General features: G+C 36.3%; 1 protein-coding gene and 1 non-coding gene across 2 annotated transcripts; one reads left to right on the forward strand and one right to left on the reverse strand.

The window, feature by feature from the left end:
• Window positions 1-23951: 23951 nt before the first annotated feature.
• On the reverse strand, window positions 23952-24058 carry LOC141723178 (small nucleolar RNA R71). The gene has a single exon (XR_012576166.1). It is a non-coding gene; the product is annotated as a small nucleolar RNA R71 (small nucleolar RNA).
• Window positions 24059-28397: 4339 nt separating this feature from the next.
• On the forward strand, window positions 28398-28865 carry LOC141718868 (uncharacterized). Its single transcript, XM_074521244.1, has one exon. The coding sequence runs from the start codon at window positions 28398-28400 to the stop codon at window positions 28863-28865; it is 468 nt and encodes a 155-aa protein (XP_074377345.1).
• Window positions 28866-72089: the final 43224 nt, after the last annotated feature.

Consider the following 72089-nt stretch of genomic DNA (forward strand, 5'->3'; position numbering starts at 1 on the left):
GCCGTCCGTGATAATGAACAGTTTATTGGGTACGGGGAAATGCACTTCGAGTTTATGAAATCATCGATCCGGTATGAAGATAACATTAATAAGAATTTCAACGCTGGTAACATTTCAAAGGAAGAATATGATTATGAATTAAAAGAAATATGTCGATATTACCACTTTATAGAGGACGAGCTTGAGATGAGGAAAAGGGAGGCCGAGGATGTAGTCGCAAGGTGTAGGAGTGAAAAGATACGTGAAGAGGAACAACAGTGGGATAAGAAATATGCTAAGTATATTGTCAAACTTGAGGATTTTTCTCAAGGCCACGATGATGTTGGTATGGCTACAAACATCTGTTATAGCACTCACGGCCCCGACCCGTGGCCACCGCGTCAAACTCGGTCGAGTAGGCACGCATCAACCCACAAAAATGGGGAAGGAGGTCATAAGCATATCTCCCCTCACATTCAAGGGGATGAGGAAGAAAATTATGAGAAAGCTAACGAGATTGAAGATCAAGAATTTGATCATTACGTTGTTAATCTTGCGGATGACTAAAGAATTTGAGAGTTCTTTCATTATCCCTTTTTCAGTTGCAATGTACTTCCTACTTTATCATTTTCATTATCCACTTTCCGTTACAACGTACTTTTAAATTCTTTATCCCTCATGACACCCTTTCTCGAGTTTCAAATTAAAAACTAAAATGTAACATATACAAATTTTTTGCCAATTACGCCCAAACATGCCCTCGCTTACAATTAAGCACTCGCCGCTCAATACACCATTTTCGAAGCTACAAAAGTGTTAGTGATATTAGTTTTTAATAAAAAAAACTCCAAATGTTTATTTATTATTTAATCATACAGACTCCAAATATTTTTACATACCTACAAAATGGACCTAAACAAATTTCTGGTTATTTAAATATGTCGTGCACAAATTTGCCCTCCCATGACAATTACGCACTCGCCGCTCAAGACACCATTTTCGAAGCTACAAAAGTGTTGGCCATATAAATTTTTAATTCAAAATTAAAATTTTCCCAAAATATAGGTTTAAATTACAACATAACAAAAAAATTTGGATCCCAAAAAAACTACGGTTATTTACATACGCACGTGCCAAAATATGCACTCACCTAAAAATTATACACTCACATTGCACGACACCCTTTTCGGAGTTAGAAAAATCTTATTTGTACGGTTTTTATTTAAATTAAAAAATACACACATAAATTAGGTTTACATTACAAGCCAACAAAAAAAATTACTAAAAACATTTTCCATTTTTTTAATATGGGAGTCCAAAAATAGCCCTTTATCTAATTTTATTTCGTTCAAAAACACACTAACACAACTTCATCACGGGAAAAAGAGAAAAAAAAATTAAAATGACCCCAGAACGCCACTTGTTCTGGGTGACAGTTGTAGAATCCCACAAGTACAGGCGTTCTGTATCATAAATGGAATTTTTTGAACAGATGTACCAAAAAAATGACTTCTCCATTCTAATATACCAAAAAAGGGACGGAGCCAAAAAGCCATCAAGTAGAATGATACTTTTTATGTTAAGAACTATTTTTATTGTTTACTAATTTTACACCCCCGTTCATTTCATTAAGGATGATTACAACAATAATATATTCATAGAATAATGATATAATATAATATTATATATGCGAGTCTTGCCCGGGCACTAATACTAGGCACTAATACTCATATTACAACTTATTTGATGCACATGTCTTTATTATTATTTTATTTATTTTTAAATTATTTATATTTTGAATGTAATTAATAAATTATTAAAGAAAAGTAGGCATTAAGTTTGGTTAACTATTTTGCGCATCACATTAAGAGTTGGACTTGACTAAAAATAATTGGAGCAAATGTGACGATATTAGAGTTTAACTTGGTAAATTAGTTTTGCTATCTTTCTGTAGGGGACGAGCAACTCAATTTCGATAATCGGAAGGGAAGTTTTTAATTTTAAAATTTTAAAAAATAAAATAAAAGTGTGATCCATCCAGTATGCAATTCCAATTCCACATCAACCAGTAACAACAATAACTTGAGAAGCAGTAGTAACTAGTAACTTCGTAATCCACGGACCCATGGTAAGCATAAAATTATATTTCTCTTTCAACTCCAAAGCCAAAAGTATGGTCATCTGAAGTTACTTCGAATTCAATTTTCCATCCAAAAGGGATACTTTTTTATTTATTTTTTCCTATTATTTTAATCTTGAAACTATTTTTTCTTTTTTTGACAGGATAAACTATTTATTTCAATTGCTATTATTTATTTAAAGTGACTGTCGTGACATCACCCTAGACTCACATAATACTTTTGAAAGAAGTTTTGTAAACCTAATATGTGGACAGTATACGAGACATTTGGCTAGAGAATCAAAAGTTAAACAAACATTTGACTTTGACATTTTTAAGTGGTATTGTAAAAGTTGACATCCGGAACATTCTCCAGTTTTGACCAGGCTTTTGGCTTCCCCACATCTGGACGGGCTTTCGAAGTTTTGACTTTGATATTTTTGGACATGATTACTTATTTTTGAGCAAAATATGAATAAATTTACTCTTAACACCATTTGGGCATAACCCGTTTTTAAAATTATACTATGGTTTTGATTATATGGTTAAGAGGAAGTTTACCAACACTCTGCTAATACACAAAATTGAAACCGCTTTAACTGTAATTTATAAAGTGAAAGAAAAAAAATCCAATAACTCATCCGTTCTAAGACCGTGATCAATACTTTTACACGAAAGAAACCCAAGGTCTTCAAGTTGTCGAAGCAAGCAAGAGAAGGTAACCACACACCTTTAAATCTATGATCACTCATGTTAGATATAATTAATGATATCGGGATAGAAACTATCAGGAGTTCTTATCAGGACTTAATATCACTATTTACTGAAGAGTGACGTCATCAGTACTTATATCGGTACTTGATGATCAGCAGTTGATGTCATCAGGATTTGTCACATCAGTAGATATTCGAGGAGGAAAAGAAAAATAGAAATTCAAGGCGGTGAAGGACTTTATCTTAGAAGCAATCATACATGGATATGTAATAGGTTTCCATATTATAATAGAATAGGATTCTTTATTGATTGTGTAACTGTGCTCTATATAAAGCACAAATTAGGTTTATGCTATAAGCGTTGCGTACATTGATATATCATTCGCATAACCTAGCAGCTCTGAAGGATAATTGTTCATCCTTTGAGAGAGTACTTTTGTAATCAGTTTTATCTGTTAATATAAAAACTGTTGATTCTGTTTGAGCTTTATCGAATTTTTTACATAAACTGTATTCACCCCCTCTACAGTTGATTACAGACCTAACAGTTGGTATCAGAGCTTGTCGTTGACATAAAAATAGTTTAAGATATGAAAATCAATCTTTAATGCAGAAAAAGAAACACCACAGAATCCACCACCACCACCCCCAACCACTTCACAGATTAGCAGTAATATGAGTATGTATGAAGCCATCAAGGTTCCAATCCTGAAGATACATGAATATCCTATCTGGAAAGTTAGGATGGCCATGTGCTTGGAAGCAACAGATCCTCAATACCTGAGCAGGATTTATGATGGTTCTCATACACCAGTGAAGGTAGTTGTTGTTGTAACATAAGAAGCTGAAAAGATGGTTGATAAAGACAAGAAGGACTATACTCCTGAAAATATTTCATATATTATGAAGGATGTAAAAGTCAGACATATCTTGCATAACAGTCTTGTTAGTGTTATGTCCAATAGGGTAATTGGATGTAAAATAGCCAAGGAAATTTGGGATGTTGTAGAAGTAAAGTGTCAAGGTAATTCTGCTATCAAGAAGAATAGGAGGACAATACTTACTCAAGAATATGAGCACTTTGACTTAAGAGATAATGAGTCCTTAATTGAGATCTATGACATATTTCAGAAGTTGTTGTATAACTTATCTCTTGTCGACAGGGAATATGATTTAGAGGACTCAAACTTGAAGTTTCTACTTGCACTCCCTAAAATGTGGGATTATAAGGTCACATCAATAAGGGATAATTTTGAACTTGATGAAACACCTCTAGATGAGATCTATGACATTTTGAAAACTCATGAACTAGAGATGGAGCAAAGAAGCAAGATAAAAGGATCCAAGTCTAGACCAGTTGCACTTAAAGTTAAAAAGAATCCAAAGGAGAAAGTTAGGAGAAAAGACTACTATAAAGGAAAAGCTATGATTGCAAAGTCAGATACTGAATCATCAAACTCTGATGATGACTCAAATACTGATAATGAATCAGATACTGATAGTGATCATGACAACAATGAAGACAGGGAACAAATGGCTGCCCTATTGGTTAAAAGCTTTAAGAAGATGGTCTACAAGAACTTCAAGAAATAGAAAAAGTTTTCCTGACAAGGTTCTAGTTCCTCAAACACTGATAAGAGAAATGACAGAAGAAATACAGAAAGGAAGGAATCAAAGTTTAAAAAATCTGATAAGTCAAAGGAAAGATGCTACAACAGTGATGGAAATGGACACTTTGAAGCTGACTGCAGAAAACCAAAAGCTGAGAAGAAACAAGCCTTGATCTCAAAGAAGAAAAACTGGGATGATTCATCAGATTCAGATGATGAGATCAATTATGCTCTCATGGAAAATGCTAATACTGAGGCTGACAATGTTGAATTAAAGGTACCTCAGATTATTCTCGCTTTTGATACTGATGATATTTATGAATTAAGATTGTTTCTTAAATCTCTGCATGTTAGTTATAGGGATCAAACCTTAGAAAATAATAGAATCAATAGTGAAAACTCTGAGTTAAAGAAAAGGAATGATCATCTAGAAATTGAGTTGCTTTCCATGCTAGAAATCCAAAAGGAAAGAGAAAATGTTGTTTATGTTAAAGAAATATTGTTAGAAAAGCATGATTATCTAGAAAAGGAGTTAGCTAAAGAAAGAGAGGTTATTAAGCTTTGGACTAACTAAGGAAAAATAACTCAGGAAATTTTAGAGAATGGCTGTTGGGGATCAGGATTAGGATATGCTAATAGATCTAATTCTGGTAAGAAGATTGGAAAAGAAACTGAGAAAACTAAACCAGTAAATACTGATAATAAGGTCAAACTGAACAAGGTTCAGTTGAAGCCCATTAAGTTTAATCCAAGTGCTGATGCTGTTAAGGTTCAACCTCATCACCTAGATTAAACTTAAATACTGATAAGAATGAACAAGTTCACACAAGATTAGTAAATATTGGTTTAGTGACTCAGAAACAGCTTAAGCAAAAGCTTAAGGATTTACACATGATAAACAAGGAGTAAAAGTCTGGAAAAAATAGGAATGACAAAGTAGGTGTTAATAAGAATGATAATTATGTAACTGCTCCCGATGCACCTAGAAAAACATGCTAAACTGTGGTAGTACTAGTCATCTTGCTAATTCTTGCAGGAAGAATAAAGAGATAAATAATGTTCCTCCCAAATCAGAGTTTAGGAATAGAACAGTTAGATATAAACCTCAAAGTCCTTGTTTTCATTGTGTTAGTGTGTGGCACTCTATATATACATGTGAAGAGTATCACAATTTATATTATGATTATTATGAACTGAAACCCTCTTTAAATAAAGAAAAATCTATTTCTGCATGTGTAAATACTGATAGTAAGAATATTAACATAAACTCTGATATGAAGTCTTCTGCTGCATATGATAACAAACTTAAAAATTCCAAAGGATCCAAGCAAGTTCGGGTCCTTAAAAACACTAACTGATTTTAAATACTGATTGCAGGGTAACCGGAGAAATTCTCTACTCTTGGACAGTCGATGCTCAGGACATATGACTGGTTATAAATCCATGTTATCAGAATTTGAGGAGAAAGCTGGCCCAAGTGTTTCTATAAAGATGGCAACTTAAAAAAAATCTAGGGATATGGCAAAATAAAATTTGGGAATGTCATCATTGAAAATATAGCTATGGTTGCAGGACTCAAGCATAATTTGATCAGTGTGAGTCAAATCTTTGACAGAGGTTATCATGTGAATTTTTATAAAGAACATTGTAAAATTGTCAGTAAGTCTGATGGCAAAATTGCAATGACTGGTGTAAGAAATGGTAGTTTATATGAAGCCAGGGTCTCCATAAATACTGATGAATCAGAAGTCTGTCTACTTAGTAGAGCATATGTGGAAGACAGCTGGAACTGGCATAAAAGACAATCTCACCTCAATTTCAACAATATCAATGAACTTATGAGGAAAGATCTTGTGAGAGGATTGCCCAATGCAGTGTTTACTCCTTATGGCTTATGTGACTCATGCTAGAAAGCCAAGCAAATGAAAACATCTTTCAAGAGTAAAACTGAATCCTCCATTCTTGAACCATATCATCTACTTTATATTGATCTCTTTGGTCCAGTCAATGTTATATCAATTGACAAGAAGAGGTATGCTCTTGTAATTGTTGATGAATATACAAGATATATATGGGTGTAATTTATGCATACCAAGGATGAATCTCCATCCATTCTTCTTGATCATGTGAGAGAGCTGTAAAAATGATCAACATACAAAGTGAAGATCATTAGAAGTGATAATGAAACTGAATTCAAGAACAGTTCTATGGTAGAGTTCTGCAAATTCAATGGGATAAAACAAGAATTTTCTACTTCTAGAACTCCACAATAAAATGGAGTTATTGAAAGAAAGAATAGAACTCTCATAGAAGCTGAAAGAACCATGCTAGAGGAAGTAAGATTGCCTACCTACTTCTGAGCTGAGGCTGTGCAAATTGCTTGCTTCACACAAAATGCAACCTTGATCAACAGGTATGAAAAAACACCATTTAAAATGGTGAAGGGAAAGAAGCCAAATTTGAAGTACTTTCACATTTTTAGTTGCAAGTGTTTTGTTCTCAAAACTCACCCAGAGCAGCTAACCAAATTTGATCTAAAAGCTGATGAAAGCATTTTTATTGGATATACATTGTCTACAAAGCCTTCAGAGTTTATAACCTGAGAACAAAGACAGTCATGGAATCTATATATATCTTTTGATGACAAGAAGATTATAGGTCTAGAAGATGTAGATGACCATGATAAGTTGAGATTTAAAAATGAAAGACCATATGCTGAACAGTTAAATCCTGATCCACTAACAGATCCTGATACATTAAATCCTGAAATCACTCCAAACTCTGATGATCCACATGATAGTGGAAATTCTTCAAATACTGAAGCATATGTTGAGGGGGAGCAACATGATTAAAATCCAGATTCTTCTACAAGTGATTCAACTCAGAGAAAATCAGTAAATAAGTCATCAGACTCTCATTCCTCAAATTTTGATGAGTCAAATACTAATAACAATGGGAATACTGATTCAGGGGGAGCCTCAGGACATGATAGTGGTATAAGTCAAAGAAATAACAGAGAGTTCATGGATTAAGGGGAGGTTCTTCTTCAAGGAGTCAACTTCCATATGCAAGAAAATGGTCTAAGTCACACACACCTAACTTAATCATTGGAAATCATGATAGTGGTGTAAGAACCAGGAAAGCCACTTAAAATGAATATCTCTACCAATCTTTTCTATCTCAAAGTGAACCCAATAAGGTGGAAGAAGCTCTTCAAGATGCTGACTGGATAATATCAATGCAAGAGGAGCTTAATGAACTTAAAAGGAACAAAGTCTGGACTCTTGTGTCAAGACCAAAGAATAGATCAGTTGTTCGTACAAAGTGGTTGTTCAAAAAAAAACCGATAGTAAAGGAATTATTACAAGAAATAAAGCAAAATTGGTTGCAAAGGACAATTCACAGCAAGAAGGCATTGATTATGATTAGAATTTTGCTCCAATTACAAGGCTTGAGGCAATCAGAATTTTTCTAGCCTATGTTGCTCACAAGAAGTTTAAAGTGTTCCAAATGGATGTAAAGAGTGCATTTCTAAATGAAGAACTCGAAGAGGAAGTTTATGTTGAACAGCCTCCAGGGTATTGATCCAAAATATCCAGATTATGTCTACTTACTGGATAAAGCACTCTATGGACTAAAACAAGCTCCAAGGGCCTGGTTTGAAACACTTGCTCTATTTCTGTTAGAAAGTGGTTTCACGAGAGGTACAATTGAAAAAACTCTCTTTTATAAATACCCTGGTAAGGACTTGTTATTATTACAGATATATGTTGATGATATCATTTTTGGATCTACTAATGATAAACTTTGTGAGAGGTTAGCAAAGCTAATGTAGTCTATATATCAAATGAGTATGCTGGGAGAATTGAGTTATTTTCCGGGGTTACAATTAAAACAGACTAATGAAGGGATCTTCATAAATCAATTCAAATACACCAGAAATTTGATCAAAAGATTTGGAATGTAAGACAGCTCAACTGCATCAACTCCCATGGCCACTGCAACCAAGTTAGATTTAAATAATGGTTCATCAGTAGATATAACTAACTAAAGAGGTATAATTGGCTCACTCCTTTTTTTGACTTCTAGTATACCTAATATCATGTATGATACCTTTCTCTGTGCAAGGCTCCAAGATGATCCAAGGGAACCTCATCTATTAGCTGTGAAAATAGTTTTAAAATATCTCAAGGCACCATGAATCTTGGATTATGGTATCCTAGAGATTCATATTTTAAGCTAATTGGATATTCAGATACTGATTTTGCAGGATGCAAAATAGACAGGAAAAGCACTTCTGGAAGCTCCCAATTTCTTGGTGGCAGATTGGTTTCTTGGTTTAGCAAGAAACAAAAGTCCATTTCCACATCAACTGTAGAAGCTGAATATATTGCTGCAGGAAGTTGTTATGCTCAGATTCTATGGATGAAGAATCCATTACTGGATTATGGATTAGACTATTCTGATATTCCTATATATTGTGATAATCAAAGTGTTATTGCAATGACAGGAAATCCAGTACAACATTCGATGACCAAACACATCAGCATTAGGTACCATTTCATAAGGGAACATGTAGAACAGGGTACAGTGGAATTGGTCTTTGTTCCAACAGATCAACAATTAGCATATATATTCACCAAGCCTCTATGTGAAGCTACTTTCACAAGTTGGTGAATGAATTGGGAATGATATCAGGACATTTCTCAAACTCTGATAATTAAGGAATAACTACTGATAATTAAAGTATGATATCTTATCAGTACTTGTTAGATACTGATTATTATGTTAAATTATGATGCCATGAAAGCATGCAATTAACTTCTATTAATCCCAGCCAATAGCTGCATGTTAAACTCTAATTATGTGTATAAGCTCTTGTTATTCCCTAACAATACAACAAGAATTACAAAAGGGGGGTTGAATATAATTCTGGCTACTTTTTCAAATTTAAAGAATGTTCTAAGTTGATAAATATAACAGTGTTTAATTAGAAATGGTGCGGAATAAAAGAGTGATATGAATCAAAACACTAAGTAATAAAAACACAAGCTTTTAAAACTTTCTGGTGGATTTGAAAGTATCCAACAAAGATATATATATATATATATATATATCAAATTGAGAACTCTGTGAAGCTTTGAATAGCTCACAGCTGCTTACAAGTTTGAACAACTAAACTACAGAGAAATGCTTATAAAATACAGCTTGATATGTTTCTCTGAAAAAAATAAGCTAGCTTAGTTAATTTTTTTACTTGCTACACTTGGTTTATATATCACCAAGTTTACATGACAATAATACAAGATAATAAAACAAAATATATCTACTCAACTCCATGCTGCTTCACTACTCTATTCCAGCATCTTTGAAAATCTTCACAATTGCATGAAAATGATAATGCTTCTTTGTTCTCGACTTGAATTACTTTGTTGACTTGAATGTTGAGCTGTTTCTCCCCCTCACTTGATGAACCTTTATCCCCCTTTTTGTTAGCATCAAGTTGTTGAGAAGAAGGGAGTTGTGCATCCACCAAATGTTGAAGCAGAGCAGTCTGAGTTTCCTGATTAGCAAGTATTTTGGCCATTGACTTCTCTACATCAGATAACCTGGAGTCCGTGGCCTCAACCTTTCTGTGTAAATTAACTTCTTTCCTCAAATTCTGAGCTATCTCAGTCATGTTGGTTCCAGGAAGTCTAGCATCCAACCTTACTATCAAATCCTATTTAACCTCAGAAACCTCTTGCTTTATTTCATCCACACTTTGACTGTGTTGGAGAGCTTGAATCTTGTGCAGCCGTAGAGCTTCAAGATGTGTTGTAAGTAACCTTTTTGTGCTGGCACTTGTGGATGTTTGAATGGCTGTTTGGGTGTCATGAATGAGCTTGAATAATATGGATTAGAGATATGAGTATGAACACTCTTTGGTTAGCATCCAGGAAGGAATATCTGCATCCCCCCCCCCCTATGCTCATGCTGTCTTCCTCATCATCCCCACCATCATCCCCAAAAGTGTCTTCAGCCAGTTCAAAATCACTAACAGTTGTAGATGGCATAGCAGTGATTGCATCTTTTGCCCTTTGTAGAGAAGCAGTTGTATGCACTAGGTTCAGCATCCTCTCAGCGTCCTCATTGCCCTGTCCAGCTAGAGATTGATAGGATGGAATAGGATGAGTAAATGTCTCAGCATCTAGGGAGATAGAATCTATAGCAACTTGATATTCTTGCTGAAATAGTCTCTTCCTTTCTGTATCACTAAAATTCATTGACTCACTAGCAATGGTGTCCACCCTTATCACTCATGTACCTGCATTTCTCTCATTATCTCTCTTTTCTTGCATCAAGGGCTCCCCTTGGCTTCCCACCCTCACACCCACACCTTCACCATCTAAGGTGGGACTCCCCTCACTCACATTTGCCAGACTTGAAGAAATGGTCTGCATTGGTTCACTTATTTCCTCTCCTTTTGCCTGGGAACAACCCAGCCTCTCACTCAATTTACTTCCTTCCCTCAGTCCTAAGAGTGATTGTACTACTACTAGGTCATCTACACTTGTAACAATTGTTGGGATTTGAAGTTGTGCAGAGAGTACCGACGGATGAGGAACATCCATCGGGATAGTAGTTTGGCTAGCCGACGGATGACTACTGTTAGACACATCCATCAGGATACAATCACTACTCGACGGATGAATAATATCCACCGGGATATAAGAAATGAATAAGTTTGGGGTGGTGACTATTGTAGACTCTGTGCATATTGATGAAATTTTAGGCACTGATGTCTCAATAGACTCAGAAAGAATTGGCAAGTGAGCCAACAAATCATCTAAAAGATGATTTCACTTGCTTGGATTTTTGGCTTCTCCAATAGAGTTAAAGATGGATAATTTGGAAGTGATGTATGAATCATGTCTACATCCAGTGAGTATGTGGGTGAATTTGGTGTTTCAGGTGCTTCAATTATCAACGATTTTGGCTGTGACTCCACATTTATTGGAGTCACATCATACTGACTTTGAGATGGTGCAGTGATTGAGTCTTTAACTCCAGTTTGCACTGTGTGTGTTCATTGTGCATCCCCAAGGGTTTTGGATCTTTTCTTTCTGGCATAAGTCTGTGGTGAACTTGTGTCCCTAACCCTCTTGGCCTGTGCTCCTGGTTGGGAGCTTGTTTTAATAGTAACATCTTTTGGGAGGATGAAACTAGAATTGAGCTAATTTTCTTGTTAACAACCACAGTTTGTTGGGAAACTGTGGTGTGGATAGGCTTGAGTACACTAATCTCACCAGCCTTAACCTTAGGGTTTCTTTGATTTTCACCATGTCCCTTACCTAACTCACTCTCTTTCACACTCCCCTCTTTTTGTTTGGTAGTTTGTGCAACTGGTTTCTTTTCAGAGAAACCAAAGGGGGTTTTCTTAGCTTTGGATTTTGATGTTATTGTTTTGGTAGCTTGGGTAGGCATATGTTGGGCCATTGACACAGATGCCATAGCTACACTTGAAGGCAAAGAAATTTATGAGGTTGGAAGAGTAGAGACAGTGGTGCTTACCTCACTTACCTGAGGGCCTTCCATGATTGGAAAATAAAAGAGGGGCACCTCTTTGTGCTGACTTGCTATGTTGAGATCTGCAATGATTCTCCTTTCTTGAACCCAACAATTAAGTTTGTTGGTTGGGTTCTCAATAGCAATATTCTCAATAAGATGGTTAACAAGCATCATAAAGAATCTAGCATAATAGATATTTTTACCTCTCTTATTAAGTTCCCCTAACTTATAACCTAACTCAAACATGATCATGTCACTGAAATTAAAGTACTTATCAGTAACTAGCATATAAAGCATGTTAAGCATGGAAATGTTAACAGAATCAAAATTGCTCACTTTACCAGAAAATACCTTAGTTACCACATCACACAAATAGCTCCATTCCTTTCTAAGTCCTAGCCTCCTAATCTCACTTAACTTAGAAGTAGAAAGTGCATAGCCTATAGAATTTAGCATGGTAACTAAATTAGCATCAATGTGTGGAACAGTAGTAGTGTTATCTGGAAGTTTAAAGCATGCTTTGATAATGTCACTATTAATGCAGAACTGCTTACCCTTAAGAGTGAAAGTTATGGTCTTGTCAATAGAATGATACATAGCTGTTGTCCATATCTCCTCTACAACCTCACAGTAGATTGTGGGTGATTCCAGCATAGCATAACTGAGTTTGCATTCCTTCACAAAATCCATCATTTTGTGAAAATCTCCAGATTGTGGAATCTCCTTGTTCATAAGAGCTACGGAGTTGTTCTTTTCATAGATGAACCCAGACCGAGACATGATTTTGACTACTAGTTCCATTGTTAAAGTATGGAAATTTAAAGAGAGAGTATTTGCTTTGGAGAAGAAAGCAGTTAGAGCAATTGATTTTTGAATGATAAAAGAATAGAATAAAAATGAATTCTGCTTTTATACTATCTCAGAAATAAACTGTCAAAAATAATAAAGTGAAATAAAGTAACCAATCAAAATAGCCCAAAATAGCCGTTTAAAAATAAATAAACTGTCAAAATTCTATCAATTATCCGTCGTGTTATACTTACAAACTGTAAGTATACCCGATGGATAATGTTCAGAGTTTTAACGGCTACGATTGAGACAATTCGACGAATGAGAATAGAACAATTATCCGTCGGGTTGTAAAATAATCTAGAAAAGTAATTGATTTTTATTAATAAATAATATTCCGACGGATGATCAAACTCGATGGATAATGAGCATCCTCCGGGATGTAAATTTTGACTTAGCCAAAATTTCATCCAAAACAGAAAAATCAATTAAGATTCTGGCTGCATTATAACTTGCAAAAATGTCTAAAATAATTCAAGAATAATTAAGCATACCTAACTCACTTACAACCTTGAAAAGGTGGATTCATCAAGTGGCTTGGTAAAGATATATGCAAGCTGTTTTTCACTTGGAACAAAATGAAGTTCCATAGTACCATTCATTGCATGTTCGCAAATGAAGTGGTACTTGATGTCCATGTGCTTTGTTCTTGAATGTTATACTGGATTTTCGGTGATGGCAATTGCACTTGTGTTATCATAGAAAATGGAAATTTTGTCCACTTGTAGACCATAGTCCAACAATTGGATTTTCATCCACAAAATCTGTGCACAACAACTACCAGCAACAATATATTCAGCTTCAGCTGTAGAAATAGAAACTGAATTTTGCTTTCTACTGAACCAGGACACAAGCTTGTTCCCTAAAAATTGACAGGTTCCTATTGTACTTTTTCTGTCTATTTTATAATCTGCATAATCTGCATCTGAATAACCAGTTAGATCAAAACCAGAATCTCTAGGGTACCAAATGCCAAGTTTTGGTGTTCCCTTGAGATATCTGAAAATTCTCTTTATAGCTACTAAGTGAGATTCTCTAGGATCAGCCTGAAATCTAGCACAAAGACAATTAGCAAACATTACATCTGACCTACTAGCTGTTAAGTACAGAAGTGATCCAACCATGCCCCTATAACTTGAAATATCCATAGACTTTTCAGTAGTGTTTAATTCAAGTTTAGTTGCTGTGGCCATGGGAGTTTTTGCAGATGTGCAATCCATTAGATAAAACTTCTTTAAAAGATCATAAATGTATTTAGTTTGACTAATGAATATTCCATCACTAACTTGCTTAACTTGTAAACCAATAAAGTAAGTTAGTTCTCCCATCATGCTCATTTCATACTTACAATTGCATCAATTTGGCAAACATTTTGCAAAGTTTTTCATCTGTAGAGCCAAATATAATATCATCTACATAAATTTGAACAAGTATACTAGAGCCATTAACATTTCTAAAGAATAAAGTTTTATCAACAGTACCTCTTGTGAAGTGATTTTCCAAAAGAAACTTTGATAAAGTGTCATACCAGGCTCTAGGTGCTTGCTTCAATCCATAAAGTGCTTTCAAAAGATAGTAAACATATTCTAGAAAATTTGGATCTTCAAAACCAGGAGGCTGACTAACATAGACTTCCTCTTCCAAAATCTCCATTAGGTTTGGGTACCAGCTTCCATACCTTGTTTCTTTCAAATTGGTTTAGCTCCTCCTGCATAGCTAAAATCCAATCAGGATCCAACAAAGCTTTTTCTACCTTCTTTAGTTCTTCCTTAGAAAGGAAGCTGCTATATAGACATTCTTCTTGAGTTGCTCTCCTTATTTGAACTCTAGAAGATGCATCACTAATGATGAGCTCAAAAGGGTGATCTTTAGTCCATTTTCTTTATAGAGGTAGATTAGCTCTAGATGAAGATGCCTTATTGTTGTCTTGATGTGTGACTGAGTTTTGATTATGAGAAACTCCCCCCGAGTTTGTGAATCTTTGATTTAAGAAAGGGGTACTTTCTGTAGGTGATCTATTCTGACTCTCAGCTTTTCTCATTGTTTCGATGGATGATGCACTTTGTATCTCGACGAATGAAGCTGATTGTCTCCTGACGGATAAGGCAGATTTTCTCCCGATGGATGAAGCATTTTGTAACTCGAAAGATGTTGAATTATTTGCTTCATTAGTTGTAGATTATTATGCATTATCCTTAGTCATTGTTTCTTGATCACTTTCATCATCACTATCATCACTAACCATCTCCACATTATCAAACTTGAGGCTTTCATGGAAATCTCCATCTTGCAGTCCTTCAATTTTTTTATCATCAAACACAACATTTATTGATTCCATAACAATGTTGGTTCTTAGATTGTAGACTCTATATGCTTTTCCCACAGCATATCCAACAAAAATTCCTTCATCTGCTTTAGCATCAAACTTTCCATATTGATCAGTTTGATTCCTTAAGTTATAACATTTGCAGCCAAAGACATGAAGAAAATTTAGAGTTGGCTTCCTATTCTTGAACAATTCGTAGGGTGTCATGCACTTTACTTGATTAAACAAAGAGATATTTTGAGTGTAGCAAGCAGTATTCACAACTTCAGCCCAAAAATATGCTGGTAACTTTGATTCTTCAAGCATTGTTCTTGCAGCTTTAATAAGAGATCTGTTCTTCCTTTCCACTACTCCATTTTGTTGTGGAGTTCTTGCTGTAGAAAATTCATGCATAATCCCATTCTCTTCAAAAAATGATCTCATCACGGAATTCTTGAACTCAGTTCCATTGTAACTCCTGATTCTTTTTACTTTAAAGTCAGGATGATTGTTGACTTGCCTTATGTAATTGATGATGATTTCACTGGCTTCATCTTTGGACTTTAGAAAATATGTCCAAGAGAACTTTGAGAAATCATCCACAATTACTAGGCAAAATCTTTTTATGAGATGGACAACACATTGACTGTTCAAAACAAGTCCATGTGCAACAATTATAAACTTCTTCAATTGTTGAATCAAACTTCTTTCTGAATGATGCTTTGATCTACTTTGCTTTCTGGCAGGAATCACACAATCCATCCTTAGTAAACTATACTTGAGGAATACCTCTAACTAGTTCTTTCTTGACAAGCCCATTCATGGTCTTGAAGTTCAGATGGGACAACTTCTTGTGCCATAGCCAACTTTCATCTTGACTTGCTTTATTGAGAAGACAAGTGACTGATTCTGCATTTGATGAGTTGAAGTCAGCTAGGTACACATTTCCTTTTCTCACTCCAGTGAGTACCACTATGTTGCTGTTTATGTTTGTCACAACACATGCTTCTGAATTGAAAGTAACTGAGTTGCCGTATCATAAAGCTGGCTGATACTCAACAAATTATGCTTGAGACCATCCACTAAGGCAACCTCTTCAATGATGACTTTATCTTTTGAAATCAAGCCATATCACACAGTATAACCTTTGATGTCATCTCCAAAAGTAATACTTGGGCCATCTCTTTCCTTGAACTCAGTGAGCAGGGTATAATCTCCAGTCATGTTCCTTGAGCAACCACTATCCAGATACCAAAGATTCTTTCTGTTTCCCTGCACACATCAAAATCAAATCAAGTTGATTTTGGTACCCAAGTTTCCTTGGGTCCTGCCTTGTTAGCTTTCTTCTTTGGTTTTTTAAGTTTGATCTCATTTGACTTGGGAATTTCTGATTCATCTTTAGTCATCTGAGTTGGACCTTTGAAACCAGTCATTAAAACATAATTATCATGCAATTTTTGATTAACAGGAAAAGGCATGTTATTTGCAAAAATGTTATTCCAGTAAGGCATGGTAAATGGCATTTGAGGCATACTAAATGCAGCATAAAAAGGATTTGGTGCAAATGGCATATTATCAAATTGTGCATTCATATTCTGAGTAGACATAGCATTCATAGGCATGGTAGGTATGGCTGCCATGTTGGGAAAAAAAGAGGGTGCAGACATGAGAGTAGGCATAGAAAGTTTGCAATTAACAGACAAATGATTAACACTACCACACTTAACACAGGTTTTTCTTGGTGCATATTTATCAGGTATGTAGTTGTTATATTTTTTAATTCCTACTTTCCCATTTCTATTATTTTTCTTTTTAACCTCTATTTTAACCTCAATCTTTTCTAATTTGTCATTCAATTGCTTGATAGACAGATGACCAACATTCACTCTCTTTTCTTTCCTGACTTGACTTGATTCTCCTGGAATAAAGTTTTTAGAAACTGATCCATATTTCTCATTTAATTTAGCTAGCTTAGCTTTGCTAACTGGTTTACTCGCAGACGACGGATGTGGCTCCTTGTCACTCGACGGATAATCCTTTTGATTATCCGACGGATGATTTTCATCATCCATCGAGTCCACATCTGTAACAATCCTTCAACTAAATTGGACTCAAGCTTCTCTTTACCCTTCTTTCAGGCTGCATCATAAAAGGACTCAATACCTTGAACTTTAGTGATTTGAGCATGAACATCTCAGGATGATTTCCATGCCTTAATCACTTCCTGTTCTCGTTCAAGCTGCTTCTTTAAAATCTCTTCTTTCTTCAAGGACTCAGTTAATTCATCCTTAGCAATCTTACACTCAATTCTCAATTTCTCAAATTCAATAAACTGAGACTCTAGCACATTATTTCTCTCACTTAAAAATAAATTATTTTCTTTAATTTTAGCATTTTCCTTACTGAGAGACTTAAGTGTAACACGCAGGTGATATAATTCTGTAGACATGTCATATATTGCATCATTACACTCAGCTTTAGATAAATGTGCTAGGTTAGTGGTGATTACCTGATTGCTTGAAGAACTTGTTTCTGTTTCATCAGATTTGGCCATTAGGGCTAGATTGACATAGCTTGTTTCTTCATCTTCATCCAATCCATCTGCAGCCCAGTCATTTTCCTGTGTGATGAGAGCCCTTTCCTTTTATTTGAGCAACTCAAAGTATTTATGTTTATAATCAATAGGCTCAAACTTCTTTTTGCTGGAATCAGACTTTCTACATTCACTAGCAAAATGACCCGCCAAGCCACATTTGAAACACTTGAATTTTGACTTATCAACCATGTTTCTGTTTGGCTTGGCTGCTGTAAAATTCTTCTTGAATTTGACCTTGGCAAGTCTTCTGGATAAGAATGCTAGATGTTCATCAATTTCATCCATTTCATCTTGGCTCAATTGATCTTCATTTTCAGCTACCAGCCCTTTACCCTTGCTTTCACAGACCTTTGATGTAGACTCAACAGCTTCTACCTTCATCTCTTTCTCCTTCTCTAACTCAGCAACCAGTGTTATGGACCCTCCTTTCTTCCTTCCTTTCTCCATCCTCTCATCTTGCTCTATTTCAAGCTCATAGGTTTTCAGGATGCCATACAATCTCTCCAAGGTGAAATCCTTGTAATCTTGTAAATTTCTCAATGAGACTGTCATTGGTTTCCACTCCTTTGGAAGAGATCTAAGGAACTTGAGGTTAGAGTCTTTTGTTTGATAGACTCTTCCATGCAACTTCAAAGCATTTAGTAGCTTTTAAAATCTACTAAATATATTAGTGAGAGACTCACTTTCTTCACAGTGGAAATGCTCATATTGCTGAATGAGTAGCTACATCTTATTCTCCCTTACTTGCTCAGTACCATCACAAATAATCTGGATTGTGTCCCAAACCTCTTTGGCTGTTTTACAGTTAATGATGTTATCAAACATATCACCATCAACTCCATTGAACAATATATTAATGGCCTTCTTGTCTTTCCTGACTTGTTCAATGTCAGGATCTGACCATTCATGCCTAGGTTTTGGAACAGATGGTTCATTGCCAGTTGCAGCTCTCATTGGTACATGAGGACCTCTCTCTATGTAGTCCACATAGGCCTCATCTTGAGAAAGAAAATATATGTGCATCTTCACCTTCCAGTGGTGATAGTTGTCTTTGTCCAGAAATAGAATCTTCACTCCAACAAGAATTATAGAAGGGGGTTGAATGTAATTCTAGCTACTTTTTCAAATTTAAAGAATGTTCTAACTTGATAAATATAACAGTGTTTGATTAGCAATGGTGCGGAATAAAAGAGTGATAGGAATCAAAACACTAAGTAATGAAAACACAAGCTTTTAAAACTTTATGGTGGATTTGGAAGTATCCACCAGATATATATATATATATATATATATATCAAATTGAGAACTCTGTGAAGCTTTGAATAGCTCACAGCTGCTTACAGTTTGAACAACTAAACTACAGAGAAATGCTTACAGAATACAGCTTGATATGTTTCTCTGAAAAAATAAGCTTGCTTAGTTAATTGTTCTACTTGCTACACTTGGTTTATATATCACCAAGTTTACATGACAATAATATAAGATAATAAAACAAAATATATCTAGTCCAACTCCATGCTGCTTCACTACTCTATTCCAGCATCTTTGAAAATCTTCACAATTGCATGGAAATGATAATGCTTCTTTGTTCTCGAAATCCTGCTTAACAGGCTACCACATTCCTTTTGCAAACAACCAATGCATGTGACTTTGTTGTCACTGTCAACAACTATTTGAATTTGATCATCCATCAGGACTATGCTTTATCATCCGTCGGGAGCTTTGTTGATCATCCGTCGGGAGTCTTGTATATCATCCATCGAGAGTCTATTTGGCACTTGACTCTATTTCACTTATACAGAATTACAAGACATCTCATTTTTACATTTAATCAACCTATTCTGCAAATCAATCTAGTAGTCAACATGACTTACAAAACTGTAAGCAATCTACTTGACTAATACATGTTGTTTGCAGAAGTGTGCTACAGTTTTTATTAGTTACATAAGCTACTCACTCGATGGATGTTAATTTGTCATCCGTCGGGACTATATTTGATCATCCGTTGAGTGCTACAAAATTCACTAAGTTAAATCTACTAAGGTGTTTTGTTTAACTTATCATCAAGTTCACAATATATTCATAACAGTTCTGATATTGGTTAAACTTGTGCTGACTGATAGATCCTGACAGTAGTTGTTAAAGTCTGATATTGGTCAAACTTGTGTTGACTTATAAATCCAGATAGTTCTTGACTAAATACTGATAATGGTTAAACTTTGATTGACTATCATATTCTGATGATAATTTTTGAATTTATTCAAATATTGTTTTATCAGTATTTTAATTACAGGTTTGAAGATGTTTGCAAGTTGGTAAGTAATTATTATTTGCTTACTTACAATAACTAATGCCGTGCATATCTGTAAAAATGATTGAGTATCTATATTTATATTGGGAATAGGAGATTATGAAAGGGACTTTACTATTGTATATCTAGATACGCGTAAGATCATGCATGTAGTAGTAATTATTACCCAGTTATCAAAGCATCTCTTCTGTTTCTTCTCTCTCTCCTATATAAACATGCATGTCATCTCACAAATCACCCACTCTACTCTAAACACAACTTCTCATTTTCTTCTTCACAAAACCCAAAAACATGAATCCAGATCAGTTTTTCACTCGCTGTCATGGATGGGTTTACTACATTTCTCAAATCATGGTTGAAGGTCGTATATACTATGACCCGTTTGGACTTGGAGTCCAAATCAACCAAGAAATCTATCATCCTCAAGACATTCCTATATCAGTTTATGATAATCTTACTTTCGAGCAATAGACAGAGCTCCAGTTTTTCCAACTGGAGGCCACACTGGAAGAAGAAAGAAGAGCTGAAGAGCCTGAGCAGCATCATCTTCAAGCTCTGGAATTGCAAGAGAAGATAATTTCTCTTGCATCCTCCATCTCGCAAATTTATCATCGCAGAGCTATAAAGCAACAGGAGGCTATGAAGAAGCTGAAGATGGAATAGTTTCTAGGAATAAATTCTAGCTCTTTGTTAGGACTATTTTGTGATTCTGTTTTATACTCAACTTCTTAATATTAATAAAATCTTTTGCCTTCTTTGATTTCATAGTTTAATGAATGTTTCTTAATTTTTTTATTCTTAACTTATTATGACTGTCCATATTCCAATTAGTACTGCATGTTTAATTACTGTAAATTTTCAAAGTGCATGTGTACAACTAATCTCTGTTTAAGTTACATATGTTCACTACAGTACATATTGAGCACAACATTACAGGAAGCAATTGATATCATAGAAGATATTGATGAAAGGTTTAATTCTAATCTCATGAGAATTATGATCTTTGAGTGTTCTTGTCTATCAAAATGTCTAAACATATCTATGTTTCAAAAGTCTGATACTATTGAATATGACATATTATTTGAAACTTTCTTTTTCTCTCAAAGGAATTTGTCAACACTCAGTCTCAAAATCACACATCTTCTATCTCAAATTTCTTCCTAAAAATGAAACAATTGAATCCATTTCTCAAATGTTGCAAAAATCAAGTGACATGGTTCATGAAACTATGCCCACCACTCAGAAACAACATTAAGTTGGTAAGAGACTACATGCTGAGGTAAATCTTGATAACACCAACAAAAACACAGGGGTTTCATCAATTTTTACTGAAGACCCTGTGATAGCATCAAATAACACATTCAAGTGTTAGTTTTTTGCAAGAAGAACAAGGTTTGAGACCATGGTACAGGACAGTAATCTGGTCAAATCCTCTCCAATTCAAATGGAGGTTCCCATAATTGGTGAACAACACACTGTCATAACCACAGGTTAAACTATGAGTTCAACTGAATCTTCAGATTCACAAGGTTTAAATACTGATTTTGTATTATCAACATTTATTATGCATGTTATAAATCCTTCTGGTATGATTATTTCATGACTTTATTTAAGGACTACCTATAGTTGTATGACCACAGACCACCCTTCTTTAGTGATAAGTGGAATTTATATCCACTTGGAACGCTTCTTATCGGCTTAAGTTGGTGTTTTAGACTCAAGTATTTGGTATTTTTGATGTTTTTTTGTGTTGAGTCATTGCAGGGCACTAGTTAGGAGGTGGAAAGGAGCTTTACAATGATTTTATGCTAATAAGAGGTCAAGAATAGAGTTGCGGAAGTTTGCACGAAGATCAGAGCAAGAATCAAGAAAATGCATAAAATTCTCCAGAGAGCAGGCGTGCCCGCGCCTGAAGGAGCGCGCCTGTGCCCATATTGACAGAGAGAGTACGCCCGCGCCTGAAGCTGCGCGCTCGTGCATATCTTGCCGCAGAATCCTGATTTGAGTCTGATTGGTGATTTAAAGAGTCCAGGTCAACCGGGGGCTTATGTTAATATAAAGAAGAAGTTTTTAATAAAAAGGAAGCCACATTGAACATTAACAAGACCTAGAGCACACGAGATGACTAAGGAGAAGAATAATTAGTTCATTCTTTTGTATTCTTCGATTTAGGTGATACTTTTGGATGCTTATTTTTGATTTGTTCTAAACCCTAGTACTTTTATATTATCTCGTACTATTATGAACTTATTTATTATCATGTTTTCATTGGAACCCATGGTGACGATGTGTTCGATCATAAACTAATCATTGTCATGGGGTTCTAACGGATTTATTTATGGATTTTAATAGTTGATTTTTTTAAATCTTTAGTGTGGTGGTGATTTATGATTTCCTAGTTTCGTTGTGCTAACATCTAAGATTGTTTTTTAATATCTATTGAAGTGACAGTGAATATAGAGGTTTAGAACTTGCCATGCTATCATATATTTATGTATAAATTGACATGCATAATTCGTGGAGTAATTTTAACCTTCTTACACACCCTATGTAATCATAATAGATAAATTGTTTTAAAACTGTTATGTTTTCAAATTCTATAGACATATAGGGTCTAAGCATAATTGGTGTCTATTTGGCATCTATCTTGATTGTGGATGCTCAGTAGTAGGGTATACGTATATCGAAAGATAGCGCATACTAATTTCGTGTTATCTGATTAGTTATCATCACCATCGCATACTATTGATAAAGACATAAACTTTGAATGAAGTATTTAATGAAGTTAGAATCCCATGTTTTATTCTCATATAAGTAATTCACTTTTATTCTCTTAGTTAATGCATGCTAGTATAATCTCTTAAGTAGTTAATCAATCAAAATTGTTACTTGTCTTAGCTGTGAACGATAATCATACATTGTTGCAAAAAAACCATAATCTGGTTAGTTATCATCACCATCGCATACTATTGATAAGGACATAAAATTTGAATGAAGTATTTGATGAAGTTAGAATCCCATGTTTTATTCTCATATAAGTAATTCACTTTTATTCTCTTAGTTAATGCATGCTAGTATAATCTCTTAAGTAGTTAATCACTCGAAATTGTAACTTGTCTTAGCTGTGAACGATAATCATACATTGTTGCATAAGTGCATAATCTGAACTTAACCTAAACCAGTCTCTGTGGGAAAAAATGGACATAAATATTATATTACTTGTGATTGCGTACGTTTGCGTGTATTTTTGCTTGTGTTTTATTGCGAACAAGTTTTTGGCGCACCTACCGGGGACTCGGTGTTAATCTTTAGTTTATGTGCTTGACATCAGTGGTCGTTAAAGTTCACTGACTCGGATTACTTTACTTACTACGGTTACTTTGTTGTGTTTCAGATACTCTAGAGAGCGTGTATGTGAACATGTTCTCTGTCTCATAATGAAGAAATTGCAGAAGATAAGGAAGTTGAAGAATTGGAAGAAGTAGTTCTTGAAGAAGTAAAAGAAGTCGAAGAAGAAGCGATCATTATAATGGGGGAACCAGAAGCAACAACGAAATCTTTGATGGATTATTCTCAACCAAAGATCAATGATATTCAATCTAGCATTGTCAAGCCAGCTATCGCAGCTAATACCTTCGAGATCAAGCCTAGCACAATTCAGATGGTGCAGAATTCAGTCCAGCTTGGGATTGCTCCAACGGAAGATCCCAATATGCACATTAGGGATTTCATCGAGATCTGCGACACCTTCAAATTCAATAATATTTCTGAAGATGTTGTGAAACTGAGACTTTCCCATTTTTTTTGAGGGATAAAGCTAAGAGCTGATTGCACTCTCTACCACCAGGTTCTATTACGACATGGGTGGATCTTGCTCAAAAATTCCTTACTAAATTCTTCCCTATGGCAAAGACAGCTGCAATCGGGAATGCTCTTACTAAATTTGTGCAGCAATCGGGTGAATCTTTATGTGAGGCTTGGGAGCGCTATAAAGAGATTCTTAGAAAGTGTCCTCATCATGGAATTCCCTGACCGGATGGTGATCAATTGTTTTTATAATGGTTTGGGAGCACAGTCAAGACTTATGCTCGATGCAACATCAGGTGAATTCTTATGTGTTAAGAGCTATTAAGAAGCTTATGAGCTAATTGAGATGATGGTTGCGAATGAATATCAGAATCCAACTCAGAGGCTACCACAAGGCAAGGTAGCAGGAATTCTGGAGGTGGATATAGCTACGGCTAGCTAAATGCGTTGGCTATGAAGGTCGATTCTCTGACCAACTATGGTGTTCAACAAATAATGAGTGTTTATGAGCTTTGTGCAGGATCGCATGTGATGGAGCAATGTGCTATATCTAGTGAATCAGCTCAGTTTGTGAGCAACTTTCAGAGGTCGGGGCAACCTGTTCCTGCTACTTATCATCCTAACAACCGCAACCATCCTAACTTCAGCTGGAGCAATAATCAGGGTGGTATGCAATAGCCACAAAACCATACCAGCAGTTTGGAAACAAGCAATTCAATCCTCCTGGTTTTCAACAACAGTTTGCGTAAAGATAGCAATTTTAGCCACAAGGGATGCAACAACAATCTCACGGAGGTGCGGGTCTATCTTCGAATGAAAAATCTGAAATGGGGAGTTGAGGCTTATGTGCAAAAGCCAAGCACTTTCAATCAAAACTCTGGAGAATCAAATAGGGCATATTGCTAACGCCCTATTGAACCGACCACAAGGAACTCTTCCAAGTGACACAGAGGCTAATCCAAGCAAGAGAGAAGTCAAAGAACAGCTTAAGGCAATCACCCTGAAGTCTGGAAAGGTCAAGATCCCCCAAAATCATCAAAACAAAGAAGCTGAAAATTATCTCCAGAAGGGCAGTGCGCCCGCGCCCATAAGGAGCGCGCACGCGCCCTCTCAAATTCCAGAATTTGACAATTTTGTTGATTCAGCTGAGAAAAAGGATGGCGAAGCAGAACTGAAGAAGAATTCTGTTGAAAACACTACTCCTAATTATAATACTGGGGATAAACAAGTCTATCCGCCTCCTCCATATCCTAAAAGGCTTTAGAAGCAGAAGTTTGACAAGCAGTTTGCCAAGTTTTTGGAGGTTTTCAGGAAGTTGCACATTAATATACCTTTTGCGGAAGCTCTAGAACAAATGTCGAGCTATGCTAAGTTCATGAAGGGTATTCTATCTCGGAAGCTAAAACTTGAGGAGTTGGAAACCGTTGCTCTAACGGAAGAGTGCAGTGTTGTTATGCAGCAGAAACTACCTCCTAAACTTAAAGATCTAGGAAGCTTCACGATACCTTATACCATTGGAAATCTGTCTTTTGACAAGTGTTTGTGTGACTTGTGAGCTAGCATCAATCTGATGCAATTGTCCATCTTCAAGAAACTTGGTATGCCTAATCCAAAACCTGTAAACATGTCTTTACAACTGGCTGATCGATCCATCACTTATCCACGAGGTGTAGTGGAGGATGTCTTGGGTAAGGTGGATAAACTCATCTTCCCTGCTGATATTGTCATTCTGGACTTCCAGGAAGATAAGAAGATTCCCATCATCTTGGGGAGACCATTCTTAGCTACTGGCCGAACTATGATCAATGTGTAAAAGGGCGAGCTTATCATGAGAGTTCAGGATCAGGACGTTACCTTTAATGTCTTCAATGCAATGAAATTCCCTAATGATAAAGAGGAGTGTTTTAAAGTAGAGTTGGTCGACTTCAACATGAATGCAGAGCTTGATCAAATGCTAAAGATTGATGCCTTAGAGAGAGCCTTAACAGGGGAATCTGATAAGAGGGGGCAGAGCACCTTCAGTATTTGAATGCATCTCCGTGGAAAAGGAGATTGGACTTGCCATTCGAGTCTCTTGGATTATCAGAGATTAAAAATTCTCAGGAGTGTCTCAAACCATCTATTGAGGAGGCTCCCACACTTGAACTAAAACCACTGCCTGATCATTTGAGGTATGCGTTTTAAGGTGATGCATCTACTTTACCTGTTATTATTGCATTTAACCTTTCAGGTAGTGATGAAGACAAGCTCTTGAGAATTCTGAGAGAGTTTAAATCAACAATTGGATGGACTATAGCAGATATCAAGGGAATCAGCCCTTCTTAATGTATGCATAAAATTCTACTTGAGGAAGGAAGTAAGCCAACAGTTGAACAACAGAGAAGACTCGATCCTATCATGAAAGAGGTTGTGAAGAAGGAAATTCTCAAATGGATGAATGCAGGAATCATCTATCCTATTTCTGACAGTTCATGGGTGAGCCCGGTGTAGTGTGTTCCTAAGAAAAGATGCATTACAGTTGTTACTAATGAGAAGAATGAGTTCATCTCTACTCGGACAATCACATGGTGGAGAGTTTGTATGGACTATCGAAAGCTGAATAAAGCCACCAGGAAGGATCACTTCCCACTTCCATTCATTGATCAAATGCTTGACAGGTTGGATGGTCATGAGTATTATTGTCTTCTGGATGGGTACTCGGGCTATAATCAAATTTGCATTGCCCTAGAAGATCAGGAGAAGACCACATTCACTTGTCCTTTTGGCACTTTCGCTTTCCATCGAGTTTCTTTCAGACTTTATGGTGTACCTGCTACTTTTTAGAGATACATGATTGCCATATTCTATGATATAATTGGCACTAATATGGAGGTCGTCATGGATGAATTCTATGTGTTCGGGACTTCTTATGACGAGTGCTTACATAATCTTTGTTAGGTTCTGAAAAGATGTGTTGAGACCAATCCGGTGCTCAACTAGGAAAAATGTTATTTCATGGTGCAACAGGGTATCATTCTTGGGCACAAGGTCTCTAGAAAAGTTCTGGAAGTGGATAAGGCCAAGGTGGGGGTTATTCAAAATCTTCCCCACAATCTTAGTTAAAGGAATCAGTAATTTTTTTTGTCATGCGAGATTTTATCGGTGATTTATCAAAGATTTCTCTAAAATCTCTAAACTCTTGTTCAATTTGTTGGAGAAGGATGTTCCCTTCAAATTTGATGAAGGATGTTTGGATGCCTTCGACAGTTTGAAAAAAAGTTTGACTACAACACCTGTTATTACTGCACCTGATTGGAATGAGCCCTTCGAGATGATGTGTGATGCTAGTGATTTTACAGTTGGAGTTGTTCTTGGTCAGAGAAAGAAGAACATTTTTCATGTGGTTTACTATGCTAGTAAATCCCTTAATGGGGCTCGTTGAATTACACTACTACAGAGAAGGAGCTTTTAGCGATTGTCTATGGTTTCGAGAAATTTCGATCTTCTTTGCTTGGGACAAAAGTTACAGTTTTCACTGATCATGCTGCTATTCAATATCTTGTCTCGAAGAAAGATTCAAAACCTTGATTGATTCGATGGATTCTCTTATTACAGGAATTCGAGCTGGAAATCAAGGACATAAAAGTTACAAAAAATCAGGTAGAGGATCATCTCTCATGTTTGCAAGATCACGACAAAGCTTCACAAGATAAGACGTTAATCAATGAATCTTTTCCCGATAAGCAACTTTTTGGGGTGCAAGAAGAAGAACCATGGTTTACAGATATTGTAAACTATCTTGTGAGTAATGTTATTCCTCAAAAAATCTCTTATTCTCAAAGGAAGAAGTTTTTACATGAGGTGAAGTGGTCTCGATGGGATGAGCCGTACTTGTTCAGACAGGGAGAAGATCAGATAATCAGGAGGTGTATTCCGTATAGTGAAACGAAGGGTATTCTACGAGACTGTCACTCTACTGTGTATGGTGGAGAGAAAATAGCTGCCCGTATCCTTCAAGCAGGATTTTTCTGGCCTACTTTGTTTAAAGATGCTCACCAGTTCGTGTTAAGATGTGATCACTGCCAACGAGTTGGAAATATGTCCAAGAGAGATGAAATGCCTCTTAATGTCCTTCTCGAAGTTGAGATTTTTGATGTTTGGGGAATCGACTTCATGGGGCCATTTGTCTCGTCATGCAATAATCAGTATATTTTTTTGGCGGTGGATTATGTGTCCAAATGGGTTGAGGTTAAAGCTTTGCCAACCAACGATGCAAAAGTGGTGCTAAATTTTCTTCATAAGCAGATATTCACACGTTTCGGTACTCCAAGGGTCATAATCAGTGATGAGGGATCATATTTTTGCAATCGTAAGTTCACTGCGTTGATGGAAAGGTATCATATGAATCATCGTGTTGCCACAACCTACCACCCTCAAACTAATGGGCAAGCTGAAGTTTCTAATCGAGAGATCAAGTGAATCTTAGAGAAGGTTGTAAGTCCTTCAAGGAAGGATTGGTCTCTGAAGCTTGATGAAGTTGTTTGGGCCTAGAGAACAACATTTAAGACTCCTCTAGGCATGTCTCCTTTCCACTTGGTAAATGGTAAGGTGTGTCATTTGCCTGCGGAGTTAGAACATAAAGCATATTGGGCTTTGAAGAAGCTAAACCTGGACATGGTAGTTGCTGGAGAGAAGAAAATGCTTCAACTTAATGAACTCGATGAGTTCCGACAACTGGCTTATAAGAAAACTAAAATATACAAGGAGAAGGTCAAGAGATGGCATGATAAGAGGTTAGTGCACAAGTCAATTGTGCCTGGTCAGCAAGTTCTATTATTCAACTATCGTCTCCGTCTTTTTCTAGGAAAGCTTAAGTCGAGGTGGTCAGGTCCATTCATTGTCAAAAATGTGTTTCCACATGGAGTTGTGGAGATTTTTTATAAGCATCCGGACCAAATGTTTAAATTAAATGGACAGAGGTTAAAGCATTATTATGGTGATACGGCGAACCGTGAGGTGGTGAGCGCCGTTCTTGCGATAACTTGATTTTGAAATTTCACGTCAAGCTAGTGGCGTAAACCAAGCGCCTTGTGGGAGGCAACCCATGCTTTATTGTATAATAGCTTCGAAAAAAAATCACAAAATGAATATTTTCCAAAAGCACGGCGCGCCCGCGCGACTGGTCTAGAAAAGAAAAAAAAGGAGAAAAAAATAGAAAATTCAGTTTAAAGCCAAGCCCAACCCGCACTTAACCCTAATTCTACCCTATGTTTACATCCTAAACACTACCACCCCCATCCTATCACTCCCATATATATACATCTTCTTATATACACAACCATCTCAGCTACTTACAAAACCCTAGCCTCTACTACACAATACAAACACCCAATTCTCTATCACTTGTTTTCTATGGCACCCAAAAGAGCACGAACCATGGGTAGTAGTAGCACTAATCCCTCATCTATCGAGGATTCTAGTGTGGGAGGCACGACGAACAGATTTTCTTCTCCGGAGGCTTAGACAGAGTTTACTAGGTTGATGTCTAAGTCGATTACTAAGGATAGGGGATTCTTAGCCACGACGAAGGATGTGAAGCTTTTGGATATGATTGTTGATATGGTTTGGCAGAATTTCTGTGAGACACCCGTTGCGGTCCTGATGAGCATTGTGCGGGAATTTTACGCAAATGCTAAGGCGGACAAGAATGGGTTTTCAGTAGTTCGTGGGTTGACTGTTGATTATACTCCAAATGTTATTCGTCGGGTTATCAATCAACCCGTGAGAAAACCGACTCCTGAGGACTGGGTGAGCAAGACTAGGGAGGATTTGGACTTTGGATTATATTATGGCAGAGTTATGTGTTCCTGGCACAGGGTGGAAGTACAAGGCGGGCACGAATGAGCCGCTTACTTTTCCTGCTTCGTGTATGAACATGTATGGTAGGGATTGGAACCTGTTTGTGTATTCTAATATCATGCCATCTTTGCATTTTCACGAGGTTACTGTAAATCGTGCTATTCTGCTATGAGGGATTTTGAATGAGGAATATGTGGATCTCGGCTATGTGATTCATCAGAGTATGCTGCATTTTCTGCGAGGAGGACCACTGGGGTGATTCCTCATACCTCCATTATTACGAAGTTATGTGCGTCGGTTGGTATTCGTTGGCCCGAGCATGAGCAGCTACAGATGCCGAGTTCTCCCATTGATAGCTCGACGATTCAGCAGCTAAAGGAGTGGTATGGTGACAAAGCCGATGGGAAGGACTTGGGTTATACATATGATCATCTAACGGGGGGCCATCTAGCTGATCAGACTTATGCAGGGGTTCTTCTCAAGCACGTCAGACAGCTACTAGATCCTCTCGTGGAGCCTCTAGATCTTCTCGTGCTCAGTAGACAGGGGATAGTTCTGGACTTGGAGATGTGTAGTACAGACGATTAACTAGGCGGATTTGACATAGGCTTTGGGTAATTATTTTCGAGCCACTAGTGTCGAGGTCGATTGGCCTGTATTTGGAGCTGATTCTGTGTACCCGCCATCTAATACTCCACTTAAGGAGGGTGATCCTGCTGACGGCTAGGTATGCCTTGTATACTTGTTATTACCTTCAATGAGGACATTGAAAATTTTAAGTTTGGGGGTGATAATGTAAGGATTAGTAGTGTGTGTTATGTCCATATAGATTCAAATTGCATGTTTAGTGTAGTTCACTCATATTTTTGCATGATTGTTCATATAGTTGTTGCATTTTTGTTTTGCATATTTGTTCGTGTTTGTATGTGAGTCCATGTAGTTGTATTTGCATGCATATAACATGATCCCGTAGGTTGAGCTATTTCTGATTGATTGGTTGATGTTAATTTGAGTGTAGTGATGTCGAATAGAGGGGTGATTAAGTCCTAATGAATTGATTTGCATGCCCAGAAACAAAGTTTTTTTCACAAGTTTATAGGTTTCTTTTAAACTAGATCATGATCATACTTGTTTGTTTGTTGGAATTTAATCACTTGGTTATATTTAGAATTTTTGCTATTCTCGTAATGACGTAGGAACACTTAATTTTAAACTAGGGGATCATGGATTTTATTTCTTGTTGTGAATAAAGCTAGGCATCAAATGGCTAGTAGCCGACTCTTATTTTTATGAGTAGTCTAGGGTTGAATGAGATGGAGTGAAACACACTCATTCAAAATCATTGAAAAAAAAGAAAAAAAAGAAAAAAATGTGCTAGTATGTGTTTAGGCATAATTGACCAAGGGTGAGCTATTTAATACTCGATTTATTAAGTTTTAAGGGACTTTATGCCTAGTGACCTAAGGCTTGTATAGTCTGGGATCCGCTAACCTAACGCTCGCTACATGGGTATTATTATATAAGTCTTTTGGGACCTCATTCATTGCACGGTCAAATAAGCATTTTTGTGTTTATACTTCAGTATTATAGCATGAATCCTTGTCTAACTCTAGTAAAATTGAGGTGTTGTGAGTCGTTATGTGTTTAACATTCATTCTATTTATAAACTTGTGATTATTTTGGCGAAAAATGGGATATCATCATTGATCTAGTATTGGGAGTATATGTGATAAGCGTCACACACACACACATTTCTGGTTTGTAAGTTGGTTTATAGGATTTAGTTGAGCTCTGTTTAGAGTCATTGCATTCTTAGCGACATTTGCTTATTGACTGGTTATGGTTATTCTGAGGGTATCGTTGCATTATCATATTAGTTGCATTCATGCATTAGTTGTGTTTTTATTGTTGAGTCTGTTTATGCTTGAGGACAAGCATCGATTTAAGTTTGGGGGTGTGATAAGTGGAATTTATATCCACTTTAAACGCTTTTTATCGGCTTAAGTTGGTGTTTTGGACTCAGGTATTTGGTATTTTTGATGTGTTTTGTGTTGAGTCATTGCAGGGCACAAGTAAGGAGGTGGAAAAGAGCTTTACAATGATTTTATGCTAATAAGAGGCCAGGAATGGAGTTATGGAAGTTTGCACGAAGATCAGAGCAAGAATCAAGAACATGCAAAAAATTCTCCAGAGAGCATGCGCGCCAGCGCCTGAAGGAGTGCGCCCACGCCCATATTGACAGAGAGAGAGAGAGAGAGTGCGCTCATGCCTGAAGCTGCGCGCCCACGCCATATCTTGTTGCAGAATCCTGATTTGAGTCTGATTAGGGGATTTAAAGAGTCCAGGTCAACCGGGGGCTTATATATAATGAAAAGAAGACATTTTTAATAACAAGGAAGCCAAGGAGAACATTAAGAAGACCTAGAGCATACGTGACGGCTAAGGAGAAGAAAAATTAGTTTATTCTTTTGTATTCTTCGATTTAGGCGATACTTTTGGATGCTTATTTTTGATTTATTCTAAACCCTAGTACTTTTATATTATCTCATAGTATTCTGAACTTATTTATTATCATGTTTTCATTGGAACCCATGGTGACGATGTTTTCGATCATAAACTAATCGTTGTCATGGGGTTCTAGCGGATTTATTTATGGATTTCAATAGTTGATTGTTTTAAATATTTAGTGTGCGGTGATTTATGATTTCCTAGTTTGGTTGTGCTTATTGGTCTTTGATGTGTAGCTAACATCTAAGATGGTTTGTTAATCTCTATTGAAGCGACAATGAATATAGAGGTTTAGAACTTGCCAGCTAGCATAGGTTTATTTATGAATTGACATGCATAATTCGTGGAGTAATTTTAACCATCTTACACACCCTATGTAATCATAATAGATAACTTGTTCTTAAACCGTTATATTTTCAAATTCAATAGACATATAGGGTCTCAACATAATTGGTGTCTATTTGGCATCTATCTTGATTGTGGATGCTCAGTAGTAGGGTATACGTATATCAAAAGATAGTGTATACTAATTTCATGTTATTTGATTAGTTATCATCACCATCGCATACTATTGATAAGGACATAAACTTTGAATGAAGTATTTAATGAAGTCAGAATCTCATGTTTTATTCTCATATAAGTAATTTGTAACACCCTCCAAACCCGGGGTATAGATTTGGGGCATTGCTAATATTAACTACTCACTAATCCTGCACAAGCGCAATATAAATAAAATAATTACCCCGAACTACTACTACTCAGGATCTTTTCAAGGTTAAGGATTGAAAACAAGAACGAAAAACCAAATTTATTACAAAAACCAATTTAAACAATCTGTCTCAAGAACTCTCTTTATTACAAAATATTATTTTATTCACATTTTAAACTAAACATCTTTTACTCAAACTACCACTATTACTTATCCTGCTACACCTGATCTGGCAACTCAAAACTCTCTTCTAGGATAGGGACAAACACCCTTGGTATAAGATGGTCCCGCTGCTTGACTCGCTTCTTGACTACTCGGGTTTCAATGGGTTTGATTCTCTACCTTAACTGAAAAATAATGTGAATAACAATAAAAGGGGGTGAGCCAAAATTGCTCAACAAGCCTACAACAATGTATATATAGTGTAAAGAGAGAAGAATAAATGAACCGATAATCTGCTGGTTTGAACAACCATCTATTTCTGTAAAGAATAATAATTTTCCATTACTAGCGAGTGCCAAATGAACAAGACTGGAAACAAAAACCAACATATGCACTATAACCTGCTGATCAGTCAGGATACAGTGCGGATCTATACTCAACTGCATAGACCCAACCAATATATGGGGTACCCAGGCAATTATGGCCTTATAAATCAAGGGTCCGGTTAATACCCGGCCCGCATCGTAACCATCCAGTCCATATCTTAGCATCCGTAACAATCGGTATGCTTTTCATGTATCCCAACATTAGGATATATATAACTAAGGGTATCGACATTGTAATATGAATAGAGGATTCAATAAATTGAGAGAAATCAAGAATCGAAATGAAATAGAAACAAGAATCAATAACTGTGTATCAGTGTTTGTAATCAAGAATTATCAGTGTGTAATTGCTATAGAAAGTGGGATATATTTCACTATTCTGAACTTAGAATAGGGGAAAAACTTGTCTGGCGCGTACTTAACCTCGTATAACTCACCGCCTTCCGTCTCCTGCTTGATTTGCCTTGTTGATACTGAATATGACTGATTTGGTTAGCAGAATCACCTTCAAATCTGAGGTTTAATTCCTTGAGTGTTCTTCACCAACAAAACTCAATTTCTTGATTATTTTCTGGTTTTTACTAATTAATTAGTGAATAATTACTAATAATCCAGCTATTTATATTTAGTAAAATAATACCCCCTAAATAAAATTAAGGGTTCAATTACACATCTAATAGAAATTTTTGCCCCCAATTTTTATATTTTTTGGGTATCAATTATGAATTTTTAAATATCCAATAAATACAAAATAAATGTCAAAAATTCCCAAAAATTATGAATATTACAAAAATGCAAAGAAAAATGATGTTTGATAATTTCATGATCATCTAAAATTAAAATTGTGATTTTTGTGGGGTTTTTGACTCCCGAAGGGGTCCGGAGAAATCGTTTTCGCGAAAAAGGTAAATTTGTAAAACGTCTAGGGGTTCAGAATAACGTTATGGTATAGGCCGTTCTTGGAAAAATAGGGCCAATAATTTTGTTTGAAATAAGGGCTTTTAAAACACTATTTAAGTTGTACGGGTTTTGAAATCAGACATAAAATTTATAATAAAAGACTCGATAATTACCCGAAACACATTCCGATTAATTCAGACAACACGTAACACATAACAGTTAGGGTTTTATGACTCAACACATCTGATCACATAATAATACACATAAATTATCTTCATTATAGTATAATACAAGTGTAATTTTCTCGGTCGTTAAATTCCCCCCCTAATAGGATTCTGTCCTCAGAATCACACTATGAAAATAACTGAGGATACTTTTCTAGCATATCACTTTCAAGCTCCCAGGTTGATTCTTCAACCACGTGGTTTCTCCACAAAACTCTCACTAATGGTACAGACTTATTTCTTAAGACTTTCTCTTGCCGATCTAAAATTCTTACCGGCTGTTCTATATACGACAAATCTGCCTGAAGTTCTATCGGCTCATACTCTATTACATGCCTTGTATCAGGGTTATACTTCTTAAGCATTGTCACACGAAATACATTATGAATATGCTGCATATGGGGCGGTAAAGCTAACTCGTATGCAACTTTTCTGACTTTCTTCAGAATTTTAAATGGACCGACGTAACGAGGCTTTACCTTGCACTTATTGCCAAACCTAGTCAATCCCTTCCATGGTGAGATTTTAGCAGTATATGCTCTCCTTCTTGATAGTCCATATTCCTTCTAGCTGGATCTACGTATTTACGCTGTCGATTCTGTGCTGCTTCGAGTCGCTTTCGAATAAGTTCTACTTTTCTCTTGGTCTGTTGAATTAGTTCTGGACATAGAATTTTGCGCTCTCCAACTTCATCCTAACATGTAGGTGATCTACATTTTATTCCCTATAAAGATTCATAAGGTGGCACCCCGATACTTGCATGATAGCTATTATTGTAAGAGAATTCCACTAGCGGTAAATGTTCGTCCCAATTGCCTTCAAAATCTATCGCGCAAATATGTAACATATCTTCAATTGTCTGAATAGCCCTTTCACTCTTCCCGTCCATTTGTGGATGATAAGCGGTGCTCATATTTAATTTGGTCCCTAGATATTCCTGGAATTGTCTCCAAAATCTCGAATTAAAACGGGGATCTCGATCCGATACAATAGATACAGGTACTCCATGACGCATCACAATTTCCTTGAGATATAGCTGTACTAACTTGTCAAGCGAAAACCTTTCGTTGATTGGAAGGAAATGGGCTGACTTTGTTAATCTGTCGATGATAACCAAAATCGCATCGTGATTTGCCCTGGTCCTTGGTAGTCCCATTACGAAATCCATAGCTAAGTGTTCCCATTTCCATTCTGGAATATCTAGTGGTTGTAGTAATCCGCTTGGGCGTTGATGTTCAGCTTTGACTCTTTGGCACGTATAACACTTACTGACCCATTTCGCTATCTCTTTCTTCATATCTGGCCACCAAAAGTTTTCCTTCAGATCTCTATACATCCTGGTACTTTCGGGATGAATTGAATATCTTGAGCTCTGCGCGTCTTGAAGAATTTTTGCTTTCAATTCCGGTACGTTAGGTATCCAGATTCTTGAAGCAATTCGAAAAATTCCCTTGTCATTTTTCTGGATGGTAATTTCTTCTCCTGACAAATTGTCGATATCGTGATTCATTACTTCTTCTTGACATTTTCTTATCTTCACCAATAATTCTGGCTGAAAAGTCATTGCGTACATCGTTTTAGTGGAGCTTTCTGGAATATGAACTTCAATTTCTAATTTATCGAATTCTTTAATCAAATCTCCTGAAGATGTTAACATGTTCAATCTTTCCTTCTGACTCAATGCATATGCCACAACATTCGCTTTTCCTGGATGATAATTGATCGATACATCGTAATCTTTGATTAGCTATAGCCAACGTCGTTGTCTCATGTTGAGTTCTTTCTGCGTGAAAATATACTTCAAACTTTTATGATCCGTATAAATCTCATATCTTTCACCGTATAAGTAGTGTCTCCAGAGTTTTAGTGCGAATACAATTGCGGCTAGTTCGAGATCATGCGTCAGATATTTCTATTCATGAGGGTTTAGCTGTCTAGAAGCGTATGCGATCAAGTGTTGCATCAAAACACATCCAAGTCCTCGATAAGAAGCATCGCTATAAATGACAAAATCTCCTTGATCATCAGGTAAAACAAGTACAGGTGCGGTTACTAATCCATTCTTCAATTTATGGAAACTTTCTTCGCATTTCTCATTCCATTCGAACCTTTCATTCTTCCGGGTCAACTTGGTCAATGGTGTGGCTATCTTTGTAAAATCTTTGACAAGCCTTCTGTAATAACCTGCTAATGCCAAGAAACTTTTGACTTTCTTCGGAGTCTTTGGCCTTTCTCAGTTTAGAATAGCTTCAATCTTTGCTGGATCGACTTGAATTCCTTCAACACTGATGATGTGTCCTATAAATTGCACTTCCTTTAACCAAAATTCACATTTCTAAAATTTCGCATAAAGTTTTTCCTTTCTCAACATTTTCAACGTCATTCTCAGGTGCTCTGCATGTTCTTCTTCAGTCTTTGAATAGATTAAGATGTCATTAATAAATACAATGATAAACTTATCCTGATACTTCTTGAATACTCGATTCATCAAATCCATAAATGTTGCGGGTGCATTAGTTAGTCCAAATACCATCACAAGAAATTCGTAATGTCCATATCTCTTTCGAAACGCAGTCTTTGGAATATTTTCCGCCTTGATGTTCAATTGATGATAACCAGATCTTAAATCAATTTTTGAAAACCATGTCGCTCCTTTCAGTTGATCAAATAAGTCATCGATTCGGAATAAAGGATATTTGTTCTTGATAGTTAACATGTTCAACTCATGATAATCAATAAATAATCGCATACTACCGTCCTTCTTCTTCACGAACAACACTGGTGCACCCCATGGGGATACACTGGGCCTTATGATTCCTTTGTCGAGAAGATCCTGCAATTGTTTTGCTAATTCTTTCATTTCAACAGGCGCCATTCGATACGGAGCTTTTGAAATTGGTTTAGTCCCTGGTGCCAAATCAATAGTGAATTCGATTTCTCAATTCGGAGGTAATCCTAGCATCTTATAAAGTTTCTTCATCGCCCTTTTTGATTCCACTTCCTTTCCTATTTCCGACCTTCATTCTCATAGCTCCTTCGAAACCGAACTCTTGATATTAATACTCATTTTGTTGTCATATCAAATTAGATATTAATACGAACTTTGATGCTCACAACATCCCATTCTGAAGTAAACATCAATCATCTATATTAATACCACTTTCAATATTTAACAACAACCTAATTATCAACATCAATTGGAAACTGAATTAAAACTGTATCTCACACTTCATCTAAAATAGAAATACTTGACAAATCATTTATTGTATGATTATCAAAAAAATTTAGAAACAAGACGTCCTTTGATAAAACTTTGTTGCAGATGATAAAATCTCTTTGACTGTCTAATAAAACCCATATTGGTGTGATTATTAATCTCCTCTTTAGTCCGCCTCCCTTCTTCCTTTCTTTCCTTCTCTTTGCTCTATCTTCAATCTTTAGTTCTTGAAAATATTTTTCTCACTTGTCCATACAAATAATTTTTTATTTCTTTTGTCTATTACAAAGGCATATTCATCCAAGTAAAGCCTCATGCACTTGCAGCAACTTTTGCATTCTACTGGTGTTCATACCTTTTTCCAAATTCCTCATTTCTTTGATTTCAGATTAAAAAGTCACATCAAAATTTAAATTAATCTAATTGGAATCGATTTCCATCTAACTAACCATTAATTGGTAAAATTAACCAATTAACTTACTTAATTGATCAATTGCACCAAGTGATGACTAGCTAAACGAAATCAAAGACCAATTATATATAGTCGGATTAGCTGTAACAATCTCTTTCAAGAACCAAGATCAAAATTGTTTGGAGTATCAACATGAATATCAATAACACATGGAAGTATACTTTCTATTTTCAAAAGTAGGGTAATTTCTAAAAATTTGGGCAGCATCTCCTTTATATTATTGACTACCAGTCGGGCTAAAGCCGATACCAACAATCAATCAAGCAACCAATAGTCATTCAAACAAACAACAATCAACCTTCTAATATACCAACTCACTGCCACCTTCTAAACTTATTATGTCACCACCGCATATAATACTAACCAGTACAACCCATATTTTAGTTCAACTTAGGATTATAGCGAACAATTCTGATGATACCATGACCTTTCTCATATTTTCTGATTATAACAGAATATCAATACTGAGTATAATTATAATTTATTCTAGAATTCTTCTAGTTCATGTTTCAAATCAAACTCTCTATTTAACAATTCATCCATCCTTGGCAATATACACTTGTTCTTATTAATTAATTTGTTCAACTTCTGATGTCCAACACCTGGTCTCAATAAACCCTCTTATAATCTTGCGAATGAGTTCGTTTAGTTTTAAAGCTTCACATCTTAAAAATTGTTGCAGTCAAACCACCATACCTTCATCTCCCCTTATGTCTTTCCATATTGAACCTTCTTTTCTGACCCAGTTACAAGCATTAATTTTACCACCACTCACTTACTTGAATGTGAAAGCCCAATCATTCGTTGACGAACGCACTCAAAGTTTATTCGTAACCAGCATTACTTTGATCTTGAATCTTCATGACAAATATCTCCCACATGATCAAGGTATGCTTTATTTTCACAATGTGTTACTCGATTATCTGGTTATTATTAAGGATTTCCTCATTTGTCTCCGTTGTCCAATCGATCATTTTCCCCAGCTGATACATGCAGCTTTACTTTCTTGTTTCTCTAGTTAATTTACCTCATACGATTTGCTAATTATTCCAATTCACGCCAAAATCTCATACTTGCAACGTATCATGTATGCAGATCCCCGCCTTTGATTTGATGTCCCCGCAACTATCCCGTTATCGGCATAATGATTCTTCTCTGCACGTAAATGTCCACCATCCATCGGCTTGCAATTGTCCATAATTATTATGTAACTTTATCTGCTACACGGGTTCATTTTACTTCCTTTTTAAAACATTCAAAGGATAGACCTTACACAAGAAGGAATTTGTGTATATGATTGGAAACTTTTTGTAAGGGATAAGAGTACAAAAAAACAATCGGAAGGATTCATGAATAAACAAATCAGGAGTGAGGAAGAAAGAATGAATTATAATTTAAATAGGAATGAGACAACCATATTAGTACTCAAGATGGCCAGTCTGTCATACCATATGGCACACATCACATGATAAGGTGGCGTCCCACCAGACTCTTTATTATTTCGACAAATCGTCACATCACATCACTGCTTGTCCCAATTAGAAAACAATATTTTGAAGAAGGAATGATTTAAAAGGGATTCAACAATCACCTTATAAAGCTGATCATGAAAGAAGTTTATACTATACTATACTACATCTATCTACATATAATACACATGGTACAACACTTTACTGTCATCTGAAATCAAAATCTGGGTGGCACACGGCTCAACTCCTACTGTAATGCCTCTAATACGGCCTCGGTAAGTCTCATCGCCCTGCAACATACGTGATCGGTGTGCACATCCTACTGTCTCAAATCAACCATCTCGTGAGAACCGACTCAATATATCTGACGAAGTCTCTCCCTGAGTATATAGTCTGACTGAAGTGCTCTGACCGGCCCATCCTCTCTAGTCTCAAACAATCCAAGTATCTCTCGGCACAAGTCCTGCCATCTCACTCTCTCCTCCCTCTCACTCTGGAATGTCAACCATATCAGGAATATCAAATATCAGAAATTCTAACGACGGAAAATCAGGTATCTCCGGTTCAAAATGAGGAAAATAATCAATAAAGTCAGGTACCTCTGATGCAGGAGGTACCGACAACTGCTCTGGTGCGGGTCCCTGTGGCAATGGGGTTGGTGGTGGTAATGGTGGAAATGCCTGAAATGATGCTAGTGCTACCACTGAGTCTGAAGCTGTCTGCTCCGAGGATGACGCTGAAGAAGGCATCTAATCTAATAATCATACCACAAGAAAATCAAATCACGACCCTAGAACTTACAAACTCCTAATCTAATAAACAAACAACCCTAATACCATTACTCCTATCTTATGTGATCTTCTTATCTTATCTTAACTCTAATGTTCTTATTTTCAAGGGCCAAAACCTAAGCTCTGATGCCAACTATAACACCCTCCAAACCCCGGGTATAGATGTGGGGCATTACTAATATTAACTACTCACTAATCATGCATAAGCGCAATATAAATAAAATAATTACCCCGAACTACTACTACTCGGGATCTTTTCAAGGTTAAGGATTAAAAACAAGAACGACAAAACAACTTTATTACAAAAACTTTTTTAAACAATCTTTCTCAAGAACTCTCTTTATTACAAAACATTATTCTATTCACAATTTAAACTAAACATCTTTTACTCAAACTACCACTATTACTTGTCCTGCTACACCTGATCTGGCAACTCAAAACTCTCTTCTAGGATAGGGACAAACACCCTTGGTATAAGAGGGTCCCGCTGCTTGACTCGCTTCTTGACTACTCGGGTTCTGATGGGTTCCATTCTCTACCTTAACTGAAAAAAATGTGAATAACAATAAAAGGGGGTGAGCCAAAATTGCTCAATAATCCTGCAACAATGTATATATAGTGTAAAGAGAGAAGAATAAATGAACCGATAATCTACTGGTTTGAACAACCATCTATTTCTGTAAAGAATAATAATTTGCCATTACTGGCGAGTGCCAAATAAACAAGACTGGAAACAAAAACCAACATATGCACTATAACCTGTTGATCAGTCAGGATACAGTGTAGATCTATACCCAATTGCATAGACTCAACCAATATATGGGGTACCCAGGCAACCATGGCCTTATAAATCAAGGGTCCGGTTAATACCCGACCCGCATCGTAACCATCCAGTCCATAGCTTAGCATCTAGAACAATCTCTATGCTTTTGATGTATCCCAACATTAGGACATATCAGAGTATATATAAGTAAGGGTATCAACATTGGAATATGAATAGAGGATTCAATAAATTGAGAGAAATCAAGAATCGAAATGAAATAGAAACAAGAATCAATAACTATGTATCAGTGTTTGTAATCAAGAATTATCAGTGTGTAATTGCTATAGAAAGTGGGATATATTTCACTATTATGAACTTAGAATAAGGGATAAACTTGCATGGCGCGTACTTAACCTCGTATGACTCACCGCCTTCCGTCTCCTGCTTGATTTGCCTTGTTGATACTGAATATGACTGATTCGGTTAACAGAATCACCTTCAAATCTGAGGTTTAATTCCTTGAGTGTTCTTCACCAACAAAACTCAATTTCTTGATTATTTTCTGATTTTTACTAATTAATTAGTGAATAATTACTAATAATCCAGCTATTTATATTTAGTAAAATAATACCCCTATATAAAATTAAGGGTTCAATTACACATCTAATAAAAAATTTGGCCCCAATTTTTATAATTTTTGGGTATCAATTATGAATTTTTAAATATCCATTAAATACAAAATAAATGTCAAAACTTCCTAAAAATTATGAATATTAGAAAAATGCAAAGAAAAATGATGTTTGATAATTTCATAATCATATAAAAATAAAATTGTGATTTTTGTGGGGTTTTTGACTCCCGAAGGGGTCCGGAAAAATTGTTTTTCGCGAAAAAGGTAAATTTGTAAAACGTCTAGGGGTTCAGAATAACTATATGGTATAGGTCGTTCTTGGCAAAATAGGGCCAATAATTTTGTTTGAAATACGGGCTTTTAAAATACTGTTTGAGTTGTACGGGTTTTGAAATAAGACAGAAAATTTATAATAAAAGACTCGATAAATACCCGAAACACATTCCGATTAATTCAGACAACACGTAATATACTCAACACATCTGATCACATAATAATACACATAAATTATCTTTATTAGAGTATAATACAAGTGTAATTTTCGCGGTCGTTACATAATTCACTTTTATTCTCTTAGTTAATGTATGCTAGTATAATCTCTTAAATAATTAATCACTCAAAATTGTTACTCCTAGTTGTGAACGATAATCATACATTGTTGCATAGATGCATAATCTGAACTTAACCTAAACCAGTCTCTGTGGGAACGAACTTGACTTAAATTTTATACTACTTGTGATCGTGTACGCTTGCGTGTATTTTGGCGTGTGTTTTATTGCGAACATTTAGCCAAGTTTTATTTCTATAGGATAAATCATCTGAGCTTTTCAGTGAGTTGTATGAAAAGATTTAGAGAAAAACAGAATTAAAGAGAGGCAGGATCCTTCCTGGCAAAAGGAGAGGTAGATGAAAGTCAGGATTTAGTAATCCTTGTGAAGAAACTCTAACTATTGAAAGTTATGAGTTGTGTAGTGTGAGGAGTAGTGAGACTGCTTTAAAAGAATATACAGATTAAGTGTTATTTGTTACATTTTGCAGGGGCACAGAGTCCATAAGAAACAGCTGTTGAACAACAGTCTGTTGACCCTCGGATAAACTCTGATGTACCAAGTGTTGATAATCTCTTTACAGGTCTAAGTACTGATACTTTCCTGCAGTTCATTCAATCTACTATTCCACCACCTGGAGCAATCCCTATTTTTGTTGAAAAATAGTCCATTCAATCTACTATTTCATCACCTGAAATTCTCCATGTTGTTGCTGAAGATGTAATAGCATAATAGTCCATTCATAAAGATCTATCCACTATAGAGTCAACACATCACTCCACAAGTACTGAGGTTCTAGAAGTAAATCCTGAAGCTCTAGTTAATTTATCTACTATTCTTTAAGATATGGAGCTAAATGTTGATGTTATGGAAGTTTCTGAAGCTGTTGGATCACATACAACATCAATTTCTGATTCAATCCTACACGCTGAAGGCGGAGATGAAGTTCAGCAGATAGTTCAAGATACAATCTTAAATGAAGAATCTAATGATGGTAAAGAAGCTGATACTTCAAATACTCTTACAGATCCTGAAGATGATCTATTCTTCCCTGAAGATATGCCTAAACATGTGAGGCAACAGAAGCTTAAAGAGTTAGATGCTAAGAAGAAGCAGGATTATTTTGATGATTTTCGGAATGCTAAATGGAAAGATGCTGCGTATCCTATTTCCAGAACCAATGCTATTGAACATCTGGAAACAGCTGAACAGAGAAATCAAAATCCTGACATGCTGAATCATCTGAAAGCATCTATTCTGGGAGTAAGATCCTTGCATACAACTCAAAAAGCAACTAATTCTCAAATCAATCAGATCAAAGAATCTTTGATTGCTTCAAGGCTGACTACACATCAGGAAATTCAGAAGCAGATTGCACCAATTGTAGCCATCAAGCTATATTGGAAGCTAAGTAAGTTCAAAAGTCTGAACAATTTACAGAGGTACAGAATTCAATGGAGCTGATTCTTTCTCTAGTGCTTGGTGATGATGCCAAAAAGGGGGAGAAGATTGTTAACTCTAAATGCAAGCAGCTGACATTGACAAATACTGATGATGAAAATCCTGATGGAGGTAATAAGGGGGACAAAAGGACAGTATAAGGAGAAAAGGTGAAGAGCTAGTTGGGATTACTGGCTCATGAAATTTTATCACTAGGTCTCAATCTAGACAAGGTAGATAAAGTAAGACAAGTGAAAGAAGAGTTAAATCTAAAGAACTAACTGTGATTACACAAACTCAACAAACTCTGAAAGTCATAACTGCTGATAAAGATAAAGGAATTCTGGAGATAGAAGTGTGCGGAAGCAAGTCAGTATCTTCAAACTCTGAAAGAAAAAGGTAGAAAGACAACTCTATTCTACAAGGATCCAAATATTCAAGAATTTAACTCTGAGGTGAGTAGAAGAATCTTTGAAAAAGAAAATCCTGGAGTTGATGTAGAACAACTAATGCAAATGGAGGAAGACTTCAAGAATTCCATGAAAACAGAAAATACTGATGTTGCTATTATCTCTCAAGATCCATATGAAGATGATCCTTCTAACAGACCAACCAAAGGGGTAGTCATAAGGGAGGTGATTCAGGAAGAGGCTAAAAGACCTCTTAGGTCTCAAGCTATCTTAACTGCTAACATGAGTCATAAGGGGAAAGAGAAGATAGGAGAAAAGTTCAAGCCTTCAAAGCCTAAAACCAAAGTTGTTGATAAGAAGAAATCAGTATCTAAGGCAACTAAATCTCAAACACTGATAGATCCAATCTATACAGTAGCTCAAGCATTTGATATTGAAGAAATTACTGAAGAAGAAGAAGAATTCAGTCAAGCTTATCAAAGAAGAAAGATTTATGGAGCTGACTGGGCTGAAAAACTAAAGTTAACCTCTGACATTGTCAAGTTAATGAAGAAGCAAATATTGTTATTCAACCAATCACAACCTCTGATACTACTCATGTTGTTGATTCTTCAATCCCAATTCAAGCTGAGTTATCAACTCCTGATTTTGAAAATTTAGTCTCTGTGTGGCGCCCCAAAAATCCGGGGTCAGGGATCTCGGAGGCCACGCCATCTCAATTACTATAAACCACATACCTCACATCATAATATATAAATACTCACACTTTAGCACCCCACACTTATCACACACAAACACACTTACAGGTTATTGTTTTGGAAATGAACCATTCATTACTAGAGTAGATCAAGCACAAAGTGATAATTATTACAACCCAAAAGTAATTAAGTCTTACCGGGGAATAACCTTTAAGTAAGTCTAGTCCGTTGGCCAAATATACGTTTCTTATTATTACCTTACATAAGTCATACTTATAAATAAGCTGAACTAAAAACAACTGAAAACCAATCCAGCTTATTCGGACTACCTGTGGTACATCACCAAACAACCTACTGAACAGCTGGCCATTTCCTACCCGTTTCCTGGCTGTGGTTCTCATGGTAGGCATCTTGATTCACTATTGTGTTGTGTCAATTTAAGAAAACAAGTGTGACCTATAATGCCCAGCATAAAAATGTACAGTATGAAAATGACTGTATGATAACTCACGTAAAACATCATTGATGATAATTATGTTCAATTCGTAAATAGTTTTCCTTGGTGATACACACCTTCTTATGAAAACAATTCTTTAGTGGATTTTATTATCCTGCGAATACCTTAATAGTAAACCCAGCACCTAGGCTTGGGTTACGGTATTGCATCTCAATTCCAATTGGAAGAATAGGACATTCACCGGAGCCACCATATACGATGATCAGTCGTACTACAGAAATAGTAACCTTTTATACATGTAGATGGACGATTACCTTTTATTATTGTTCATCACACTGGCCGCATTTGGGCCTTTTCTATGTCCGTCCCTCTCAGGTACACACTTCGTGTCTATCCCTCTCAAGACACGGTTTTGCGTCCATCCCTCTCAGGTACGCATACTCCACATGTTCATCAGTATATAAGATACCTTCTTATGTGGTAGTAAATTGGTAGTCTCCCCAGTCCACGAAGTACTGGAGTCTACCCCTCCTTATCCTTGTAAGAATCTCATCATCAATCTGGAACTTATATTGTTCCCCAAGCATATTGCTTGTTGATAGGTACACTTTGATTTGTACGTATATATATGTACTTTCGAGAATTTTTGGAGAAAGTACTAGGGATGTGAGTTGACCGTTATCAACATATTTGTTATATAAGGGGGAGTTTCCTTTAAAACTATAATCCAAATATTTAAGATAAGTCGAGATAATATTCTCCGACGATCTGAAATTATTCGAATCATTTTCCGAAAATCAGAAAGTATTTTGAATCAGGTTCTATGATTTTTAAATCATAATTAAACCATTAAATAACTAATGCTTAATAATCAAATATTAATCGTTGAATAATTAAACCTCGAATAATTATACTTTTAAAAGAATATTTGAAATAATATTCCTCAACTAATTTATATTTAAGAAATTTAATACTCTTCAATATTTAATCGAGTTTGAAATAAATATTCACTGAAGAATACTTCTCCCATAATAAATGAATAGTAAATAGATATTTATTATTCGAATGATAAAGTATAATTGAGGGAATATGATCTTTAGAAATCGTTATAATAAAAGTTTGAGGTGTTCAGTATTTTGTAAGTGGACGTTGAGTCCTTTTAAACCGTACTACTATGGACTTTTAATCGTCCTATAATATCACCGGGATGATCACCGGGTTTTTATCTTAAAATCCCGACCGACTCACGGTCTTATACTTATACGTCACACTTAAAGCGGAATTAAACATTCTACGATACTTACTTATCGTACAACATCGCTATATTATGCGAAAAGTTCAATTACTATGTATTATGGCAAGCATGGTATTTATGCAATGATAATAAAACAATCCTTTCACAACACAACAGTAAATAGAGTTGGGTTCGTAAACTTGCCTGGATATCTCGAGGTAGAGGATGCTCTAGGTTCCGCTCGGAAATCTATAATCATAAACACATTTCGTTTCCCTCTCAACTTATATTACCCTTATTATTCCTTTAAGTCCTTATTCACATCATGGTCGCTTCCTTTTTCAAAGTATCTTAAGTTCATTTTCATTTTCGTCATCGGCTCCGCTTATGGATTCTACGGTTTCTAATCGCGCGGTCTCGGCTCCGATATTTTTATAAAATTTAAAAATAATTAATTTTACTTAAAACTTTTATGGAAGTTAGGAAACTCAATATACTACTCTCTGTAAAAAGTTCATGATTTATGAACATTCTTAAGTCAATCCTTTATATTTTCAAAGTTCGTAATTCGTTGCAGTTTTTGTCGCGTAAATCACGTTTAGTAAAATGGCCATAACTTTTGATCCGTAAATCGGAATCAAGCGATTCAAGTGCCTAAACGATCCTTATAACATTTTCTATTATAATAAAGGGTTATTTTTCAATAAACTACAGTGTAAATCTTCGTGACTTTCTGCAGAAACTTAAAGTTATGTTTTATTCGTTTTAACTAGATTACGGTTACGATCGGAGTTTCGTTTATGCCTTAAATCTTTATACTACCACCAATAATCAACATATCATCATCACCACACTAAATCCTCTCAATAAAATAATGTTCTTGTGGCAACAACAATTAACCTTAAATCTACTTAGCTAAACATCAAGATTACAACAATACTCCCACCAAAACTAGGTTTACAACTATATACTAAAAGGATCTTGAACTTAAATCTTAAATAAGGTAGGGTCAATGATTTATACCTTTCTTGAGAGCTTGAGATGTGTTCTTGATGATGGTGAAGTCTTGGGAGTGCTTAGTATAGTTTTTGGAACCTAAAATAACCATTAAAATCAAGAAACCAAAGAAGAGTTAATATTCGCACTAATCGTTATCAACTTTCTTGATTTTATTTCACCCATCAAACCTTGATAAAAAAAGAGATCAAAGATTAATCTTACCTTAGTTTGGTTGGTAGAAAGCTTGAGAATTAATGGGAGGATTTATCCATGGCTAGAGCTTGAAGTTTTGATTTTGATTTCTTGGTTGAAGATAAAAAAGCCGAATGGAATGGTTGGGAGAGAAATAGAGAGTTTTTGGTGATGCTTCCTTGGTTGCTTCTTGGAAATGAGGCTTGTGATATCTTTTTATTTGATTGTTATTCCTTATTATCTATCCTAGTATTTGATCTTTGTTTCCAATCTTGGAGACAAATCTAGCTAGCATTGGTAGATTACAAGCTAAGCCACTTGTTTAGCTCTTTAGCTTACTATTTGATAGCTTTGGTTGATTATCCTACACCCTAGATCACTATTTGATAAATTAACCATGGTTAATTTTCTACCAGGGTTAGTTAGTACATTACGTTTATTTAATCGTTTACGCGATCGCTCGGTCGCTTAAATGTTTTCGTAATACTTTCTCGTAAATGGTTCGCGATGTAAATCCTTTCGTATTTATTCCTTATATTTTGAATTATCATGCTTGAATATAAATCCATAGGGTTTTAAATTAGTAATTATATTGTGATTCCCGTAATCCTCGATGATTCGTAAATATGGTCATTTTTCAAAGTTCGTTTTCTTCGAAAACTAATAGCATTTACATTCACTCATTTGGTACATATAATCATAATATCAACTCTGAAACTCATTTTCTCATGCACTACATAGTGTGGGCTAAAAAGTTTTCCCCGTCCTTCAGGGTTACTTGTCATTAAACATTTTACAAGGTCTCAAAAATTCGAGTTATTACAGTTTTCCCCTCTAACAAGGATTCCGTCCCAGAATCAATTAGAAAATAAGTGGGAATATCTATTCCTCATTGCGTCTTCAAGTTCCCAAGTTGATTCCTCAACATTTTGATTCCTCCACAAGTTTCTAACCAGCTTTACAGTCTTGTTCCTCAGCACTTGTTCTTTTTGGTCCATTATCCTTATTGGCTACTCGATGTAGGTCAGGTCTGGTTGTAAATCTAACTGCTCGTATTCTATTATGTATCGTGCATCTGCATGGTACTTCCTTAACATGGACACATGGAACACATCATGCACTTGTTGCAGATTAGGAGGCAAGGTGAGCTCGTAAGCTAGAGGTCATATTCTCCTCAAAATTTCAAAGGGTCCTATGAATCTGGGACTCAGCTTCCCTTTCTTCCCAAATCTCATCACTCCTTTCCACGGGGATACCTTCAATAGCACTGAATCTCCTACTTCATATTCCCTATCCTTCCTGGTCTGGTCGGCGTACTTCTTTTTTCTGTCCTGAGCTGCTACCAGTCTTTTCCTGATGAGTCCCACCATTTCCCTGATATGTTGGACTAACTCTGGTCCTATTATCTCGTGTTCTCCAACTTCATCCCAAGATAGGGGAGAGCGACATCTCCTTCCATAAAGAGCTTCATAAGGAGGCATTCCTATGCTAGCGTGATAGCTATTGTTGTAAGCAAATTCAATCAGGGGTAAGTGGTCATTCCAATTTCCTTTAAAGTCGATGGCATACACTCGTAGCATATCTTCTAGGCACTGAATAGTCCTTTCGCTCTGTCCATCAGTCTGGGGGTGGTAAGCGGTACTCATGTTTAGTCTGGTGCCTACACATTCCTGGAAGCTTCTCCAAAATCGGGAATTAAACCTTGGGTCTTGATCTGACACTATGGCAAAAGGAACACCGTGTCTCACTACAATTTCCTTCTAGTAAATATCCATCAGCTTGTCTACGGTGTACCTTTCGTTGATTAGTAGGAAGTGTGCGGACTTGGTCAATCTTTCGATGATAACCCATATGGCGTCGTGATTGGTCTTTGTCCTTGGTAGGCCTGTCATAAAATCCATGGCTATATGCTCCCATTTCCATTCCGTAATTTTTCAGGGGTCGTAATAGTCCACTAGGTCGCTGATGTTCAGCCTTCACTTTCTGGCATGTCAAGCACTTGCTGATCCACTCTGCTACTTCTCTCTTCATGTTAGGCCACCAATAATATTCCTTAAGGTCACGGTACATCTTCGTACTTCCTGGGTGGATTGAATATCTGGAGTTGTGCCCTTCGTGCAACAGCTCGTCCTTTAACTCTTGCACATTTGGAATCCAAATTCGGGATGCATACCTCATGATCCCTTTCTCATCCTTCTCGCATCTCACTTCCTCACCGGTCAATGTTCCTCTTTCTTCACTCATCTTCTTTTCCTGACATACTCGTATCTTTTTAGTCAGTTCCGGCACTAGCTTAATCTCAAATAATCCTTCTGTTCCTTTACCGGTCGTCCTCACGGTAATTTTCATCTTCTCAAATTCTTTAATTAATTCCTCAGATGTCATTATCATTTTGAGTCTTTGCTTCCTACTAAGGGCGTCAGCCACCACATTGGCTTTACCCGGGTGATACAAAATTTCACAGTCGTAGTCCTTAATCAACTCTAACCATCTCCTATGTCTCATGTTCAGTTCCTTCTGAGTAAAAATATATTTGAGGCTCTTATGGTCTGTGTAAATCTCGCACTTCTCACAGTATAGGTAGTGTCTCCAAATCTTCAGGGAAAACACTATGGCTGCTAATTCTAGATCATGCGTCGGGTATCTGCTCTCATACTCCTTCAATTGCCGAGAGGCATACACTATAACTTTTCCGTGCTGCATAAGCACACATCATAATCCTTTAAGTGATGCGTCACTGTATATCACAAACTTTCCCTTTCCATCGGGAAGAGAGAGCACTAGTGCTGACACCAGCCTCCTTTTCACTTCCTGAAAGCTTTCCTCACATTTCTCTGTCCATACAAACTTTTATGTCTTCCGGGTAAGTCTAGTCAGTGGACCGGCTATCTTAGCAAAGTCTTGCACGAATCTTCGGTAATATCCTGCTAAATCCACAAAGCTCCTAACCTTTATTGAGGTAGTTGGTCTTTCCCAGTTGGACACCGCCTCTATCTTGGCGGGGTCAACTAAAACACCTTTGCTACTCACCACATGTCCTAAGAACTGAACTTCCCTTAACCAAACCTCGTATTTCGAGAACTTGGCATATAATTTCTCATTCCTCAAGATTTCTAAGACTATCCTCAAATGTTCTGCATGTTCTTGCTATGTATTTGAGTACATTAGAATATCATCTATAAAAAAAATATCACACATATATCTAGGTACTTTTTGAACACTCTGTTCATCAAATCCATAAAGGCTGCGGGTGCATTGGTTAGCCCAAACGACATGATTAAGAACTCATAGTGTCCATACCTAGTGCGAAAAGTAGTCTTCGGTATATCCTCAAGTTTTGATTTTCAACTGGTGATACCCTGTCCTCAAATCTATTTTGGAAAAATGCACAGCTCCCTTGAGTTGATAGAATAGGTCATCAATCCTAGGGAGAGGGTACCTATTCTTAGTAGTCAGCTTATTCAATTCTCGATAGTCTATGCATAATCTTATACTGCCGTCCTTTTTCTTTACGAACAGTACTGGCGCTCCCCATGGAGACACACTGGGTCTTATCATCCCATTATCTAATAACTCTTACAGTTGAGAAGCTATTTCCTTCATCTCAACCGGGGCTAGCCTATAGGGGGCCTTCGATACTGGTGCTGTTCCCGGTGCTAATTCTATAGCGAATTCTATTTCTCTTTCGGGTGGTAACCCTGGTAAGTTCTGTGGAAATACATCCTCGAATTCATTTACTATAGGTATGTCCTGTATGTTAGGAACTTCCTTCTTCATATCAATCACATAAGCTAAATAGGCCTCGTTACCTTTCTTTAATAATCTTTCCGCCTGTAGCATGGTCAGAAATTTCTGGGCCTGTCGTTGACCTCTAAACACTACTTCCTTTTCATTTTGCACTCTTATCTTTAACCTCTTCCGTTCATAATCTATTTGCGCTCTATTACTGGATAACCAATCCATTCCTAAGATTACATCAAATTCTCCTAAAGAAAATGGGATTAGGTCAACTTCAAAGACTCTTCTTTCTAATTTAAACTTGCATTTAGGGTGTACTTGATTTACAGGAATTATTTCTTTGTTTTCTATTTCCACTTGTAATACCTCACGTAAGGGTACGGCGTTAAGTTTTAACCTTTTAGCAAAATCTTGAGATATAAATGACTTGGTTGCTCCAAAATCAAATAGGACATTTGCATGTTCGGAATTTAACAGAAGGGTACCTTCTATCACGTCAGTGTTTCGGACAACATCCTGAACGGTCATGTTGAAGGTCCTAGCAGCTGGGGGTCGGTTGGATGCAACTCTGCTCATTCCTGAGGCTGAGGGTCTCAATGTCGTGCAATCCTTCCTCATGTGCCCTACTTTTTCACATTGGAAACATGTCACGCTGGGTTGGTTATAGTTGTTGACAAGGTGTCCGGTCTGACCACACTTATAGCATTTCAAAGGGGCTCTCGCCTGGCTGCACACTCCAATTCTTTAGTGGATTTTATTATCCTGCGAATACCTTAATAGTAAACCCAGTACCTAGGCTTGGGTTACGATGATCAGTCGTACGACGTAAATAGTAACCTTTTCTACATGTAGATGGACGATTCCCTTTTATTATTGGTCATCACCCTGGCCCCATTTGGGCCTTTTCTGTGTCCGTCCCTCTCATGTACACACTTCGTGTCTATCCCTCTCAAGTCACGGTTTTGCATCCATCCCTCTCAGGTACGCATACTCCACATATTCATCAGTATATAAGATACCTTCTCATGTGGTTATAAATTGGTAGTCTCCCCAGTCTATGAAGTACTGGAGTCTACCCCTCCTTGTCCTTGTAAGAATCTCATCATCAATCTGGAACTTATATTGTTCCCCAAATATATTGCTTGTTGATGGGTACAATTTGATTTGTACGTATATATATGTACTTCCGAGAATTTTCGGAGGAAGTACTAGGGATATGAGTTGACCGTTGTCAACATATTTGTTATATAAGGGGGAGTTTTCTTTGAAACTATAATCCAAATATTTAAGATAAGTCGAGATAATATTCTCCGATGATCTAAAATTATTCGAATCATTTTCCGAAAATCAAAAAATATTTTGAATCAGGTTCTATAATTTTTAAATCATAATTAAACCATTAAATAACTAATTCTTAATAATCAAATATCAACCGTTGAATAATTAAATCTCGAATAATTATACTTTTAAAAGAATATTTGAAATAAAATTCCTCAACTAATTTATGTTTAAGTAATTTAATAATCTTCAATATTTAATCGAGTTTGAAATAAATATTCACTGGATAATACTTCTCCCATAATAAATGAATAGTAAGTAGATATTTATTATTCGAATGATAAAGTATAGTTGAGGGAATATGATCTTTAGAAATCGTTTTAATAAAAGTACGAGATGTTCAGTATTTCGTAAGTGGACGTTGAGTCCTTTTAAACCGTACTACTATGGACTTTTAATCATCCTATAATATCACCGGGATGATCACCGGGTTTTTATCTTAAAATCCCGACCGACTCACGGTCTTATACTTATACGTCATGCTTAAAGCGGAATTAAACATTCTACGATACTTACTTATCATACAACATCGCTATATTATGCGAAAAGTTAAATTACTACGTATCATGGCAAGCATGGTATTTATGCAATAATAATAAAACAATCCTTTTACAACACAACAGTAAATGGAGTTGGGTTCGTAAACTTTCATGGGTATCTCGAGGTGGAGGATGCTCTAGGTTCCGCTCGGAAATCTATAATCATAAACATAATTCGTTTCGTTAGGTCCCGTTCTAATTTATGGCTACCCGCACTCATGCGCTAATTATTATGCACCCTCTCAACTTATATTACCATTATTATTCCTTTAAGTCCTTATTCACATCATGGTCGCTTCCTTTTTCAAAGTATCTTAAGTTCATTTTTATTTTCCTCGTCGGCTCCGCTTATGGATTCTACGGTTTCTAATCACGCGGTCTCGGCTCCGATATTTTTATAAAATTGAAAAATCATTAATTTCACTTGAAATTTTTATGGAAGTTTGTAAATTTAATATACTACTCTCTGTAAATATTTCATGATTTATGAACATTCTAAAGTTGATCCTTTATATTTTCAAAGTTCGTAATTCGTAGCAGTTTTTGTCGCGTAAATCACTTTTAGTAAAACGGCCATAACGTTTGATCCGTAAATCGGAATCAAAAGATTCAACCGCCTAAACGATCCTTATAAAATTGTCTATCATAATAAAGGGTTATTTTTTAAGAAACTACATTTTACATCTTCGGGACTTTCTGCAGAAACTTAAAGTTATGTTTTGTTCGTTTTAACGAGATTACGGTTACGATCGGAGTTTCATTTATGCCTTAAATCTTTATACTACCACCAATAATCAACATTGTTAGATATATTTGAGATGTCATGTCTAATATGATTCATGTTTAGTTTTCAGATCTTAATAAACAGGTCATATCAGGACTTACTGAAATCAGGACTTACTGGAAGTCAGAACTTAATATCAGAACTTAAGGTCATATAATAACTTAAGTGCGGGAAGACTTTCATATAAGGAAGGAAGCTGATTTATAGTTTAAGATCGAGACTAAAACAAAAGAAGATATGCATGGAAAGAGTTAGAAGACTGGAAGACTTGTAGAAGATATCTGATTGATATATTTTAGGAGACAAAATTGTATTCCATATCAATTAGAAGTTAACTTGTAATTGTGTACTATATAAACACAGACTTAGGGTTTACACTATATGTGTTATCATTATCGAGAAGATTATACATTGTAACCTAGCAGCTCTTAGTGATATTTGTTCATCACTGAGAGAGAACAGTTCCATTGTAACAGAGTTTATCTTATTGAATATATTTGTTCGTGTCTGAAGAAGCACAAACTCCAACCAAGCCCACCAAAACTGAAGAAACTCAAAAGACTCAAACCCACAGTCGATATGAGACTATTAGGGTTCCCATACTGAGACCTTCGGAGTATCCCATAAGGAAAGTGAAGATGACTATGTTTCTGGAAGTTACAGCTCCAGAATACCTTGACAGAATTAATGAAGGACCACATAAGCCTACCAAGCTCTCTGTTGTAGTTGCTGATCAACCAGCAAAGACCATACCAAAGGAGAAAGATGAGTACACAACTGAAGACATCTCATCTATTTCCAAGGATGCAAAGGTAAGGTATTTACTGTATAGTGCCGTTGATAATATCATGTTAAACAGGGTAATATATTGCAAGACTGCAAAGGAGATATGGGAAGCTCTGGAGACAAGATGCCAGGGAACTGATGCAATCAAGAAGAACAGGAGGACTATACTCACTCAATAGTATGAGCACTTTGATTCAAAAACTGACGAGTCTTTAACTGACTTATATGACAGATTTTTCAAACTCTTGAATGATCTGTCACTGGTGGACAAGGAATATGATCTTGAAGATTCAAATCTAAAATTCCTTTTAGCCCTTCCTGAAAATTAGGATTTGAAGTCTACTACCATAAGAGACAACTATGACCTTACTGAAACTACTCTTGATAAAATTTATGGTATGCTCAAGACTTATAAACTTGAGATGGATCAAAGGAGCAAGACGCATGGAAGAAAGTCAAGGACAGTTGCTCTTAAGGCTGTGGAGGAATCTCCTAAAGTTGTTGCCTCAAAGAAGGGCAAAGGAAAAGCTCTCATCATAAAGTCTGATTTAAAGTCATCATATTCTGATAATGATGATTCAGAAACTGAAAGCTTATCTGAAATGGATGTTGATGAAGAGATGATGAAATTGTGTGCTCTTATGGTGAATGGTATCACAAAGATAGCCTACAAAAAATTCAGAAAGGGAAAGAAGTTATCCAGGAAAGGTGTAAGTTCTGATAAGAAAGGGTTCAGAAAGTCTGAAGGCAAGGGAGGAAAGTCTGACATAGGAGACAACTCAAATGTCAAATGCTACAATTGTGGTGAAAGAGGCCACATATCTGCTGACTGCAAGAAAGTCCTGCTTTAACTATTGACTGTTCACATATTTCCTAATTCATTACACATCGGTCTAGGGTGACGCTCATTAAGTTAACTCTACACTTAATCATTAATCAGTCCTCTAGTCCCTTGATATTCCATTGGCTATTTAACTGATATTTCATCTCAGACAAATCATCTTCTGTTCTCACACAAAATCATTCTCTCTCTTTTGATTCGCACCATTTTCTTCCTTCATAAAGATGGTTCTTGTAAACATGTTTATGAACTATGAAAACTTCAACGTCGAGTTCAGTTGTGGTGACTGGGAACAGGAATGGCATGTCACTGTCATTCCTGATGAGATATGGAACTTGGTTCCACAAAAGGTTCAGACAAACCTTTTGTTCTTTAAGATGGACTATCAACTCCATCTTGATCGCTTGGAAGAAAAAGGGAGAGAGGCTCTTCTTCAGCAAGAACGGATCATCCGTCTTGCAGTGCTATTTGTCAGCAGCAGGAGGAACTAATCTTAGACTAGGATTATCTTGTAATCTTTTGCATGTAATCTATAAATTTCATAAAAATGTACTCTTTTGATATTTTAATGAAATTTCTTTTGATTTCAAGATTTAGTCTTTGTTTATCTCACATTATATGCATGTTAATGTTCTAATTGAAACCTGTTAATCTTTACTTCATCTACTTGAATTGTATTTCTTAATGAATGTTTTGATTAAAATTATGGTTACTAATAATTTGTGCTGATTTAACAAACAAATGTTGAAGCTGAATCGACATATCCTAAGTTATACTTGAGAAAGTAGAAGCAATTGAGAAAGTTCAAGAGAAGCAACAGGCCCAAATCACTAAGGTCCTGGCTAATCAAGCTTCTCAACATGCTCAATTGGATGAAATTCAATCTTCAGTTGAACTTCTTCTCTCACTCCTACTATCAGATGATGCCAAAAGGGGGGGAAGATAGTTAAGTCCAAATGCTCTAATGATCAAATACTGAAGAAGAAAAATGAAGAAGCTGATGACCAGGGAAACCTTAGCAAGGGTAGAGGTCAAGTTCAAAGTAAAGGGCAAAGCAACAAGGTTTCTTCAAGGAAACTAATTACTAATGCAAGCAAATCTTCTACTCAAAAGAAGACAAGTTCTAAAGCTGCTCAAACTCAAAATATGATAGCAAGTACTGATACTCAAAATCTGATATCAAGTTCTGATGAGCCAAGTCTGACAAAGCCTGATGTTCTGATACAAGGTGGAAGTCAAGATTCTCAAAAATTCATGCAAACTCTAAAGCTCAAGGGAAAGCAAACTACTGTCTACTACAAGGATCCCAAGATTCAGATACTTGATGAGGAAATTGCTAAAGATTGTTTCTGAAGCATAATCCGGGAATGGATTTAGAAAATCTCAAGGAGGAAGAAGCTAAATTTAAAGCTGAAAAGAAAAATCTAAAGTCAAAAGCTTATGTTACAAAGAAACCTCCAAGGCCTAAGGTAAAAGTCATTGTGATCAAGGAGAAGTCACAAACTAAGGCATCAAAGCCCAAAACAAGATCACAATCTGAGATTGATCCCAAAGACAAAGGGAAAGGAAAAGTTGATGAACCAACAAAGCCACTGGAGATAAAAATTCCTCAAATTCTGATAAAGTCAGTGTGCAAGATGGTTCAAGTTACTGATGATATTCTTGCTGAAGATAAGGATGTTTAAACTCTGAAAAAAAGAAGATTTCTGAAGAATCAAAGACAACCTCTGACAAGGCTCAAATTGTTCAGAGTAAAGAACTGCAAGCTACAACAGAAACAACAAGTTCTGATAAAGTCATCAAAACATCAACCTCTGACAGTGCTCAAGTTGATTTAGACAAAATGGAAGTAGCTGACAAAAAGAAACTTCTGTGGAAAAATGTCAAACCATTAGATCCAAAGAAAAGCCAATTGTTATCTAGATTTCATGACTGTTGGATTGAAAGCCATAGAAGCAAGAGATAGAACTGGACTAGGTTCTGATGAAGCTAAGATAAAAACAGGAGTTGAAGTGCTGACTAGAGATCCATTTTTATTAACTTATAAACCTCTTGAAGATGTTACACAGAAACACCTTGATAAGGTTATCTTTGTTCAAGTGGTACTGGATGCTCATGACAAGCACAATGTCAAGGAAAATCTGATTCTATTTCTTGAAAATGGAAGGACATATCAAATGTCAGAATCAGATCTGTTAAACATATCACTGAAAGAACTTCAATTCTTTCATTACCTTTTAGAGGTAAAGTCTGATATTACCAGGAGATGGTCAAAATTCATATTGAAGACCATCAGAGATAAAGCAAGAATTTTTGGTTCAAGAGTTACAGAATTCATTCCTAATATTGTTGAAAATGATGGAAGTGAAATTCCAATGAAGAAGAATTCTGCTAAGCTTGAAGTGTTACTGAATGAGAAATGTCTATGCTACAATGAAGATTCTTCTCATCCTAGGGTAATAAGACTGAATGATGGTTTAGAAAGAAACTATATCTCTGCTTTAAGGACTGTAATCTACCATATTGGAAGTCAGAATGAAGAGATGAAGCAAGTCAAGACTACAATGTCTCAAGTCCTGAGGATTAAAGAAGAAAAGATGATATCAAGCTTTGTCAAGAATCATTATAGATTCAGATTTACTCAGTGAGATTGGTAAAAGCTACAAGGACTGTAAGTTGTAGTTAGTTATCTAGTTAAACTCTTATTGCATTTGTACTTAAATGTTTTTGATATCATCAAATCTATTAACTTGTATATTTTGCATAATTTTCAAGTTGAGGGAGATTGTTAAATATATTTGAGATATCATGTCTAATATGATTCATGTTTAGTTTTCAGATCTTAACAAATAGGTCATATCAGGACTTACTAAAATCAGGACTTACTGGAAGTCAGAACTTAATATCAGAACTTAAGGTCATATCAGAACTTAAGTGCGGGAAGACTTTCATATAAGGAAGGAAGCTGGTTTACAGTAGAAGATCAAGACTAAAACAAAAATAAGATATGCATGGAAAGAGTTAGAAGACTGGAAGACTTGTAGAAGATATCTGATTGATATATTTTAGGAGACAGAATTGTATTCCATATCAATTAGAAGTTATCTTGTAACTGTGTACTATATAAACACAGACTTAGGGTTTACACTATATGTGTTATCATTATCAAGAAGATTATACATTGTAACCTAGCACCTCTTAGTGATATTTGTTCATCACTGAGAGAGAACAGTTCCATTGTAACAGAGTTTATTTTATTAAATATATCTGTTTACTATTACTTGTGTTTAAAATCAATTTGGTTCTATTAAACACTGTATTCAACCCCCTTTACAGTGTTGTGTGACCTAACAAACATATCATCATCACCACACTAACTCCTTTCAAGAACATCATGTTCTTGAGGCAACAACAATTAACCTTAAATCTACTTAGCTAAACATCAAGATTACAACAATACTCCCACCAAAACTAGGTTTATAATTATATACTAAAAGGATCTTGATCTTAAATCTTAAATAAGGAAGGGTCAAAGATTTATACCTTTCTTGAGAGCTTGAGATGTGTTCTTGATGATGGTGAAGTCTTGGGAGTGCTTAGTATAGATTTTGGAACCTAAAACAACCATTAAAATCAAGAAAGCAAAGAAGAGTTACTATTCACACTATTCATTATCAAATTTCTTGATTTTATTTCACCCATCAAACCTTGATAAAAAAAGAGCTCAAAGATTTATCTTACCTTAGTTTGGTTGGTAGGAAGCTTGAGAATTAATGGGAGGATTTATCCATGGTTAGTGCTTGAACTTTTGATTTTGATTTCTTGGTTGAAGATGAAAAAGCCGAATGGAATGGTTGGGAGAGAAAGGGAGAGTTTTTGGTGATGCTTCCTTGGTTGCTTCTTGGAAATTAGGCTTGTGATATCTTTTTATTTGATTGTTATTCCTTAGTATCTATCCGATGATTTGATCTTTGTTGCCAATCTTGGAGACAAATCTAGCTAGCATTGGTAGATTACAAGCTAAGCCACTTGTTTAGCTCTTTAGCTTACCATTTGATAGCCTTGGTTGATCATTCTACACCTTAGCTCACTATTTGATAAAGTAACCATGGTTAATTTTCTACCATGGTTAGTTAGTGCGTTACATTTATTTAATCGTTTACGCGTTCGCTCGGTCGCTTAAATGTTTTCGTAATACTTTCTCGTAAATGGTTCGCGACGTAAATCCTTTCGTATTTATTCCTTATGTTTTGAATTATCATGCTTAAATATAAATCCCTAGGGTTTTAAATTCGTAATTATATTGTGATTCTCATAATCCTTGATGATTCGTAAATATGGTCGTTTTTCAAAGTTCGTTTTCTTCGAAAACTAATAGCGTTTACATACACTCATTTGGTACGTATAATCATAATATCAACTCCAAAACTCATTTTCTCATGCACTACATAGTGTGGGCTAAAAAGTTTTCCCCGTCCATCAGGGTTACTATTCATTAAACGTTTTACAAGGTCTAAGAAATTTGAGTTATTACACTCTCTTAAGCCTGAACTTACTCTTTATGAGAAGAAGAAGCTACTATTGGGAAGCAAGAAACCTGCACTTAGAAGAAATTCTTCTGAAATATTAAAGAAGATTTACGGTGGAAGTTCTCATGCTAGAAAAACTGGAATCATAAGTGGTCTGGGAAGGTTAAATGTTGATCCATATGTAGGAAATATTTTGATTTGAAGGAAGCATGTTAATCTGACAGAAATTGGAGATAATTTGATGCTTGAAGACTTACACAAGATCATATCAGTGCAAATTGTTATTGATCCTATTAAAGAGAAAATGATTTATTTTATGGAGTCTGGGAGAATATTAAGGTTGACTCAAGAACAGTTGAGACAAATCATGGCAGGATATAGAATTTGTTGCTAGAATTCTTAAGGTAACAGATCCTGTAACTACCAGATGGTCTGCATTTATAAATAACCTGATATAATTAAAGTAGAGAGTGTTATTCCTAGAAGACTAACAATGAGATTTACAGAAGGGGGGTTGAATGTAAATCTCAAAACTTTTTCAAGTTTTGAGCAGTTTATAAAGTTGTGTGTTCAAGAAGAACAAGTGTGTGAATTGCTTTAAGCTAATACAGACAGATATATATTCAAGCACAAATGTAAAGAACACAACAGACCTTAAAAACTTTTCTGGTGGATTTGTTGTTCCACCAGAGATGGTATATTAGAAAATCTGTGTTCAACAATGTTGATCACAGCTGCATCCTAGTACAAACTAGATGAATTTTCTCTCAAGATATTTCTTAACAGCTCTGGAAAAATCTATCTAATTACTAGCTTCTTCTTGGTTCATATATATTACCAAGTGTACAAGTGAAAAACAATATAAAATTACAATAGTAAAATAAGTTCTTCACTTGCTTCTTTTCCTGTTCACTCAAGTACTTTGTTGACTATTGCAACTTTGTACAAAAGAAGAACGGCTGCTTTTTCTGTTGATCCTGAAATTCGGCTACCACATCTCAGTTTTCTCTGTCAACCCACGTGCCTCTGCTTGTAGGTACAACTACCACTTATCAACGGCTGATTAGCAGAACATCCGTTGAAGCTTTCATCCGTTGATGACTTCATCCGTTGAAGGATGTTATCCGTTGAAGCTTTCATCCGTTGATGCTCTCATCCGTTGAAGGATGTTATCCGTTGAAGCTTTCATCCGTTGATGCTCTCATCCGTTGAAGGATGTTATCCGTTGAAGCTTTAGAGACATCCGTTGAAGCTTAGCTTCTCATCCGTTGAAGGTCTTTTAAGTCATCCGTTGATACCACTTCATTTATACAAAATTACAAGGCATGAAATATTTACAATTGGCCTTCCTATCTGCATATCATCTAGTAGTCAACATGACTCATAGTTTCTCTCAACTTCTAAGAATTACAATTTTAAATACAGAGACTGAAATATGCTACAATACTAGACTTATTTCTAAGTAAAGCTACACCATCAACGGATAGCCAAAGTGGTCTTATCCGTTGAGGCTACAGACACTAAATTTCTACTTAAGTGTTTTGTTAAACATATCATCAAACTAATGCACATATATTCCTAACAATCTCCCCCTATTTATGTCTATAAGAACTGTAGGCATAAATTCAGGGTTAACTTGATGATAACAAAACACTTAACAAATATTTGAATTGAAACTAAGTAGAAATATAAAAAGTGCTGCAAAAGTGTATGTACTAGGAGGTAATTGAAGATTTACAGTATTTCCAAGGGTGCTCCTCTAGCCTGAGCAAATCATCATTTTCTTCTTTGTTCCCTGGTTTTCTTTCCTAGCCCTTTGTCATTTCCCTCAATTTGGAGTTGGAGTTTTCTGAAGAATTCAGCTTCATCTTCATCACTGATATCCAACTTAGATTGCATTTCCTTGAGAGTTTCATTGCTGGCAATCTTGAGTTGGTCTTCAAGTCTGAAAAATCTTCTGACTCCTTTGTCATCTCTAAATTCCATCAACCAATGAGGTGATTTGTGAATTTTAGTTCCCCTTTCTTGTATGAGTAAGGTTCTGGGCAAAGCATTTGGTTCCCTCCAAGTCTTCCTTATGTTGGCAATCTTGTTGAGAATTTCAGTCTTGGCTGTTCTGGTAAAGCCAGAATCCTTTTTGATGGCTGAAAAGACTCTGATCAAGGTAGAGTAGCCTTCATTTAGAATCCTGTGGAGAGGCCATGTTCTTTCCCCAGCTCCTTTATATCTGAACACTAATCTTTCTGGTAACTGTCTGTAGGCAGCTATTCCCCTTACATCCTCCAGCTCATCCAGATAGAGTTCAATGTCTGAAATTTCTTTTATGTCACAAATGTGAACATAATCATCTTTAGAAATGGGTGACTTAGGCTTAGGTTTTTGTTTTTGAGTGAATTTCTTAGAGGTTGTGGGAGGTGTAGATTTTGGTTTTCTTTTCTGTTTCTTTGGTGGTGGAAGAGTGGTTAGAAAGGTAGGCAATGTGATGTTGTCCCAATCAATAGGTTCCTCTTTTGGAATGATTGGTTCACCATGGATATTTATAGAGGGATCAGTAACAAAAGGTTCAGGTATGGAAGGTAGTGGTTTAGATATAGATTTGGTATCTTCAGGGTTATCTTCACTCCTTCTGTGTGCCTTGGCCTTTCTTCTGTTTCCCTTCTGCCATTCCTCTCTTTCCTCCATATTTTCACCAAATATGCTCCCAAGAACCTCATCTAAGTTAGCAATCTTTTCTTCACCCCTGACTTCAATTCCTTTCATTTCTTTAACTTGGCTTGACTTTAGCTGTTTTTCAAGCTTTGCTTGTGCTCTTTTGTCAGCCTTTAATTGCTTGGCTTCTTCTTCTTTAGCTATTGAGAATTTGGGATGTCCTTGCATCACACATATGCTCTTTCCCTCTCTAATGATAATAGCTCTATTTCTCCTTACAGCCTCATCCATGGACTTTTTGAGATAGGCAATACTCCTGCCTAAGATCTTGTTCTCATCATCTTTTGAAGGAGGAAAGTCCACTTCTTTTAAAGGATTCTTTGTTGAGTCCTTATTGGATCTTTCATTGGGCTTGAGGATTATAGCTTGTAGCTTTTTGGAAGAAGCTTCTCCATCCTTAAGACTCCCTACTGGCATGAGCTCCATGTTGATTGGTTCAATCTTTGTGCTAAATTTCACAGATGTTGATTTATTTTGTGTAGAACCAAACACCAATTGCAACCTTTCATCAATTCTCCTCCATTGTTCTTTCATTTGTATTTCAGCTGCTGCTAGCTGAATCAAATCAATTCCATCAGATTTTCCCTTGATTTGAATGATTGGAGAGGTAGTGATGGCAGGAACTAGCACTTTAGATATCTGAATCTTTGTAGAGGGCTCTCCTTCCCCTTCCCTTTTATTCTCCCCCTTTTTGTTATCATCAAGGAGAGGGGTCAAGCCCTGTGCTTTTGCCAGCTGCATTAGGAGATTGGTTTGAGATTGTTGGTTGAGAAGAAGGGTGGCCACAGAATCTTCAATTCCTTGAACTCTGTCTTCCAACTTGGCCAGCCTTTGTTCAGTAACTGATTCCTTTTTCAATCTCGAAACCAAGTCCTGCAAAGTACCATAGGGCATGACTGAATCCAATTTTTCTGAAGTGAAGGATTTCAAGTCAGCAATATCTTTCCTGAGATCATTTAGACTCATATCTTGCTTTACTTTCTGCAACTTCATGAGATGCAGTGAGTCCAGGTGAGCTTGGAGGATAGCCTTGATATTTGCATTTGAAGTGTTCTGAATGGCCTGTTGAATAGTGATGATTTGTTTGACCAGGTGGACATTGAATTCACCTGTTCTATGCTCCTTAGTCAGGGCCCATTCAGGTAGATTAGGAATGGAACTAGGGTCTTCATCTCCCCCTATGTTCATGCTTCCATCAGAAGAAATAGAGTCATCATCATCAGAATTTACTCCAAATTCCTCAGATGGCTCACCAGCTGTAGAAGGCATCCTGTTAATAGCAGCTTTATCCCTTTGAAGAGATTCTGTTGAGTGCACTAGATGTAGTGTCCTCTCTGCCTCCTCATTGCCCTGAGCAGCCAACAGTTGATAGGCTGTCACAGGATGAGTAAAAGTGTCAGCATCCAAGGAAATGTTATCAATTACAGCTTTGTAATGTTGCTGAAATTGTCTTTCCTTTTCAGCATCATCCACAATCATTGACTCATGAGCAATGGCTGGTTCCACCCTTGTATCAACTGTACCTGCTTTTCTCTCTTTTTCTCTATGTTCTTGCATCAGGGGCTCCCCCTGGCTCACACATCTCACTCCCTCACCTTCACCTTCTAAGGTGGTACTCCACTCACTGACTTTTGCCATGCTGGAAGAAATAGCATGCATTTTTGTGCTCTCAATCTCTCCTTTTGCCTGGGAGCAACCCAGCCTCTCACTCAAATTTTCACTCCCTGCCCTCAATCCTAAAAGTGATTGCACAGTATTCATGTCTTCTACACTTGGAATCATTTCAGTTGTTTGTGTAGAGACTATCAACGGATGTGGAATATCCGTTGAAGTTGAAACTGTTGTTATCAACGGATAACTGCTGTTAAGCTTATCCGTTGAAGAGCAACCACTTGTCAACGGATGAGTGATATCCATTGAAGAAGGAAAAGAAGATGAAATTGAAAGTGATATAACTGTTGAATCTGTATAGATTGATTTGATATGTGTTGATACAGATCCTTCAATTATATCTGAAAGAATTTGCGGGTGATCCAACAAATCATCTAAAAGATGATGATCACCTGTATTTGAGTGGGGCTCCTCCCTGAGTTGTAAAGAGGGAGAATCAGGAATTGATGGGAATAGCATATCCACATCCAGAGATGGTGAAGAAGTATTTGGTGATTGATGTGTAGTTATTGTGAGAGAATGGGGCTGTGACTCCACATTTATTGGAGTCACATCAAACTGAGTTTGAGAAGGCACAGAGACAGATGGATGTATCTGTGCAGTGCGTGCACCCTGTGTAGAAGATTGGGTTCTAGCCTTCTTTCTTCTAATAAAGGCTTTTGTAGGTGAGTGTTTGGCTTTAGTGTCCCTCCCTCTTTTGTTCTGTGTTCCTGGTTGGGAACTCTTTTCAATAGTAACATCCTTTTGGGAGGATGCTACTAGGGATGTGCTAAAAACCTTTTCAACCACCACAGCTTTTTGAGAAACTGGGGCTTGGCTAGCTTGGGAAGCACTCAACTCTCCTTCCTTATCCTGGGGGTTTCTTTGATGTTCACCCCTCCCCTCACCACTCACACCCTGTTCACTTCCCTCAGGGTTAATGGTTGTTGTTACAACTGTTGTCTTTTGAGAAACAACAGAGGTGGTTTTCTTTGTCTTGGATTTTGAAAGTTTAGATTTGGTGACCTTGGTAGAAATCTGTTGGGGCATTGACACAGATTTCATGGCCACACTAGAAGATAAAGAAATAGAGGGGTTGGAAGAAGTAGGAGTTGTAGAAGCAATTACCTCACCTACCTGGGGTGCATTCATGATTGGTAAATATACCAATTGCACACTGCTGTTAAGATCCATTCTCTTCAAGTCTGCAAGAACTCTTTTCTCTTGTGCCCAGCACTTGAGTTTATTATTCTCATTGATTATGACTAAACCTTCAGCAACATGGTTAGCCAATAACATAAAGAATCTAGCATAATAGATGTTATTAGATCTATTAGCTTTGTTACCTAATCTAGTACCTAATTCTAGCATCACATAGTTGCTAAAGTTAAAGTACCTATCAGAAACAAGCATATAGAACATGTTAACAAGAGATGAAGTTATGGCATCAAAATTACTAATTTTCCCAGAGAAAACCTTTATGAAGGCATCCCCAAGAAAACTCCATTCTTTCCTAAGGCCTTTTCGTCTAATACCCCCTAAATTAGCAGAGTTAAGAGAGTAACCTATGGAATCTAACATGCTGGATACATCACTATCAGTGTGTGGTGTCATGGCATTGTTCTCAGGTAATTTAAAACATGCTTGTAAGTCATCACAGTTAATACAGTGATTTTTACCTTTGAGAGTGAAGGAGATAGTCATATCCATGGAGTTGAACTCAGCAGTTGTCCAAATCTCTTCAACTACTTCACAGAAAATCGTTGGGGCTTCCAGCATTGCATAGCTAAGTTTACAGTTTTTGATGAAGTCCATCATTTTGTGATAATCTGAGTGGGCTTCATTCTTCTCTACCAGAGCTATGAAATTATTCTTCTCGTAGATGAACCCAGATTGAGACATAATCTTCACGACTGGTGCCATTGTTGTGAGTAGAAATTGCAGAGAATAACTTGAGGGTTTTGCAGAGAGAAAATGGTAAATGCTTGAAATTCTAAGAAAGCGTAAAGTAATAATGAACAATCAGAAGGGCTTATATGCTTTCAAAGAAAAAAAATAAATAAAGGATTAATCAATAAATAGGTGTTAGTGAATTTCAGCCGTTTAAGAATAAACTGTAAGTATTCTAATAACTACCTTTAAAACCAATACATACAGATGTATGTATGGTATCAACGGTTAAGAAAATAGAATCAACGGCTGTGAAACACCTCAAACGTCTGATGTGACATTTCAACGGATAATGTAAATTGTCATCCGTTGAAAGGTACTTCAGCTTTATCCGTTGACGGATAAAAGTTCCAGAGATATACTTGTCTTTCAACGGATAATGAATATCCGTTGATAGAGCAATTTTGACTTTCAACGGATAGGGAACATCCGTTGATGGAATAAACTTTGTTAAAAGTCAAATTTGTTCTAGCAACTAATATATTTCAGGCTCCACATCAAATTGCAAAGAAGACATGAATTTTAAGAGTAATTAAGCATACCTAGCTCACTTACCAATCTTGTGAATGTTGATTCATCAAGTGGCTTGGTAAATATGTCAGCAATTTGTTGTTCACTTGGAACAAAATGTAGTTCCACTGTACCATTCATGACATGCTCCCTGATGAAGTGGTACTTAATATCAATGTGCTTGGTCCTTGAGTGCTGCACAGGATTCTCGGTTATGGCTATGGCACTTGTGTTGTCACAAAAGATAGGTATTCTATCAACATGAAGTCCATAATCAAGGAGTTGATTCCTCATCCATAACATTTGAGAACAGCAACTTCCAGCAGCAATGTATTCAGCCTCAGCTGTAGAAGTAGAGACTGAATTTTGCTTTTTGCTAAACCATGATACAAGCTTGTTTCCCAGGAATTGACAGGAGCCTGTTGTACTTTTCCTGTCTATTTTGCAACCTGCATAGTCTGCATCTGAATAACCAATTAGATCAAAGCCAGATTCTCTAGGATACCAAATTCCTAAATTTGGTGTACCCTTGAGATATCTGAAAATTCTCTTGATAGCAATTAAGTGAGACTCCCTAGGATCAGCTTGAAATCTTGCACACAGACATGTAGCAAACATTATATCTGGTCTGCTAGCAGTTAAATATAAAAGTGAACCAACCATGCCTCTATAACTTGTAATGTCCACAGACCTTTCAGTCTTATTTAATTCAAGTTTGGTGGCAGTGGCCATGGGAGTTTTTGCAGATGAACATTCCATTAAGTCAAACTTCTTTAAAAGATCATGAATATATTTAGTTTGACTAATGAAAATTCCATTACTAACTTGTTTAATTTGTAAACCAAGAAAATAGGTTAGTTCTCCCATTAGGCTCATTTCATAATTACTTTGCATTAGCTTAGCAAACTTCTTACAAAGATTATTATCTTTAGAACCAAATATTATGTCATCTACATAAATTTGAACAAGTATACTAGAGCCATTAACATTTCTAAAGAAGAGAGTTTTATCAACAGTACCTCTAGTGAAGTGATTCTCCAAAAGAAATTTTGATAATGTTTCATACCAGGCTCTAGGTGCTTGCTTCAGTCCATAGAGTGCTTTCAACAGATAATACACATAGTCTGGAAAATTTGGATCTTCAAATCCTGGAGGTTGACTTACATAGACTTCTTCCTCTAATTTCCCATTTAGAAATGCACTCTTGACATCCATTTGATAGACTTTGAAATTGGCATGGGCTGCATAGGCTAGAAAGATTCTGATAGCTTCAAGTCTTGCAACAGGAGCATATGTCTCATCAAAATCTATTCCCTCTTGCTGAGAATAGCCTTTAGCAACCAATCTGGCTTTGTTCCTTATGATAATGCCATTTTCATCCATCTTATTTCTGAATACCCATTTTGTATCAATAGGACTCTTGTTCTTTGGTTTGGGTACCAGCTTCCAAACTTGGTTTCTCTCAAATTGGTTTAGCTCTTCCTGCATAGCTAATATCCAATCTGGATCCAATAAGGCTTCTTCCACTTTCTTAGGTTCCTCCTGAGATAGAAAACTACTATACAGACATTCATCTTGAGTAGCTCTTCTTGTTTGCACTTTAGATGATGCATCACCAATGATCAGTTCAAAGGGATGATTCTTGGTCCATTTCCTTTGAGGTGGAAGATGAGCTCTAGATGAGGTGATCTCAGTATTGTCATGATGTGAGATAGAGTTTTGATTAGTTGAAACTCCCCCTGAGTTGTTGGTCCTTTGCAGGGAACTTGGAGTTCCATCAATTAATGATGTAAATTGATTATCAGTTGATGAGCTATGATCAACGGATGCTTCATTAAGTACTTCAACGGATGATGCACAATGTCTTTCAACGGATGCTGAATTTTGTGCATTATCCAGGAGCAAATTTTGTATTCCTTTTGAAGTGTCGTCTCCATCAATCTCTTCTTCACTATCATCACAATATATTTCAATATTGTCAAATTTGAGTCTCTCATAATGTTCCTCATCTGTTAGTCCATCAATCTTTTTATCATCAAACACAACATGCACAGATTCCATAACAATGTTGGTTCTTAGATTGTAGACCCTATAAGATTTTCCAGCTGAATAACCAACAAATATTCCTTCATCAGCCTTTGCATCAAACTTCCCTTTATGGTCAGATTGATTCCTTAGTATAAAACATTTACATCCAAAGACATGAAGAAAGTTTAGAGTTGGTTTTCTTTTCTTGAACAACTGATAAGGAGTCATGCCTTTAGCTTGATTGATCAGAGAAATATTTTGAGTGAAACAGGCACAATTAACAGCTTCAGCCCAAAAATATGTTGGTAACTTTGATTCTTCAAGCATTGTTCTGGCAGCCTCAATTAAAGATCTGTTCTTTCTTTCAACTACCCCATTTTGCTGAGGTGTTCTTGGAGCTGAGAACTCATGCATGATTCCATTTTCTTCACAGAACAGCCTTAATGTCAAATTCTTGAACTCAGTTCCATTGTCACTCCTGATGTTTCTTACTTTCAAGTCAGGATGATTATTGACTTGCCTGATGTGATTGATAATGATTTCACTTGCCTCATCCTTTGATCCAAGAAAATAGACCCATGAGAACTTTGAGAAATCATCTACAATCACTAGGCAATATCTTTTTCTTGCTATTGACAATACATTGACTGGTCCAAACAAATCCATATGTAGCAGCTGTAATGGTTCATCAATTGTTGTTTCAAGCTTCTTCTGAAATGATGCTTTCCTTTGTTTGCCTTTCTGACAAGCATCACACAGACCATCCCTTGAGAATTCAACAAGAGGAATTCCTCTTACTAAGTCCTTTTTGACTAGTTCATTCATTGTCTTGAAATTCAAATGGGATAGCTTCTTGTGCCATAGCCAACTCTCAACTGAACTTGCTTTGCTGAAAAGACAAGTAATAGATTCTGCATCTGTAGAGTTGAAGTCAGCTAAGTACACATTTCCTTTTCTAACTCCAGTTAGAACCACTTTGTTGTCTTTCTTACTAGTGACAACACAGGCTTCAGAATTGAAGGAAACTGTATTCCCTCTATCACATAGTTGACTGATACTCAGTAAGTTGTGCTTGAGACCATCAACTAATGCAACTTCTTCAATGATGACATTCCTTGTTGAAATCAAGCCATATCCCATAGTAAACCCTTTGCTGTCATCTCCAAAGGTTATGCTGGGGCCAGCTCTCTCTTTAAACTCTGTGAGCAGGGAGAAATCTCCAGTCATGTGTCTTGAACAGCCACTGTCCAAGTACCATAGATTTCTTCTATTTTCCTGCACACCACAAAATCAATCAATTTGATTTTGGTACCCAAGTTTCCTTGGGTCCATTCTTGTTAGCCTTTCTCCTAGACTTCATTCCTCCTGCATCTTTAGACTTAGGTGAGTTTGAGTCAACCTTGGTCTTAGATGTGGTTGGTTGAGGTGTAGGGTTAGTCACAACATTATCCAGCACATTTATAGTATTATTAGGCATGGATTGTGCATACATGTTATTCCACATTGGCATATTGTATGGCAATTGAGGCATACTGAATGCAGCAAGATAAGAATTGTTAAAATATGGCATGTTTGCAAAATGTGCATAAGGATTTTGTTGAGACATAACAGGCAGAGCATGTAGAGGTGATACAGACATGTTAGGCATGGAAGAGGGTACAGTTATGGGAGATTTCTTAATAGATTTACAGTTAGCAGATAGATGATTAACACTATTACAATGCACACAGCTTTTTCTAGGAGCATACTTGTCAGGTGTGTAATTGTTATGTTTGTTAACTCCTACCTTCCCATTTCTGTTGGATTTCCTTTTGGATTCCTTTTTATCCTCAACCATCTTGAGCCTATTGTTTAACTGTTCTAAGGTCATGTGCCCTACATTCACCTTTCTGACATCTTTGGATGTGCTTGCTCCTTCTTTGACAAAGTTCTTTGAAGTTGAACCAAACTTTTTGTTGAGTTTCTTTAGATTTTCTCTTTTAGAAACATCTGCCTGTTTTAATTGAGGAACCTTCAACGGATGTTCCTTTTCTTCCTTCAACGGATAACTTTCATCATCCGTTGATTCCACATCCGTTGACAGTCCATCAATTAATTCCAGTTTCTTTTTATTTTTATCCCAGGCAGTTTCACAGAATGATTCAATTCCTTGGACTTTGGCAATTTGAGCACTTACATCCCTAGATGTTTTCCAGGCTTTAATCACCTCTTGCTCTTTCTCTAATTGATTGGAAAGTATTTCTACTTTCTTAATAGATTCAGCTAGTTCATTTTCAACAGATACACAATGCAGCTTAGTCTTTTCTAGGTCAATTAACTTATCTTCTAACACAGCATTTCTATTACTTAAAAACAGATTGTTCTCTTTAATCCTACTATTTTCTTTAGCAAGAGATTTAAGAGATACACGCAAATGATACAGTTCAGTAGACATGTCATTAAAAGCATCATTGCACTCTTCTTTAGTAAGCTGTGTTATATCAGTAGTAATTACCTGGTTGCTTGATGAACTAACTTCATTCTCCTCAGAATCAGCCATGAGAGCCAAGTTAACATATTCCATGTCTTCATCCTCTTCTTCTCCATCAGCTGCCCAGTCTCTTTCTTGAGTAATGAAAGCCCTTTCCTTCTGTTTGAGCAGATCAAAATATTTCTTTTTGTAATCTACTTGATCAAACTTCTTCTTTTCAGAGGTTGGCTTTCTGCACTCACTTGCAAAGTGTCCACTCATACCACAATTAAAACACTTGAACTTGGATTTGTCCACCATGTTCTTATGGGGTTTAGTGGCTCTAGTGT

Source organism: Apium graveolens, chromosome 4 (genome assembly GCF_009905375.1).
Source record: "Apium graveolens cultivar Ventura chromosome 4, ASM990537v1, whole genome shotgun sequence".
In the NCBI taxonomy this organism is placed as follows: domain Eukaryota; kingdom Viridiplantae; phylum Streptophyta; class Magnoliopsida; order Apiales; family Apiaceae; genus Apium; species Apium graveolens.

What these genes read in the sequence shown, in the direction of transcription:
- LOC141718868 (XM_074521244.1), top strand. Translation starts at nt 28,398, where the DNA reads ATGTCTCCTTTCCACTTGGTAAATGGTAAGGTGTGTCATTTGCCTGCG.